The 67,877-nt window shown below is 48.8% G+C and overlaps 6 protein-coding genes across 7 annotated transcripts in view; 2 read left to right on the forward strand and 4 right to left on the reverse strand.

Annotated features, from left to right (window-relative positions):
* Window positions 1–389: 389 nt before the first annotated feature.
* Window positions 390–5,954, reverse strand: ZPBP2 (zona pellucida binding protein 2). Its single transcript, XM_030966269.1, has 8 exons — window positions 5,873–5,954; window positions 4,899–4,976; window positions 4,304–4,429; window positions 3,835–3,996; window positions 2,893–3,111; window positions 1,790–1,875; window positions 1,028–1,205; window positions 390–490 (listed from the first exon to the last, which is right to left on the reverse strand). Exons 1-8 carry the CDS (start codon window positions 5,952–5,954, stop codon window positions 390–392), a joined length of 1,032 nt encoding a protein of 343 aa, XP_030822129.1.
* A 2,939-nt stretch (window positions 5,955–8,893) lies between these two features.
* IKZF3 (IKAROS family zinc finger 3) lies at window positions 8,894–43,401 on the forward strand. 2 transcript variants are annotated; one of them, XM_030966171.1, is made up of 9 exons: window positions 8,894–8,940; window positions 13,215–13,321; window positions 14,231–14,284; window positions 15,507–15,617; window positions 29,383–29,643; window positions 30,316–30,483; window positions 31,400–31,516; window positions 38,230–38,346; window positions 42,604–43,401. In XM_030966171.1, the coding sequence occupies exons 1-9, from the start codon at window positions 8,894–8,896 to the stop codon at window positions 43,308–43,310; spliced, it is 1,689 nt and encodes a 562-aa protein (XP_030822031.1). In that variant the 3' UTR covers window positions 43,311–43,401. The 2 variants fall into 2 exon arrangements, with proteins under 2 accessions (XP_030822031.1, XP_030822032.1); XM_030966172.1 differs by lacking the exons at window positions 8,894–8,940; window positions 13,215–13,321 and adding an exon at window positions 9,581–9,639.
* Window positions 43,402–48,639: 5,238 nt separating this feature from the next.
* Window positions 48,640–51,083, reverse strand: LOC115913948 (retinol dehydrogenase 8-like). Its single transcript, XM_030966273.1, has 6 exons — window positions 50,979–51,083; window positions 50,741–50,902; window positions 50,081–50,260; window positions 49,915–50,008; window positions 49,648–49,831; window positions 48,640–48,913 (listed from the first exon to the last, which is right to left on the reverse strand). Exons 1-6 carry the CDS (start codon window positions 51,073–51,075, stop codon window positions 48,674–48,676), a joined length of 957 nt encoding a protein of 318 aa, XP_030822133.1. The 5' UTR covers window positions 51,076–51,083; the 3' UTR covers window positions 48,640–48,673.
* A 357-nt stretch (window positions 51,084–51,440) lies between these two features.
* GRB7 (growth factor receptor bound protein 7) lies at window positions 51,441–61,984 on the reverse strand. Its single transcript, XM_030966170.1, is given in 16 exon segments — window positions 51,441–52,271; window positions 52,346–52,439; window positions 53,324–53,411; window positions 53,498–53,558; window positions 53,637–53,753; window positions 53,876–53,956; window positions 55,173–55,271; window positions 56,333–56,443; window positions 56,524–56,556; window positions 56,558–56,662; window positions 56,752–56,829; window positions 56,900–57,021; window positions 58,077–58,233; window positions 59,084–59,228; window positions 59,305–59,443; window positions 61,907–61,984. Coding segments are annotated over 15 exon segments (1,569 nt in total). The 5' UTR covers window positions 59,436–59,443; window positions 61,907–61,984; the 3' UTR covers window positions 51,441–52,124.
* A 977-nt stretch (window positions 61,985–62,961) lies between these two features.
* Window positions 62,962–65,263, forward strand: MIEN1 (migration and invasion enhancer 1). The gene is made up of 5 exons (XM_030966035.1): window positions 62,962–62,980; window positions 63,276–63,390; window positions 64,002–64,099; window positions 64,309–64,385; window positions 64,605–65,263. The coding sequence occupies exons 1-5, from the start codon at window positions 62,962–62,964 to the stop codon at window positions 64,686–64,688; spliced, it is 393 nt and encodes a 130-aa protein (XP_030821895.1). The 3' UTR covers window positions 64,689–65,263.
* A 733-nt stretch (window positions 65,264–65,996) lies between these two features.
* The window catches only part of ERBB2 (erb-b2 receptor tyrosine kinase 2), a 10,689-nt gene continuing 8,808 nt past the window's right edge, over window positions 65,997–67,877 (reverse strand). Inside the window, exons 22-27 of the mRNA XM_030966089.1 lie at window positions 67,785–67,860; window positions 67,554–67,700; window positions 67,369–67,466; window positions 67,125–67,295; window positions 66,759–67,017; window positions 65,997–66,661 (exon numbers count right to left, since the gene is read on the reverse strand). Of these exons, the coding sequence (XP_030821949.1) occupies window positions 66,330–66,661; window positions 66,759–67,017; window positions 67,125–67,295; window positions 67,369–67,466; window positions 67,554–67,700; window positions 67,785–67,860 (1,083 nt within the window). The 3' untranslated portion in view covers window positions 65,997–66,329. The remainder of the gene's footprint in view (window positions 66,662–66,758; window positions 67,018–67,124; window positions 67,296–67,368; window positions 67,467–67,553; window positions 67,701–67,784; window positions 67,861–67,877) is intronic.

The raw sequence follows: 67,877 nt of genomic DNA on the forward strand, positions 1-67,877 counted from the left end.
TTGGCATATGCCAGTCTGGCACATAACTCCACGACAGCCACCTGCCATCCTGCCTGGAATTGTTTGCAGCTCCTTTGTGTTCTCTGAGCAGCACAAAGCTGTGGCGTGTCTGGTGTCACCACCAAGTAACAGACTCTGCACTAAGCCACGTGACAAACTTCCTTTTTTTCCCATTTAATTAGTTTTCCTTGCATGAACACTGTGTTTTAAGCAGTGCTTTTTCCAGTCTAAGGGGTCCCTGAACACCGGAAAACCTAGGGGTGTATGAATGAGGATGTTTTGTTCCAAAGAGAATGGAGGATTCCAGGATTGGCAGCTAAAATGAAAAGAACACCACAACACCAAGAATTCTTTCACAGCTGCTCTTTGGCTTTCCAGTCTCTGCCAGTTTAATGACAAGATTTTGCTCCATACATTCTGGCTTCAGGCCTGGCACAGGTCTGACACGTCACCTCATTGTTGGGACTGTAAGTTCCAGGATCACAAACCACTGTGAAGAGAACAGAGTTGGGGTTCCAGCCGCTTTCCCCCCATTTTAGGGGGACCACCAGACATCCCTGTGAGCCTTCCCAGTGCCCTGTGGGAGCTCCAACCTTTCCAGAGCTCCCTGAATCTCTGGCTAAATCCCCCCCAACTCTACATCCTGCAGCAGGTGCTGCAAAAGAACTTGAAAAATCAGCAGAGAATTTTCTAGCAGGATTTCCATGAGAGGAATGGTTTCTTATGGGCTTTGGATCCTGAGGATTGTCACTCACCAGTGACACCTGGAAGGAAAGAAACCCACTGCACTACTTCTACTTTGCTTGGAAATCCAACTACCCCTGTGAATGCACTGACACGCTCCACTGGCTCATTTCCTATCATTACTTTATAACTATAATGTGAATATCCTCCCAAAGGATGAACAAAAATATCCCTGCTTTTGACCCCAATATTTCCCTCATCCTCCCCAGAGCTCTGTGCCCAGCTCTAATCAGCTATATTTAAATCAATGAGCTATATTTAAAAGGATGTATTTTATATTTACCACAGCAGCTGGCACAGTTCTGGTGGGTGTGGTGGTTTCTCCCAAAACCTGGTCGACAGCTGTCGATGGGAGTCATGGAGAAGCTGTTGTCCATGTACTGTATTGTAGGAACTGCCTGAAACTCAGTCTTCAAAACGTGCTTTAGCTGATGGAAAAACTTCCCAATTCGCTCTGCTGCCTAAAATTTAAAAATATTGGGAGAATAAAAGCATAGTCAGTTAATTTTTGTTGATTTAAAAATATCAGGAAATATTTTCTAGTCCGGATTTTCACACACTGAGTTGTCACCTTAGGTGGGAATGTTCCTTGGCTTCAAGGGCCTGGATTCAGACCTAAGATGTGAGCTGATCCCAGGATTTAATATTTAGAAGGCAGAGAGAATAGATTTTAGAAATTTGCTACAGTAGACTTACTATAAATTGCATTCCATTGACCAAATCATAAATCAAAAATTTCATTTAGAGGACTGGAAGCTCAGTATAAATAATAATGTTTATCCTTCTTTATTATTAGAAGCAAATACAAAGCAAGTAATGAGCCTGATGTTTTAACTGTTTTTTTTTTAAGCTATTTGTATAAATTCCACTTCTAAACCCATTTTTCTTCCTGAATGGAATTATTTTAAATCCATGAATCATCAATTACAATATTAATCCCACAAAACCTGGGTAAAGATGGATTACTAGCAGTCATATCTACAGGAGCTAAGGCAGAGGTGGGTGTTAAAGAGGCAGAGAAGACATGAGGTGACTGACACAGAACCTGTCGGACTCTCCTGTTTGTCACATCTTGACAGTCATAAGGAAACTCCTGGCAAACTTCTTCCCATCCTGGTGCAAATGGATTGACTGTGGATGGAGGAAAAAAGATCCATGAAAAAGGGGGAAAATGGTAGATTAGGTCCTTGTGGTTTTTATCCAGTTCCTTCCTTTGTTTAGTAGGAGTCAGATGTCAATCAATATAAAATTGAGGGGAAATACACTAAGCTGAGAGAATGGAATGAATGAAAGTCTCACATAGCAACCTCAGTGTCCTAAAAGGACTGAAGTTTTATGTAAAATTAAAAATCTTTGGGTCATGAAAGTTTCTTTACTTTGTTTAGGGAAAAATATCCACAAAACTGTTCCATAACCTGTTGGATGGTCTCTCTTAGTGCGTGGTGAGAACAGATGCAGAAGTGAATGTGGTCAGAGAATTAAAGAATAATTTCCTTCTCTCAGTGACAAGCCATCTCTAACTCAAGGCAGCATCAGCTGATTTAAGTTGTTTGTGAAGTGAAACCACCTCAGTATTGCCAAGAGGGAGCGGTGAGGCTCTTGCTTTAGCTCTGTGCAGTTTCCTAGAATCAAGCAAAAAATTCAAGGCTGGGCTGGATGGGACTTTCCAGTTGGTCCAGTGGAAGGTGTCCTTGCCTGAGCCAGAGGAGGGAACTGAATGAGCTTTAAGGTCCCTTCCTACCCAAATAATTCTGTGATTCTAAAACCAGAGTGGTCCCAGACTTACTAAAAATTAAATCCTGAAAACCTAAATATGACAGTGACATTAGGGCATATTATGGGCTGTCTCCTTCCAACAATCCTCTCTAACCTTGGTAACCACAGCTCTCTCTAGGATTGTAAAAAGTTGAACGTTAAATTTAACATAAAAACTGCGTTTTAGCTCCATCTGTGGGCAACAACAAAAAATACAGGGACTCCAAAAAAAAAAAAAAAAAAAAAAAACCAAAACCAAAAAACCCAAATCAAACCCGGAACAACTTTCGGAGGTGCTCTTGTCTCTGCTGTTTTTCAGACATTGTTTGTAGCACTCACATGTTGCTCATAACAATAAACGATCCCTCCCAAACAAGCACTGAAATGGGTTACCTAGAAAATTAACAAACAGCTCATACTGGAGGCCGTCCTTTGGTGTCCTGATAGAGTGGCACTTGTAGGATGACCCTGTGATGTGGCAGGTCAGGTGGGAGATGCTGCTGTTGAGGATTTTTTTTAATATCTTGATGAACAAGTCGTTGTTTCTCAGCCTGCAACCCGTTGTGCTGAAGCGAACAGACACCTGATAGGCATGGTCAGCTTCCCTGTAGGCTGGGAGGAAATGGCTTGGGTGTGAGTCTGGGGTCTAATCATTGATTGAATCTTAGATTATCAGTTTTTTGTATCTGAAATATGGGCTTTTATTCAAAAGTAAATAAATAAATAAAGCACTGTCAATAATTGTGTCATAACATGTTTGTCTTTGACAGAGCTGACTCAAGAGTAAGAGATATTTTAGTTTGAAGTATGCAGGAATTTATGTACTTCATGGAGACTCTGTACCCAATAATAAAAACAAAAAAAAGGAGGTAAAATGGCTCAGAACCAGCATGTCTGCAAAGCTGTGTGTCTGAAACAGATTGGTGCCAATTCTATGCAATTATGGTGTAGGAGTAATTTTATTATTATTTTAAAAGTTAGTGTTTCTCAAGCATTTTTTGGCTTGTTACGTTGTGGGTGGGAAGTGATGTTGGTGAAGAGCGGTTACAAGAGGTGGAAGGAGCTGGAGTGCAGATCTCAGATAACTCTGGAATTCTTGCAGTTAATTCTATACTTAAGGATAGAGATTATTTTATTGCCATATATCCTTGGGAACATGAATATTAAACTTTTTCCAAAATGATGAAAAGGTGCATGTGTGCCTATAAGTAAAAAATTTATTTTCTATTCCGAGATAAAATTTTAATTAATTTGGTGTTTTTTAAATCAACCCTTGCAATAAACACAGAGCTCACAAACCCAGTAATGTGCTTACTCTTAACTTAGCAATCTTACCATAAACCATGAATTTATAGGCCTCAACCATTTCTGTTTCTTCCTGTGTTGTGGTTTCGATGACTTTGTGGGAGAGAGTACAAGTGTAGGCACCAGACATTGGCACCATGAAGCCCATCACCATCAGCTTCCCTGTCTCTGTCAGATTCACATAGCTTTGCCCTAAAATAGAAATATTGCATTACCAGAAATGTCCACTTTTTGATGCATTTAGAATATTTGAAGAAGAAATCTTGCTCCTGTACATAATGATGCTGATTTGTGTTAGCCTGGAATGATCTAAAATTTATGACTTTTAGGATTTACTACAAATTTCCTTTTTAGCAAAAGTATTTGTAACTTTTAGAGGGAGAAGGGAAATGGAGTTTAATGTCAGAACTTGTGGAAATATCTGGCAAAGGGCTAAGAAACCACTGGGGGGTGTGAATAGAAAGAAGAAAAATATATGATATTTTTAGTTTGAACTAACCTTGTAAAACTCTTCCATCTGGACCCGTCCACAAATAGATGGGATCTATTATTCTTTCTTGAGAAAGAGCCAAATCCATACAGACCAGGAATGGGCTGTTTGTGAACACCTTAACATACACATTCACTGCAACACAGAATCAGGTAAATTATGTAAAATGCTGACAAAGAATGAAATCACACACAAAAAAACCCTAATTGAAAATTGTGTTTAAAGTGTGTTTTTCAGTTTTGGACTTGCAAAGCGTAATATTAAAGATTAATCTCCATTTGTTCTTAATTTATATCCTGGAACTGTCCACAGTGTGGCTGGTGCTGACTGTTAGAGGGAGACACTTGTGTCCCACACAAAAACTGTGGTACAGGGATAAAAAAAGCACCAGATTTTTTCAGTGAAACCCTCACTTTGATATGAAATTTTCATCAGTGCTTCCAGCAGCACTATGGGACAAAATATATTTCCATCCTCATCCCCCTTTCTCTTGTTCCTACACATACAAGGTTCCATGTGTACTGGTGCTACATAATGATCCTGGGCTTAAAACCACAAATTCCAGTAAATATTGAATCTAGATAGGAAAAAATAACAAGTTTACCTTCATGCCTGATGTCACCATAAACTTCATTCTTTCCAATTAAATCAATAGATTGCTCTTCCTTCAGTTCTGCTCTCACTGCAGGGAAAAGTAATTGGAATATTAGGGATCAATCTAAATGGCTGATTGTTAATCCTTTATTTCACCCTGGCTTTTGTCACATTTTGTTATGAAGGTTTTTGTGACAAGAATCCCCAGAAGAGGCAGAAATTATTGGAAATAGGGTTTTTGTTTCAGGCCATGGGCACACTGGGGTGGTCCTGCTTGCCTGTTGTGTCCCAGGGTTGAGCCTGGGGGACAGTGGGGTGCCCCCCCCCCTTCAAGGGCTTCATCTCCACTGAGGGAAGCTTTTTGACGACATTTGTCCCCACAATGTCCCACCATGGATATCACCCACCCCTCTCAAGGGGCTTCATCTCCCGGGGGGTTTTTGGGACTCGTGAGGGGAAGGTTTTTTGGGGACATTTTTCCCTCAGAGGGAAGATTTTTTGAGGACATTTGTCCCCCACATTGGAGATGTCCCACCAATGGGGTATGAATGGAGCCCACCTGTCTGCTCTTGAGGGGCTTCATCTCCCGCTCTGAGGGAAGGTTTTTGAGGGACATTTGTCCCTCAGAGGAAAGGTTTATTGGGGACATTCGTCCCCTCACAGTGGAGATGTCCCACCAATGGCGTATCAACTGAGGCCACCTGTCCTGTCTTGAGGGGCTTCATCTCCCACACTGAGGGAAGGCTTTTTGGGGACATTTGTCCCTCACAGTGGAGAGGCACCCACCAATGGGATGTCGATGGAACTGCTCACTCTATCCCCTCTTGAGGGGCTTCAATCTGCCCCTCTGAGGGAATATTCTATGGGGACCCCCACCCCCCCAGCACAGCTGATGCCCTCCGACCCCCTCTACCCCCCTCTGAGCGGACCAGCCTCACACCAACACATCCCCACGTCTACTTCCCCACCCCTAGTCCCGCTCACCCCATCCTGCCGCCACCACCACGGCCGCCACACCGAGGAGAACGCCCGGGGGGCAGCGGGGCCGCCCGCCGCCCCCCGCCATCCTCCCGCCGCCCCTCACAACGGCCGCGGCGGGCGCGAGGGGGCGCTAACGGCCCCCCCCTCCCCCCGCCTCCATCCCCGCGCGCGCTCGGCGCTTCCCGCCCTTTTTCCTCCCCTCAGGGCTGAGGGCGGGAAGAGTGGGGTGTCCCCGCCGGGGTCCCTCGCTCCTTCTCCGCTCCCTCGCCCACGCCCCGTGCTTTTTATACAGTTTTAAAAACATCGTCGCCAGCACTTCACTGAGATTTTTAAAGAGTATTTAGTTTTGGGGAGGTGTTTTTTTTTTTTGTTTTCTCGCTTTCAGGCCCCTGAGGCGCTTGGCAGCGAAGGACGGCCCCGGCCAACCCCTCCCGCGTCCGTTGTCACCCTTCAGCCCCACATCGCTCCTCCACAATGCGCAGTGAGCTGTGTTTTTGACTCTAAAGTGGTTTTTCTGGCTGTGGGACAAGGAGAGGGAAGTACAGGGGGACAAGGGGGGAAGGAGGATCCATCATGGCTTGGTCTGTCAGCACTCAACCTGTCCTGGGCTGTGGAAGGTGTCCCAGTCCATGGAGGGGGAGAGGGGGGAACTGGATGGGCTTTAAGGTCCCTTTCAACCAAAACCATTCTGTCTTTCTGTCACTCGCTGTGAGAAAGACTGAAAGTAAGAGCTGGGCACATCCTGTGGCTTTTCCTCCTGAGGGGCTGTGAGTACTGGGTGTTCTCCAGCTGCAGGTTTCTGTAGAAAGTCATTACAGGACACATATTTTTCCACTTAAAAGCAAAAAAAAAACCACTCCCTTTCAGCATCTAAAAGGGCTCCAAGAGAGATGGAAAGGGATTTTGGACAAGGGTCTGAAGGGATAGGACAAGGAGAATGGCTTCAACTAAAAAGGGGAGATTTAAATTGGATATTGGGAAGAAAATCTGATCTGTCAGGATGGTGAGACCCTGGAATGGATTTACCAGGGAAGTTGTCCCTGGAAATGTCCAAGGCCAGGTTGGAAAGGGCTTGGAGCAACCTGGGATAGTGGGAGGCATCCCTGCCATGGCAAGGGTGGAGCTGGGTGGTTTTTAAATTTTAAAATCCCTTCCAACCCAAACTCCTCTGGGATTCCATGACTCTGCCACTTGTGTCTGAAAGTAAGCTCCGGGCGAATTGTGTTGGCTCGAAAATGAACCCAAATGCCACAGTATCACTGCAAGTGACTTTCGAGTCAGTTACATGTTTTGGAAAACTTGCTATGTGTTCGAAACTTTTAAAGATGTAACTATTTTGTTTCTAGAGCGGGTGATACAAAAGCACTTCGGAATCCGCTGACAGGGCAGGGAGGGTCCTCGCGTTTGACTGCCCTGCACTCTCCGAGACGCTCAAGACCAGAACGGTGGCCAAGCCTCTGGAAATTAGCAAAATAGTATTTATTCTACCTACCTAGGTCATATTTATCACTCCAGACCATGCTAGTGTCCAAAAATAACGTTTGTATTTGCATAACAAATATGGAACAACCAACATAGGAATAAGAGTTATTTTTACAGAGAGCTGTGAATGTTTTAATGCTTCTATGTAAAAACAGCACTTAAGTTATGAGTTTCCTTTAATAAAGAAAAGAAAAAAAATGGGTAAAATACAAAAATAAAAGTGTGAAAAAGGAGGTATCAAGTTATTGATGGAAAATAGTTCTACTCAAGCTTTCTTCTTCCTTAGACCAACACATTAACTCAAGTGGTCAGTTAAAGTGTAAGAACTGTGTCAAGGTTTTCATTTTTAATGTCCTTGAGCTGCTGAGCAGGTCAGAACCGGGACCACCTCAGACAATCCCACGTTCCCATGTGCTGAATGTTTTCAGTTTTACTCAAAGTGAACATTTCATGCTGACACTGTGCAGGCAAAATGATTCAGTTTGTAACGTGTCTGCTATAAACGAGTCATATTTCAGCCCGAGCAGCCTCAGCTCCTAAGGATGTTTATAGCTCCTTTCAGGTCCTGCACAGCCCATCAGTCCCCATGTTGCTAATTATTATGAAATAGTAGCTCTACTATAAAGCTTTGGCTGCAGTTTTGGTTCTTTATAAACTCATAGTCAGTGTATTTAACCAAATGTCCCATTTATTTTCAACATTATAATATTTCTAACTCCCAGACTGGTAAATTTTCATTATAGGTTTGTAAGCTTTAGAGGGGGAGAAGGGGAATGGGTTATTTTTAAGAACAGGAAGTGTTGCAGGGAGGATTTAATAGGACAAAATGTGAATTCAGGTATTTATATTTGTGTTTAAAACCTGGATTACGGGGGTTTGGTTTGGGTTATCTTTTGTTTTGTTTTGTTTTGTTTTCATGGGGTTTTTCTGGTTAATAGAGTATCAGTAGGAAATGATAGAAGAGGACAAAAGTGTTGTAAACTTGATCATGGAGTGAGTAGACATTAAAAAGCTGAATATTTTATCCTAGGAAATATGTAGAGAGATTTCCAGGAGTGCAGAGTCAGGTAAAGGACCTGTTGCAGGGCTCTGGAGAGCCTGCAGCCCACAAGTTCTGTCTCTGACCTTTCAGGTGAGTGATCCAAAGGTGGGATCACACTAAGGAGGGTCACAATTAGCACTGGGGTATTTTTATAGGCTGGGAAAACCAGGCTTGTTTGATTTGTGCACTTAAAATAAAAACAGAGTGAAGACACAATTGTTTCTCTGAGGGCAAACATGAGGGAAAGTAGGGATTTAAATCACAGAACAAATCTGGCAATAAGAGAAAATGGCTGTGGATAATCCTGGGATGGAAACCAGAAGTTTCTGTTTGCTGCACAGCAATTCCAGGTCTTCCTTAAATTTTGTAGAACCAGGAAACCTGCCTAATTAATAAATTATTCTGGAAAGGGTTTACAGAGATTAGGAATAGCCAAGAATTGCTTGATTATCCCACTTTTTTTTTTTTAACATTTTATTTCTAGACTCTTTTTCCAAGCAATGGAAAAGCACCAGTGTAAGAAGCAGCCGTTGGCACCACACAGGAAGTGAGTAGGAGAATCATGTTTCCATGTTGTTATCCTGCTCCTGATCTATGCTAATTTGTGCTTGCTGCCTTTGGGTTTAGATCCAAGTGATGAGCTCAGATCCCGATTTCACTTCTCACTTCATTAACTGGTTTTGGGCCTGGAGTGACCTCTGAATGTCACCTGCTGCTATCCTCTGCCTCAGCAGGGATACTCAAAGCCCTGTTCAAGACCAGTGTGGAATGAAACCCTCTTTGGAGTCTGTACTAGAGGACTTTGAAATTCATATTTGTTTCATTTTATCGAAGAACTTTCTACTTTGATTTTCTGCTAAATAGCAACGCTGTTTTAAGAAAACAATCTCAACCTAAGTTCTCTTTACTATTATCTCAGCCATAACTTTAACCACACAATCCGAGGTGTGCCCATTCTGGGGACCAAAGTGGCTGGGGGCTCCCCCGATCTCCAGCCCCCTTGCCCTTCCCGAGGGCCGGGAGTCCCCTGCGAGCGGCACCGGCAGCAGCTCCGAGGCAGGCGAGACCGGAGCCGGCACCGGGACCGGGTCCGCTCCTCTCCCCGCCACCCGGCGCCGCTCTCCGCCCGCCGAGCGCCCCGCCGGATGTCACGGTGACGGGCGGGAGGCGAGGCCGGTGCGCTCCGCTGGCAGTCCCGAGCCCGGGCGGGCAGGTGGAGCTGGGACCCGCGAACGGAGCATGGAAGGTGAGAAACGACCCCGCTCTTACCCCGGACCCTCTGTCCCGCCGGGGCTCGCAGCGGCTCCGTCGCCCGAGGGTTTTCAGCCGCTTTTTCAACGCTTGCTGCAAACAAATCGCAGGCTCTGCAAAAGAAATCGAGTTGCGTGTAGCAATTAAACGGGAAACGAACGGGGCTTTTTGCCACCTCTCTGTTTAATTTCAGAGGTATCACAAAGCGCGTGATAAAGCCAGGTTTTAGAGCGTGCTTTATCTGCTGTTCTTATTCTGAGTTTTAACGAATTCAAGGATGTCTTCTTTCTTCTCACCTGTAAAACATGCCCATAATATTCAGAGCCAGCAAAAACCGATCTGGGAGTTCATATTGGGCTCTGGAATAATTACCTGTCATAGAAAAGCAGTGTTTCTGGTGTTTTCAATAATCCTGGAAAAGAAGCTTTGCAAAGCATCACTTGGTTTCTTGTTTCAAAGGCGGAGATTCTTACTTCAGTGCTTTAAGGGCTCCAGTTTAGATTCTGTCCTGTCTCAATGACTTGAGGCTTTTCATTATTTTAAGTTAGCTGCAGATGTCTATTTTAAAATGCATTTTCCTTTGCTGAAGGCTTTTAAACTGTTTTCCTGTAAATAATCACTCATTGAATCTGACTGAATTGAGAATGTTGCTGTTGGAGAGAAGTAACTAATGATTTGAAAGAATGGGTTTGGGGGCACTTTGCCACTTAAAAATGCAGCTTCATTTTCTTGATCGAGTTGGGATCACTGTCTTTTTGGGAGGGAAAGTTTGTGAGGTGTGTTGGAATAGTCTGCAATTAGAAAATAACAGGATTTCACTATAATTGAGGTTATCTAAGAAGTCCTTTCTTTGGTGTTCTTACTTCTTGTGCTCTCAAAGTGAACATGGAAATGTTCCTTCAGGTTTTGGGTCTGTACTTGAGGATGATGAGGATCCATTAATGTGCCTGAGGGTGCTGGATTGGGGATGAAGTTAGTGCTGTAATGTGTTATCCTTGGATACAGTAACTTTCAGGGTTGTTTCCCTGGGTCTTGGACAAATCTCCATGCCCTGAGGACAGAGGGATAACACGACTGACTCGGATTTTCCACACCCAGTGTGTGGAGGTTTGGTAGGGTCACAGAGCAGCAGACAGGCCCTGGCAAGAGTGGGTGTTTGAACAAAAATTTGTCATTAACTTGATTGCATTTCTCCATGAGTGGTTTGGTTTTGTGACTACCAAAAGAACTGTCCAGCTGGAGCTGTCAGCTCCAGGTTCTGGGCTTGGATCAACAGGTTGGATCTTGATGATCCTAGTGGGAATCTTCCAACTCAGGATATTCCATGAATCAGGATATCCTGTACTGAATCACTGAATTATTCTGCTGGGTTTAGAAGGCCGTATGCACCAATATGAGAAAAATATCCTTAGTTATACACTGCTGATCAGTGTATAATATCAGTGCTGATCAGGATTTCTTCCCAAAATGACAGGTGCACTTAAAATGCCTGTGACATTTCACACACTGCACGGTGCTTAAGAGCAGCAAAGTGTCAGAGACACCACAAACAGTTTACTTGGCTCAGGTGCCTTCCTCAGAAAGCCATGGAGGCTGTGGATGATGAAGAAGTACATTCAGTGGAGACATCAGCTAGAATTTCTCTCCTTAATGGCCCAGTGTGGGTTGAAGGTGAAAAACTTGTTGAAGTGGAAGAGGTTGAATGGTGTACATAGTGAAGGCACTGACTTCAGACAAGGAAACTGTTTCTGCTCCATCTACTGTGATGGAAGGACTAAGAGCAGCTGGGACTTTCAAAGGTGTCTCCTTCCCTGTGCTGTTGAGCTGAAAAGTGCAGCCTGCAGGGAAAAGGCAGCATTCTGGTTTCATTTTGGGGACAAACAGGTGAAATTATAATAATTCAAAATTACCTCCCATTCTGTATTAAGGACAGAAAAGAATCAGGGTCATCAGTGATTTGAAAAATATCCATTTTAGGAGGGTTAAATTTCTGGTTGGCTGTTCTGGCCAAATACCAGGAAAAAATATGAAGAGTGTTGCACACTAAAATACCACAGCACTTTTTTAGCAATCTATTTGAATATTTTGGCTCCCTTTGCCTATCGGTGTAGAACACAGGATGGTCAAGGATTGGTTTCGAAAGCGCATGAATTTTACTTCTGCTTTGTAAACGCACATTGTGCCTCAGCTGCAGCACACAGAGACCAGCATCCTCTTCCCATGCACCCCAGCCACTGGAGCTCTTTGAAGCTTGGGAAGACAAACGTGTTCTGTAAGTGATTTCCTGCCTTGTGTTTTTCTGAACATTTGGTAGAAAAATAACTTTATTGGTTTAGAACCAAGGGTGGAATCTACCCACATGTTGTCCTGTCACCATGAAGGACTTGGCTTAGGATAATCAGGAAAGAGACCTGAGGTTAAATATGAAGAGAGGCTCTAAGAAGCTGCAGGAGACTGATGCTGTAAGGAAACCAGGTGCTGGTGAGGGGAGGTTAAAGGCTTGACAGTGAGACAAAGGCCAGGATGTTTCTCAAGCAAGTGAAGAAACATTCTATGGTGTGTCATTGTTCTTATCTCTTCCAAAGGGTTATCCTGCCCCGCAGCCATTATGGGCATGAAACTGTTGTGTTCAACAAAATATGAATAAATTCACAGACTGCATCTCAGCAAGGAGGAGATGAGAGTTTGAGGAGGCTGAGAGGTCCTGCTTGGCTCTTGTGGGGTTCAGGCAATGCTGTTCTCCAGAAAGTTGTCCTGCAGCTGCCAGGGAAACCTGAGGAATCCAATGGTTTGTAAAAATATGGAGTTATCCAGGAATATGTGTAGAATTATTGGAATTCAAGCAGTCATGTAGGGGTTCTAGTTTTTTCTTCCATAACCTCCTTGGAGCTCAGGGAAATGCAGAATTGCTGCTGCCAAGGTTTCAACGGAACCTTGGGGCTTCAGCCTGGGGTTTTGACCCCCATCACCCAAATGGAGAAACTGTGCAGGGATTCTGAATGCAATTAAAACCAAAATCACATGTTGCGGAATAAGGGAGATTTCATTTTATTATATGCAGAATTACAAGGGTTTGTGTAATTTAAATATCTGTATTCATGGAATCACAGTTTTTGAATGGAAGAGTATTAAAGTTCATCCAGTTCCACCTCCTGCCATGGGCAGGGGCACCTTCCACTATCCTAGGCTGCTCCAAGCCCCATCCAGCCTGGCCTTGAACACTTCCAGGGATGGGGCAGCCACAGCTTCTCTGAGCAACTTATTGCAATGTAAAGTTAAAATCAATGTTAGAAAAAATTTTGCTCATTTTCCCAGAATTTGATGTTTTCTCATCGATATTTGCTGTATGAATTAGTCCATTTGCTTCTTTGTACCTCAATTTTCCTGGCATAATAGAACGAAAATGAGAAATTAAGGGCTATAACCATACAGTTCCTTGATCTTTCTTATTTACTTCAAAATATCGATTCAATAAATACCTGAACTTTTTGTCATTTAATTCTGTGACTATCTTTATGATGCAAGGCCTCTATTTTGTTGCACACATTATCCCCCCCTCTATTCATGCAGTTTTTTTGGAGTACCTCTTCTGATACCATGCTGCCTCTCTGGAGAGTTACCAGAGCTTTATATTTTAACGTTGCAGAGACCACAAAAAAGTTCCATATGCAGAGGAGGTAAAGACAGATAATTATGGGGTAAATGTCACCCGTGGTTAACACCTCATGCCTGCTGCCTGGGTGTTTCTGTTATGTAACTGCCAGGAAGAAATTTTCCTGGTCCAGAAACTATTATTTTTTAGGTTCAAAGCTGATAAAAGATGTTATGGCATGTAAAAAAATAAAGAGGGGAAAAAAGCTACAGGAAAGAAAGGAGAAAGGAAGCAGGTAACTGTGTCTGTTAAGAATTCAGCCTCCTAAGAATGAAATCTCAAGGCAGGGAGGTCTGGAGTAAAGGAATAACGGACAGCTCAGGTCTATGCCTCCAATTCAACTCAAGAGCTGAACTTTGGGCGCTGGGCAATGGGAATTCCTGCAGCTTGTGCTGGCTCCAGAGCTCTGCTGAGCCCCCAGCACGCTGGGAAACCAGGCTGCACGGGTATTCATTTGTCTGAAAAATGTTTAAAATTCCTAGCATTTGATCCCTTTTGGAATTTCTCAGTGGGAATTAGACTTGCATTCCCATGAAAACCAAGTAGATCTTGTGAAGATAATGGGGGTTTCCCTTTGTGTTGGAAAAAGAATGTAAAAATGTCTTTGTGCTTTAGAGAAATTAACTTGTTACAGAGTTACTACGGCTGCACTGTGCTCACAGGGTACTCGATGAGTAAATCAAAAGCTTAAGGTACTCTGTTCTATAATTTTTGAAGTTAGAAAATCATACTTCATCCCTTTTCTGGGCACAGGCCAGTGCTCAGGATATAAAGAAGTGAAGCATGATACTAATTTGGTTTTTATTTCTTTGAAACGTTTTCTTTTTCAATTTTACTTTCAGTCAAGAAAACGGGAATTTATAAGATTGTAACAAGTGTGTTGGGAACTGTTTTAAATATTAGACAGCTCAGGCTGCTTTTCTGTCTTTTGCAGATTCACAGCCCGGGATGGACCTCAGTAACCCTCAGGAACAGCCCGTAGCTGCAGGTATTGTGCTGTTCAGTTGTGTTCTTCCACCCTCTCTTGACAATTTTATATTTAAATGGAGAAAAATACTTGAATTGTAGCTGCTTTAGGGTCCCAGGACACTGTATAACAATCAAAAGTACAAAGAGGGGCATTAAAGGCAAAAAAAGTAAATTTTGGAGATGAAATAAAACCATGGAAGTTCAATATAACATTGGAAAATTATTGTGAAGTGGGAAAAAGGGACTGTATAGAAGGAAAGGAAATATTTTCAGGAGAAAGCTGGAAGTTTTGATTAGGGAAGCAAGAATAATGCAATTCTCTTGGTTGACTGCATTTCTAAAAATATGAAAACAAACCTCCTGAGTGAGTTTGACAAGTGTTTCACTTTCTTGTTAATCAAAAAGTCGAGCCTCTTTTCAGCTCCAATGAAATATTTAGCTTGAGAAGGATCAGAGGTGTTACCATCCAGCTGTCAGTAGGTTAAAGAATTTACCAGCAATTTCACAGTATTACTGTAAATTTTAAAAATTCCCATAATGTTTGAAGAAAATAATGTCTGTTTTTAATGAAATATTGATTTGAAATTTACAGAAATACACATAATATGGAGCTAGTTTGCATTGTGGGGTTAATGAAAGAGGCCTTATTTGAAACACTTTACATGAATAAATTTCACTACAGTTAAAAATGTGTCTTTATTTCCAAGTAGAGAGGCTGGGATCTCTGGGATGCTGGTCTGCATGATAATGTTGATATTTAAAAATACACGCGTGGAATAAGCAGAGAAGTGCAAGTGGGTTCAAAGAGGCCTTGATTACATCTGCTTGAGCAGTTTTCTGGCCTAAGGCCAGAATGATTAAAATTTTGTCCAAAAGAACAATGTGGAGCTGTGATTCCTTTGCCTTGCTCCAAGGAGCTCCATTCCTGCTCACAGCAGTTGTCAGAGCTCCTATGATAGAGTTAGATATACTGGATTTTATTCCTGCTGCCATTTAGAATAAACTCCAGAATATTTGGATCTGAGCAAAAGCTGAAAATTTGTTCCAGGTGTGTGTGAGAGTTTGTGTAGGATTTTGGGAAGTGAAATAATTCCCCAAAGTGCAACCAGTGCATCTGTAGAAATAACATTGTGGGTACTGTCAGCAGTGCTGGGAGTGTGCAGGTGCTTTCTTTGAGGGAATCACCTGGAAATATTCTTGGAGAATAAATAGTTAATTATTTTTGCCTTTTTTTTTTCCAGAGGAACAAGAGGATTTGACAGACTGTAATCTGAACAAATCCCAGGAAATGGAAAGCATGGATAATGTGGAAGATATGAAGGAACACAATCAGTCTAATGAAGAAGCAGGAGGTAAAGTAGAGTTAGAATTCTGATAAATAATAATTGTATTTTGTCTTTTTATTCATCTGATTATGCTATGAGAGCATGCCTTTAAAAGGAATAGCAATACAATTCATTTGGAGCATTTCAACACATTCTAAAGAGGAGCAACACTTTTCCATCAGGGAACCTTACGTGCATTTTAGCAAGGTCAGTTTTACAGGATCTGTGAAATATGGATGGGAAGATAAAAGAGCAAGTGCATCTGGTGAGCCTCTAATGTGTGTGCTAACAAATTCCTAACAGCAGTTTGCATAGGCAAATCCTGTGTTAAGAATGCAATTTTTATTTATGCTAAGTACTTTCATACCTAAAAAATAACTTGATAATTTATTCCTTTTTTTTTTTTTGAAAGAAAGAACAAGTTATCTCAAATTCACAGGACCACTCAAACCTGTAAAATTTAAAACTGTAGCAGTCATGTTGTATTTTAAACTGGGGGTGAAAGGGAGGTTGGTCAGTTTTCCATGTTTATTGATGAAGAAAATACCCTTCCTATAGGTCTGAGATAAAACATAGGGATTAATTAAAATAGTAAATTAATATGTACTGTCTTTAAAAACCAGCAGGCCCTCTTCATTAATAGGTAGAAGATAGCAGCAGCTCCTGAAACTTGGCAATTGTACAGAGCTCGGGGTTTACGTGTGTCCATGACACATGTGTTGAATTTCTTCCGCGCTGTAGAATCTCCTAAACTGAAATCTCAGCATGAACAACAGTTCCTGCCCATGATCTGAGAGTGTTCATCCGTGCCAGGGCCTCAGCCACAACCAGTGAGGGGTGTGCCTGCTGGAGGATGTGGGGCACGTGTCTTGGGCACAGCACACACATGGTGTCACCAGTGTCACAGGGCCTTTCTGTGACACAAGTCCACGGCAGTGAAGCAGCATCAAGGGAAATTACGGCTGTGGCTTTGGGTAGGAGTTTGAGGTAGAGTTTGTATCACATGAATCAAGTAAATCACTAAAGAATTATGTGTTTTGGCTGTGTAAGTAGCTTTGGTTGTTCCCTCTAATGTTAATGTGATTATTTTGCAGAGGTTATACTTTTGCATTATTAAAGACCAAATGTTTTTATTGGTTAACAAATTGCAAGCAAACATAAAACACTCAAGGGAGTGGTGAGATGAATCTCAGTCAAGGATCTACAGTGCCAGTATCTGGAACTGCTGGTGTTTGGCCTTTATGTACAGACGTCACACAGGTTTTCTGACCAAATTTGATGTCTGGATTAGGATGAAAAGCCTTGTGTCCCCAGAGCAGCTGCTGCTTAGCAGGACTCTACAGTTGAGATTAGCTCATTATAGATATCTGCAATGTAGAGCCTGCCTTGGGCAGGTGAGTTCTGCTCTGCTTACCCTAAATGCAGATGTTTAATAGAATAGACAGAATATGGAAGACTTGAGCATTTCCTACAACCAAGGCAGCTGATCTCTCAGATCCCACAGGACATAAAATATTCACAGCCATGCTCCAGCTGTTTGTCCACCCCTTGCACCAATTCCACTCTCACTGGCTCACTTCTCCCTGTGCTTTCCCAGTGTCCCAGCCCTTCACTCCTCCTGCTCACTGAGCTGTGGGTGCAGGAAACCAGGACAGGGTTTTTTTCCCAAATCCCCCAGTACTGACCACCTGAGAGGAGTTACTGTAGCTTCTTCCCACCTTCCCTTTCCAGGAGCCATGTCTACACTATTCACATGCAGCATCCAGGCATGAATTTGTTTTTGTTGTCTTTTCCTGTTCTCTGGCTGCCCTGTGCCTGCAGTACCATTTCCCACCCTCTTTTCCATACATTTTAGTCAGGAACAACTTGGACACGTGAGAGACTGTGTCAGTACAGCTCTTACCATTCATTTTTTATATCGGTGCTGATCTCTTAAAGTCTCTTTGCCATTTGTTCTGGAATGCAAACACTGAAAATTTACATCTCAAAGACAATGCTATAAATATCAATAAAACATCATTTCCCTCCAGCAGCCTCCCTTACCATTAGAGCTCATTCATTATAAAGTGAGTATGAGCCTTCACTACCACAGTGCCCCATTCCTTGCTGCTCACTGTAGGAATAAATCCACGACTGCAAGGAGAAAGCTGCTTCAAATGCACAAAAAAGGTACCTCCAGCATCTCCATGCAAAATGGCACAAAATAAAATATACATAGTGTTTGCTTCAGTGCTTCACACACTGTTCTCTGCAGTCATTCTGATACCGGAAGCACAATAAATCTTAAATATTTAAGCATGCTGTGCTAGTACTCCAGGCCCTGCAACGATCAGTAGGTGCACTTAAATTTCCACCCAACAACACCAGTTCAGTTGCTGTTGGAGACTGAAATTCACAAATAATCTCAGTTTTCATGTCATGCTCTCTATAAAATAGCAGCAGCTCTGTTAGTCCCTGAGCAGTCCTCGTGGGTCACTAACTACTGTCTGACTTCTATAAATGAAACCACATTTTGACAGTGCTGTCCTGGTGGGAGGATTATCTTTTGGGGATCACTAACCCTGGTAAAATGAATATATAATATACTCCAGGATCACAGAATAGAAATATCATCAGTATTGGTGATGGCTTTTGGGAAAAGGATTATATCCTGCCTACACCTGAAAAGCCTATCAGTTAATAAAAACCAAAAAGCTCTGTTTCTTTATTTGGCACATGGATACGATCACTAATCCCCCCATTTTATATCAAATTTAAACAGAAATAATGAAAAAATGTTTATGTGGTTCTCATAAATGTTAATCATGTTTGTGAGTGAGCAATTCCAGCTTCCCAATTCATGGCTGATGACAGCCTGCAATAGAAACCTCTCCTTTTTCTCTCCTGAACCCCCACACGATCCGTGCCCCCGGGGTTTGTTCCATCTGCTGAAGGCCATCATGGGAACACGAGGCCACTGACTCATGGAGAGAGATCAGGCCTTTGATAACCTGCTTTCCACTGCCTTAGTATGTCTGTAACATGTTTTTCTCCAGCACAATTCTGGCTGGTTTTTCCATGTCTTGTCAGCCATCCCTAGTGAGTAGGAATCTCCCAGTTTCTCGGACTACGTGTTTTTGTGAGTCTTGCATTATTCATGGGTGACACTGTGAGTATGTTGTGGGGAATTATTCTGAGGCTTTGAGCAGAAGCTGGACCTGTTTAAATCTAGATATTGTCTGATTTGGTTTGGTGGAGCCTTTTATACTACAAGTGGCACTGGGATCCTTTTAAAATCTTACAGACAGTTAATAAAAGCACTAAATTAATGTATAGGGCTAAAACACCATAGCTGGAGCTCATTTGGTATGAAAAAAATCCACTTTTCCAGCAAACAGTTTTGTATTTGTACTTCTCTGAGCCTGTGCAAACACACCAGCTCATGGTGTTTTTTATGTGTGTCCTGACACAGGTGAGATGCCATTCCATGGAAACAACTCAACTTGTCCTACTCCACCTCCCTGTTAAACAGGCTTCCATGATGATCAGTGCTAACTATCGGGCAAACAATTAGGCAGCAGGCTATAGTAAAATGGTAATTAAAAGCTTGATGGGGAAGAAGGAAAAAAAAAGAAACAAAACCCCCTTTTCTTGCCTCAAGGGACTGGAAGCTGCACGCTGTGGTGCACATGGTGTATGCTTGCCTGCAACCATAAAAATACACCGTTCCCATGGTGCTTCCTGTGTCTAGTCTGAAAAGAGACAAGCAATGAGGGGGGAGGGAAGCTCTTGATTTCCCCTGTTTCTTCATGTGCCCCCAACACTGTTACCTTCGGTGGCCAAAGTTGACACATCTTTAATTTAAAAATTACATTTAAAAAGCCACGTTCCTTCCTCTGGGAGTCGCAGTCAAGCACGAATGTTTAATTATGTCTTAATTCTCTCAGCTGTTGAGGCAGACAACTTTTGGGGTGTTATGAATGTCAGCGAGCTTTCATGGTTGTGAGCTAAAAAGAGATAAAAGCCACATTTGTGGTTTATGGATGTTAATTGCTGCTGCACTGAGGTGTGTGAGGGGGGCGGTTGAAAGGCTGGAGAGAGGCAGGAGAGGTGACAGAGCCTCACTGGGGCGCTCAGCGAGGTTCCAGCGGTGCTGCAAGAACATGCACTTATCTGCTTGGAAAGGAAGTGCCGTTTTTTATCAGAATATTTCATCTCCCAAGCCCAGCTCGAGCCCCGGCGCTCATGGGACTTGGGGTTATCTCACAACATCAGCAGAAGTTCACTGCAAGGGGATTTCTGTAGTGTTAAACCCAACAAGGAGCCTGTGCTGAACGGGTCAGGCTTCTCTGGGGGCTCTACTGGGACTGAAAGCCGCGTTTTCCTTATCAACAAACGATCCTCTTGACTTTGTTTAAACTCTTCAGACTGTGCCATCAGCAGCAGGAATGCTGCCAGGCACGCTCGGTGACATCAACGGGGCGGTGGTGTCACCCAGCCTGTAAATGATTGACATCAGCTGGACTATCCTGAGCACTCAGCACTGACACAGGCACTCGGATACTCTGATTGCCTGCAGATAATCAGAGAGTGCAGCTATTTCTCGTTCTAATTAACCCATTGTAGTGGTTAGAAAATAGAATTTACTTTTGGGATATCCTGATTCCCAGTGGAAGCTCTGAGACAGAACAAGGGCTGGAAAGAGGATGGATGCACAATTATTCAATAGATGATGGGCTTCATTCCATAACTTCTAAAACTCCATTTTTTTTCCACTTGTTCTACAATGTGTATCTTGGATCCATACAAAATAATTCCCTGAAATTACAGGTGAGAGAAATATTTATTCCTTTGGCGTCAAAATAAAATCTAGTCCAAAACTGAGGAGTTGTGATCCCTGCTGTCTCCCCCCAGCAGAAAATAAGTGAAGATGCAGAAAATGGCTCTGGGAACTCAAATCACATGTTATTGTAGGAAATAACCTATTTTTGGAAATACAGATTAGTGAAAAGGAAATCAGTTTATGGGGATGAGTCACATTTTGCCCCCAAACCAGGCTGTTCATTCGGCACAAAATGAGAGTTGAAGGGACAGGTTCACTGTTTATGCTACTGAAAAAGTTTCGAGAAAGGGAAACAGATCCACAAGAGTCAAAACTTTGCTGGAATATATACAAATAGCTCCCTGAGCATTGGAATTGATGGCTCTTTTGTCTCGTTGCTGACTGTCTTTTAACTGAACTGTGCAGAGTTTGCAGCGGGTGCTCCATGCCTGTTTCACCTGGGGCTCCCCGGGCCGGCGTTGCCGTGTCCTCAGCGCTGCATTCTCTCCGCTTCTTGTTCCGTCTTTAGTTCCTTCTGCTCTGCAGGAGCTTTTGGGAATTCATAAATTGGGAGCTCGGCTGGCTGTACTCCCGAGGAGCAGCGTGTGGCTGCGCTCACCTGCCGCGCGTGGAGCCGGGATCCTCTCCTGCTCTCCTGGTGCAGGAGCTCCACCTCCAGGAGCGCCTCCGGGAGCTGCAGGTGCTCCCGACTCTCGGGGTCTCTAGCTGCTCAGAGCGACCCCGAGAAATGTTAAAAAGTTTCTTTTCCCAGCTCAGCACTCGAAGAAGGAGTCAGAGCTCTTCATTTCTCTGTCTCAAGGTTGTTTATTGTTTCTTATCTATAAAATTTTTTCTCCTGTCCAGCCGAGGTTCACTCAGCAAGACAGTCCCAGGCACTCTGCCTCCCTGGGGAGGTGTTATCTTTTTATACTAAAAACTACGTGTACAATATTTGCCATAACTCCCCAATTCCTATCACCTATATTAGACAGTGAGCTTCTACTCTAAACCAATCCAAAAGTGCCAACATCACAGCAGAAGATGGAGGCCAAGAAGAAGAAGAAAGGCTGAAAGGCTGGCCATGCCCAGATTCCTCCATCTTGCCCCCTGAACCCCTGTTCTAAAAACCCCAAAAAATCTATTTTTCATCCCGTGATAAATTCACTATCAGTCTACTTAAACTGTCATGGCTTGCAGATCTTCATATAAGGTTGGTCATGAGCTCCATGGGTCATAATCAAACCACAGGTGTCTGTGCCAGGGTTTCTGAACCCCTGGTAGGGGTCTTGGCTGTTCAGGTCAGCCAGAGAGATGTCCTGAGTTCCAACACCCGATGGGTGCTTTGAGCAATCCTCCTCTTCCCTGGAGGGCTGGATTTGTTGTGCAGACTCTCAGGAACGTTTAGGATGGGAAAGAGCTATAAGATCTTACAACTGTAAGAGCTGTAAGATCAGTGTTACTAAGGGAACACAAAGTGGATGCACTCGTTTCTCTACAAGGCTGTGCTAAAAGTAAACTACAAATATTTGATTAAAGAACCTCAAATAGAAGAAAACACAGGTGAAATCCAAAATTTAAGTCAAGATTATTTGCTACTGGAATTTTTTTATAGTTCAATCAAATCATTTCAAGGTGTTCAAGGCCATCTGAACCAAGCTCCTGCCTTCAGCCGATATGTGTTAAAATTCCTCAGGTATTTATCACAGATTTCCCTGTTCTTCATATAGTTTTATCTTATTTTCTCTCTGTGTTTAATTTTTCTTACAAGAATATATTGCATTGTCAGGAAGGCTCCCAGGAGATGAATTTACAAAGATTAAATGAAATGATACATTCAATTTCTCAGGTTTGAAGTTCATTTGAAGCACAGTTGACCAGAGCTGACTGTGCCTGAGTGGTCACATTAGTGATTGGTCCCTTGATATAAGTAATGCCAGTGATTATCTGAATTTAACATGTGGCCTTTCTCAGTCTGACTGTTGGGTCCAGATGTTCTCTGATTAACTGTCTCATTGAAGTCTGATTTAACGGTTGTGATTGTATCTGCCTTGCTGGACTTCAGGAATTGTCATTTTAGAAATGTTTTCTCTGGGTGATTGTATCTTAACGGCAAAGGAAGAGCTTGTGCAGTTTCATCTTTTTCTGTGTTTTTTTTTTTTGTAAGATGGAGACTTTAAAGATAGTCAGATCTGAAAGGATAATGTTAACAGGTGTCAAAATTAAAATAAATTTCATCTGGGACAGGTGTTGGAAAACCTGGGCCCTGCAGGCCTGAGGATGTGGGATGGCATTCCCTCTGTGCTCCCCTTCCAGCACTGGGGGTGTAGAAAGTTGAGTAAAAATGGCAAATTATTGCCACTTTTTAAAATTAAACAACCAAAATACAATCCCACAGTAGTTTCAGCATACACTAGCTATAGTTTTCCAGCCCCTAGTCCAATTTGTCCCAGGGAAGATCATTCTGCTTCCCCAAATTCAGCTTGTAGTTTCAGTTAAGAGCATTTAAATGCAGTTAAATGAAGTTAAATTCCATTTCCTTCTCTAAACTCAGCACTGCACAATGTTGCTGTGCACTTTGTCCTGTTTTACTCCAGCTTTGGGAACACTCAGTTTTGGGGAATATTTCTCCTTTACCCTTATTTCTGTTAGTATAACTTCAACATAATTTGGAAACCTTTAGAATGAAAATCCTAGAAAAACACTGGAGTATGATTAGGCATAAAATGATAATAGAGGGGAAATACTGTGTGTGAAATCATGGATTTCCACAGGAATATTAATCTTTCTAAGAAAAATCCTTGTTTTAAGTAAGATGCTTGAAGAACCAGTTACATAATTCAAGTTTCCTGACTCACATGAGCTTGGAAACGATTTGTGTTGTTTGGTAGCTGTTATTTTGCAATTAATTGTACCACTAGATAAATTACACTATGCTTTAATGATAGAGAGGCACTGATATTAATGAAGTAGAAAATACACATCTGAGCACTTGGAAAATGATGCCTGGCTGATTTTTTTTATTTTCTTTCCAATTCTCAGTGCTGCATTTCAATTTGATTTGTTTCTATTTTTGTTTCAAGTCACAATAAAACCAAGGAGACTCATTACCATTGAGCCTGCACTCCACAAAGGGGAATGATGAAAGTTTCTCTGCTATATTTAGAAGTGAAATTTCCACCAGGTGCATTCTGCACTGGGTCATTTAGGAATTACCCCTCACATCTGCCTTAGAAAACATCTAAACAAAATAAGTACTAGTTGTTTTTTTTTTTTTGTATTGAAGTGACTATTGAACAACACTAAGAAAATACTAAAGAAAATATTAATACAACACTAAGAAAATACTAGAAGGCACAAAGATAAAATAAACCCAAAGCCAATATGCCCAAGTAATAAATGCAATATTTGGGACTTTTAGTGCAGAAGTCTCTGCTTTAGCCTGTAGTGACACAAAAAGGGACCTGAGGAATGGGACAGGCCCAGTCTGCACCCTGCAAGGGCATTCCTTGTCACCATGTCCTGGTTGGGGTGGTTGTCTCTGCTGTCTGGCTGCAAGTTAATTCTGCTCTGAGGTGATTGCTCTTTCTTTGTTGGCAAACAATGATCTCATAGCAGCTGTTGGGAAAAAGGGAGCCCAGGCTGGAGTCAGAGGGAAAACAAACCAGGGTGGGCCAAAAAGGCTTGAAATCCTTTCCCTTCCCTAGATGGATATCTGCAGTGGGGTAGAAGGAAAACATGGAGAAAAATTGTCTTAACTCTGATAGTGTTGCCTCATTAAAAAAAAAAAAACAAACTCATGTTGCTATTGTGTCATTTCACATTTTATAATTTCCCATTAGTTACAATGCCCAAATTCTCACTATATACATGTGATTGTCTTCTTCTTGTTTGAGGAAAAAAAACTTAGGCATAGCATTGTTTATTTTAATTATTTTCCTCTGGTTTACTATTTTTATGGGATATACTACTCTCTTTATTCACTAAGGATAATGGAAATTTTTTATTCATGACTTATCTTTGCCCCCAGTGTGTTGATTCCATTGCTGAGGTGTTTCTCACAAACATGCAGGATTCTGCCTTGAATCTGGAAACTCCGCTGACTTTTTCAGCTTCATCACTCTCTGAATCTCTCATTCTGGGAGGGGAGCAGCTCTGGCATGTGTCTGTAGGGTTTTGTGGGGATAACAGTGATGAATCATCAGTTAATACCTGTCAAACCCAGGTAGTCACAAGAACCCTCCAATATCGACTCCCTTCTTGTTCCTCAGCATCTGAATCCCATTAACAGCTGTCAAAACCTGGTAAACTATTTATATGCTTTCACAATTTGTTTAATTGGATAGTTAGGAAATGGCATACAAGAAAAGCTTTCCTTTTTGCTTTTTTTTTTTTTTCCTTTAGTCTGGCTGAACATCTGTAGCATTAGGGGCTCATTATCTCTGAATTGGCACAGCAAATCAGCAGCATCATTAAAATGCCACATTAAGATGATTAAGTTTCTTTGTTACCCAGTTGACTTTTTGCATGTGCTGAGGATTTCACGATTATGACCCCACTCCTTGTAAAACACTTGAGCTACATCACCCTTTCCTGCCGTTGTCTTTAATGGCTTCTGGGTTTTATTCCTTGTGCTTTTCCCATCGCTCCTGGTAAACTTTGCTTAACAACAGGACAAAACTTAGGTTTTCTCCTCTGTATTTGATGCCAGAGTCTCAAATTAAATAGAGAATTTGGGGGGTTTTCCTTCTGAAACTTCCTCCTAGAGAAAACAGCTAAGATTCAGAAATCCTTGAACTTGCCCTAATTATTTGGCTCTCTTGACATTTTTATTTCTGCATTTTCAGCCTGGAGAAGAGAGATTGTATGGAGATGTCAGAGCAGCCATCCACTATCTGAAGGGACCTAAAAGAAAGCAGAGAGGGGCTCTGCTTCAGGAACAGGAGTGACAGGACAAGGGTGAATGGCTTTAAGCTGAAAAAGGGAAAATTTGTGTGGGATATATGGGAGAAATTCCTCCCTGTGAGGGTGGGGAGGCCCTGGCACAGAGACGCTGTGGCTGCCCCATCCCTGGGAGTGTCCAAGGCCAGGCTGGATGGGACTTGGACCAGCCTGGGAGAGTGGAAGGTGTCCCTGCCCAGGGCAGGGGGTGGGACTGGATGAGCTTTAATGTCCTTCCAACACAAACCCTTTGTGATTCTATCATTTTATAGAGCACACACAAGCACTGTTTGGGTGGTGACTCAGTCTGAAGTTGCCACCGCAGCTTTATTTTGGATTTTTTCCAGAACCCATTGTTTTTACAATGTTTCAGGTGAAACAAAAATATTACTCTGGAGTATGTCTTTCATCTTGTAATCATCTCCCCAGGAAATGAAACCATGTGCATCAGCCTTAACGCATCACACCAGCACTTTGTTCTGTAAAAGCTGCAGCTTTTTTTTTTCCTCAGTGTATATTAACTCCATGAACTGCCTCAAGAAAAATAGTTCCCTGGCTTGGACTCTATGAATGCTTTTTTTTCTCTTACAACCTCTTTGCTTGCCTAATAGAAGAGATGATGGCACTTATTTTTTCCACTGTTAGTGTTTTTAGGGATAATTGTGTTTTTCCTCAGTTAAATTTCCCTATTCTACATGAAGTCACAGCTTCCTTCCTCTTGATTAAGGCAGACCAGTCTGGAAACTCCCTGATCTAATGAAATATGTTGATATGATTTTTAAGTGACAGATACAAACCTTCCACACATCTGCCAATTTCCTGATCACATGGTATTCCCTGTGCATGCCAGTACAGAGAAAAGTCTGGGCTGAAAAAGTAATCTGGTGGCTCCAGACTCTGCAATCACTTGGTTAATTTTAGTACAGCCTATACCAAGCCATCTTTTCCTCAGACTGCTTTGCACTTAAGCTGTCTCTGTCTGGCTGTCAGGAGGTGAAGCAGCACCTAAACCATCACAGGTGAAAAAATCCCAACCCTTCTAATTTCTATTTGGGTTTAAAAAGCCCATTCCCTTGTGTCCTTTCTTGGTGCCAATCATCAGAAGGTTAATTTTCCCATGGAAATCGTTCAAATGCCTATAAGAAAACACTTGAACTTTGGATGCCATGGACAGCTGAAACAGCCCCTGTTTTTAGCAGAGGCAGTGATGGAAAAGCCTTGATCAAAACTCAGGTGCATCCTCCTCTGTTACTACAAGGAAACACAAGCTTTATGTGCAGTGTGGAAACTGCAGAGGTGATTATTTTCCACGGTGGAATCATAAGATGATTTGCCCAGTTTGCACCAGTTCCCAAGGATGTGCCATGGGGGGCTCAAACCAGTGCCCACACTGTGCCACACAGACCCTGGCACAGCTCTGGAGCTGTGAGCCAAGCACTGTGATGAGAAAGGCAAGCAAACAGCACAGAAGCCTCTGTTGGAGGTCACAGCTTGGCCTCCACTGCTGAAAACTGTGTGAGATGCAGACGAAAGGTGAGACGTTGAGTAGAAAGTGGGAATTGAAATTGTTTCTGAAAGCACCAACAAGGTGCAGCTGCACTGGGTACTTCCTTTTACCATGCTGGGCAGGATGTAGCAAATTATTTTGGAACAGCCTCCTTTTTTGAGAGGGAAAAAACCAATCAACCAACCAAAAAAATCTTCTTTTTTTTTTTCTTTTTTGCCTCCTGGGAAAGGGATGGGTGTTGAAATCTCCTTTCAGCAACTGGCAGTCATTTTTCCTTGGAAAATGGAAATGGTTGTATAAACTAATTTTGAAAGAATCTTGATAACAAGATCACCCTCACACCCTTGGATGAGGAGTTGGCAGCAGAAGGCACCTGCAGAGGAAGTTCTGTTTTTGTGGAAGCAGGAATCTGTGGGATGGAAACAGAGCTGATACTGAAGGATCCACAAAGAAAACCAGCCCATTTTTGGGTGCATCTGGAGCTCCCTGTGACCTTCTGAGAAAACACCTGAACCCACCTGAGCTCATCCAGGACTGGGGCAGCAAGTCCCACCAGCAAAATCCAAATATTTTCCAGGATAGGGGATAAAAACACACAGTATGGGAGAAAACCCCTTTCTTCCATCAATATCCCCATCGATGGAGAGCACGAGAGGGATCTCAGAGTTTTCCACAATAGTGTGGGGTCTGGTTTAGGAGAAAGAAACCATCCCCACCTATTTCCCCCAGCTCAGCCCAAAGTCAGACAGACTGGCAGAGCTTAATACAATCAATTAGGACAGAGGAGTGATTTTCTCCCTAAAATGTAGCTGAAAATGTTGATTTCATGAAATTCTAGGTTTCCAGATCTTTGTTTTTCAACGTTGCTTTTATGTCGCCACCTCATTTTCACTGCCACCCATTGTTTGTTCTCAGCATTTGATGTGGTTTATTACTCAGAACCAGAGCTAATACATATTCAGCAGTTCATGTTCTGTACTTTGGAGAAGGGACAAGTGATTCAGTGCCAGATTGAACTGTCTAATCCTGGGCTGGAGGGAGGAGCAGGTGGCCAGAGAACAAGGCTCAAACAGGAAGCCATGTGCTGCATCTCATGGTGCTCCTCTTCACTCGGGAGTTCGAGGCACAGCTTGAGTTCCAACCTTTGTCTCTTGTCAGAGAACCATGGAATGGCTTGAGTTGGAAGGACCTTAAAACTCATCCAGTCCCACCCCCTGCCTTGGGCAGGGGCACTTTCCACTCTCCCAGGCTGGTCCAAGATCCATCCAGCCTGATCTTGGACACTCCCAGGGATGGGGCAGCCACAGCTTCTCTGGAAACCTGTGCCAGGGAGGAATTTCTTCCATCTAGCCAACCTCAGTTTTCTCTCTTTCACCTTAAAGCCATTCCCTCCCATCCTGTCACTCCAGCTCATGATGAATTGTCCCTCTCTGGTTCCCTTGTGACCCCTTCAGATGCTGGAAGGTGCTGTGAGGTCTCCACACAACTCTTCTCCAGGCTGTCCCAACTTTTCTCAGCCAGCTTTAAGCAGAGCAAAAAGCTGTCCTGGCAGTTATTAATGATTTTAATGGAAGTGCTGGTAGTGCTGGAGTTAATTGTGGAAAGGAAATTCAGCACGCTAAGCTGGGAATCATCAGTTGTTTATATAGTGTGACCAATTTGCTTGCATTTTTACTCTTTAGTAAATCATTAGCTGCCTGTTACATCCACCTTTGTCATGGAGCTGCATTCATTTAGGCCATGCCTCTGGATTCCTCTGGGCTGGAACCTGTTTGAAGGCCATGGATGTTGATCTTCAGGAGGTGTCAGGTTCTTTGCCACATCCTCACAAAATCAGGAAAGTCTTCTGGCATTTCTGGGATACATTTATTTATCAGGAAACCCTTACCCCGTCTCTGCTAGTTTTACTCACATTGTAAATCAAGATTATCAACTGCTCCTCACACATCTGAGAGCTATGGATAAAAACTGTGATTTGCAAGTGAAAACTGGGATTATTGGCTAGGTTTAACTAGTGAGAATCTATCCCATGGGAGAGCTGAGAGTCCTTCACTGATCAGACATATTTCCTAGGCTTGTTCTAAGCACCAGAGGTTCCACAGGAAGGTATAAGATATAATTACTTATTAAATTTATGTTTTTCTGTATTACCAATTCACAGAAGCAACCTGAAATGCTGATTTCTATAAAAATAATACTTGTGAGTGGTGTGAAAAAGTGTTTTTTTTTGAATCCTGGCTAGTAATTTCAGGAAATGTTTGTACTGTATTATACATTCGTAATCTGTAGAAGGAAGTTCTCCATCAACGATAATTACCAGGCAGGTTAATTGCTTTCAAGGGTTATCTCACTGTGAGTATCACTAAGTGTCCATGACCGGTGAAGTTCCACATCTCAACTTCATTTCTTCATCTCCATGTCTCAATAAAACTTTTAGGAAGATTGATACTGTTGTTTTATATAATTTTAGTGCATTTTTTTCCTAAGGTACCTCACTGTGGATAAGATTAGCCTTTTTTCACTCCTGTGCTTTGTTTTACCTGCAGATGATGTGATTCAAGTGAAAGGTGAATACAATGAAAGGGAGGAGAATGCTTTAAATTCCGAGCCAATGGAAAACCTGGAAGAATCTGAACTGCCTTACACATATCCCAGAGAATATAACGAATATGAGAGCATTAAACTGGAAAGACACTCGGGTTCATATGACAACGTCAGGCCAGCTAGTGGAAAGATGAATTGTGATATCTGTGGATTAGCCTGCATTAGCCTCAATGTCTTGATGGTTCATAAGCGTAGCCACACTGGTAAATATCCCTCTGTTGTTCTTGTAAGAGCTGGAGTACTGAAAATAAGATAATTTTTAATCTAGACTGGTTATTTTTAAAAAGGATACCAAAATCAGGGTTTCCTTGTTCTGTCCTTGACGCCACATGTGATCTTTATCAAGTTACTCGCTGTTCTGTGCCTCACTTTACCCACCTTTCTTCTTATCAGGATTGAATAGTATTAAAAGCAAGTTGGTGAGGCATTTTAAGAATTTTGGATGAAAGGCACTATGTAATGCAGTATTTCTGGCACAAAGCAAAAGTTAATTTGGTGTTGTGCTGCCATTTTCAGTCTGTATATAAATTTCTCGCTGTGCCATACTTTGGCAACAAACCAATGAGCATCTTAAGTTTCAGCCTGCAGTAAGATAAGAATTTTTTTTCCTTCTAAAAATTGCTGGCTTGTTGGAATCAGCCTCCTCCAGAGCTCTTCTTTCCATGGAAGAACTGTGCAGTGCTTTCCATAGTCCTACATATGCTACGAGCAGCTCTGACACCAGAGCTGCACCTCCCTCCCACTGAAGCCACACTGTGTGTGTTTCTATAGAAAGAAATCAATCCAATACCTCATTCTTTCCTCTTCCAAAAAGGCAGAGGACAGCATGATACCCACGTAACCATTAAATGTCCTTTTCTGTATGTCATTTTAAGGTGAACGGCCATTCCAGTGTAATCAGTGCGGAGCTTCCTTTACTCAGAAGGGAAACCTCCTCCGCCACATTAAACTACACACAGGGGAAAAACCTTTTAAGTGTCACCTGTGCAGTTATGCCTGCCAGAGGAGGGATGCGCTTACGGGTCACTTAAGGACACATTCTGGTAAGTGACTTCACAGGCACTCCATGTGGTTTGGATGTGTGTCACTGGGACACTCGGTGTGGAAAAGACAGACAGCAAGGTTTGCTCAGCCTGTGAAAGGCTCAACACAGAGCAGTGACCACTCACTGGTGCTTCTGGAACTGGCTCTGCTCTTGGTGCAGAGAAAGGGGCCACGGGAGCCATGTCACAGCCCACAAACCTGCTTGCACAAATAGCTCCATGGTGTTTTCACAGAATCGTTTTGGTTGGAAAAGACCTCCAAGCTCATGAAGTCCAACCTTTAACCCATCACGACCTTGTCAGGTCATTTTCATACGAGTGCAGCTGGCTGTGCCAGCAATCTCTGAACGTGAGGAGAGTGTGAGATGTGCTTTGCTGGGATTCCATTCTGAGCAGTGAGGAAAATCCTAGGAGCATAATTGCAGGCAGATAACTATTGCCACCTCACTGTGGTGTAGTGCCTTTCATCTGAATCTCTTAAAATGCTCAACAGATGTTTCTTTTTAAGCCTGGTAGGGTGTTCTGTCAATTTTACAAATGGGGAAATGGAGGCACAGAGCTGAGGTGACTTGGATTTCAAGTCAGGTATAACTCAATCTTAGCTATCCCAGTTCTGCAGGAGCCAGGCTGTGCTTGCCCTTGAATTTGTCTTTATCCTCTGTTCTACATGGACTCAGAAAGAAAACATTGATTCTAAATTAGAGGTGTTATCTCTGCACTTCACTGTACAGAAAAGGTTCAACCTCACAAAGAATCAAAGTTTAAAATTATCTTATCTGCCAAGGATAAATGAGATTTTGATTTAATCAAGACCAGCAGTGTAGTGCTGTCCCCCATCAGCACCATGCTTCAAGCAAGACAGTGTTTTAGTGGTCTCTTGTGGTTATTTTAATTCTTTTATTGTTTCTTTTTCTAGTGGAGAAGCCATATAAATGTGAGTTTTGTGGAAGGAGCTACAAGCAGAGGAGCTCATTAGAGGAGCACAAGGAGCGGTGCCGGACTTACCTGCAGAATGCTGGCATGTGTGAGGCTGGTGAGTTTATCACATTGCAGTGGTTTTGGGGTTTCAGTGCATTATGGGGCTTATAAAAGATCATCTGGTGAGCTGTTAACCCACAGCCTGAGAACAGCTTTTCCTACACTCCTTTTCAGTAACCTGAGGGGCTGTAATGTTCTAAAGGGGCTGGTTCATCGTAGCCCTCAGGCGCTTTTACTTTAATCACTTTTTTCTTTAAGTGTTACTTTGTGTAAAACATCTAAAATACTTTGTACCCAGCATTTCTGGAGGTGATGCTCAGTGAGCTAAATTATTCCTACATTAATGTTGTTTTGTGGCTCATTTTACAGGATGAGTTGTTGACAACCACGTGTTTGATGGTTCCTTTTCTGTTAGAATTTGCAGCAGTTTTAGTGACTTGGATCCAGGGCATACAAAGGGAGTGGGATCCCAAAAATCACTGACAGATCAGCTTAGGAGGGAATAAGAGGTAAAGGGCTGCTTTGAACATAGAGCTGCCTTTGGAAAAGATGAAATGTATCAAAACACGTTTTTTTCTTATTTTCCATTTTGCAGTCTCAGTGCTGCAGCTCCAAAATACTTTGGTGAAAAGTAATCACCATAATCTTTGTCCCTGCTTCACCCGAACTGCTCAAATCCTAAAATGAACTGTGTGATTTGGATCTCACAACACACCAGTAAGTCAGGAAAAAATTACTCTTCCCATTCAGAGTCAAGGAGTGGCTGTGACCTCCCAAAGAACTCTGTGACTGGTCTAAGAAGAGCTGAGGCCACAGTTTGAGTTCAGGCTCCCATCTTTTGCTATGCAGCCTTGAAAAAACACCAAATAATGGAAACATGGAATCACAGAGGGTTTGGGTTGGAAAGGACCTTGAAGATCATCCAGTAGCATAGGCAGAGACACCATCCACTAACCCAGGTTGCTCCAAGCCTTGTCCAACCTGGCCTTGGACACTTCCTGGGCAGCCACAGCTTCTCTGAGCAACCTGTGCCAGGGCCTCACCACCCTCACAGGGAGGAATTTCCTCCTAATAACTCTATTAACCACAGAAAGGACAAGATTCTGCAGGAATCATCACAAGCCAGGCCTGAAAATCAGTGTGAAGTGCCACTGGTAAGTGATAAAAATCTTGTGTACAGGGAATCCCTACACTGTGCAGAGTGTGTAGGCTGGTGTTTCAGGCTTTGTGACACATGCAAGAAACCTCCCAGAGAACCATGATTTACCAAAGTGTTTCATAGATAATTTTATAGTTTTGAGGGGGCTCTCTTCTTGTCAAAGTGACATATTTCTTAGAGCGTTTGAAAAGGTTACTGGTAATCAGCTCATCAGCAAGTTCTGGGTTTGGTGAGAACCCTTACACGTTGTAACTGTGGTTACACACATCACGGCCATCACCCAAAGTGTCCAGCTGTGAAAATGGAAAACATGAGAGCTGCTGCAGGTTTCTGCTTTGAAACAATTCTCATGGTTTAGATGCATTTCAGAATAGCAACATTCCCTCCTTATCCCAAACCTGTGGTGCAGTTCTTGCTGCAGCACTGCAAGGGAGCCTGAACTGGTCACAGGGAATGGAAATTCCCAGAGTGCCAAGAGGTGGCTGCTGCCCTGCCTTGGAGACCTTCACACCCTTACACAGATTGCAGTGTTAGGAAATTTTATGAAAAACAGGGACTCCTGGGGCATTTCTATCTAATTCTCTGGTATCAACAGGATGTTGGGTGGCAGAACCAGGGAGAGGGAAAGCTGGAAAGACTCTCAGGAGGTCATTTGCTATGTTTCATTTTTTCTCCCCCCTAAGTGTAGCACTTTGCATTTGTGTTTAGTAAACATCCTCTTTACATTACTGATCCTTTCCCTACTTCTTTCCATCACTTTGAATTTTGGTGTTTTTCTGAATTCCCCTCAAGCTTCTCAACCAGGTCTGGTGGAAGGTGTCCCTGTCCATGGCAGGAGGGTGGAACTGGATGACCTTTAAGGTCTCTTCCAACTCAAACCATTCCACAATTCTATAATTCTCACATGGAGCCATCTTTGGACACAAAAGTGCTCTACATGCCATCATTCCTAACTGATTAAAATATTTAAAAGCATCAGGACAGTAAGAACCATTCTATTTGCTTTTCAGTGCCATGCTTGCATGTTCTAAATGTGGAAATATTTCTAAAAGAGAAGTTTCATGTAATATAGTTGGAGCATTGTCCCTGATAACCATCTCTCTCACATTTTTCTCATTGCACAATCACCCAACTCCTTTCCACTCTCCCTTCTTGAGTGACCACAGAGAGATGCTACAGGAAACAATGCCTCTAATTTCAGCTTTGTGCTTGAGGGCTTTGCTAACATTATCTGCACATTCTAAAAATTCTGCTCACATTGGTTGGTGTGGCAGAAACCACACTATGGGAACAGCTCAGTGCAGGGTGAGTGCTGGTGTGAGCTTGGGGCTGGGACAGCAGCAGCTCTCTCTCCAGCTGCAGGGTGACATGGTGGCCCAGAGATGGATGTCCCATCTCTGGAAGTGTTCAAAGCCAGGTTGGACAAGGCTTGGAACAACCTGGGCTAGAGGAAAGTGTCCCTGCCCATGGCAGGGGGTGGTACAAGGTGATCCTTAAGGTTCCTCCCAACCCAAAGCACTCAGGGAACCCTTGATGGCCAGGGGACAGCACCTTTGGAGAGGTGGCTCCTCACCCAGCACTCACAGGACAACCTAAAGAGTCCTTCCTCATGGATAATTCACAGTGGCAGGAAAACAGCCCTCTGGAAATGTTTTATCCAGGCAGGATTACATCTGAAATGTACACTGAGGCAGGCAGCAGCACTGGGAACAGCATGGAGACCTCTCAGGGAGGGTCAGGGAAAAAAATCAAACATCCTCAGCCCTGGTGCTGGTTGAGCAGGAGAGGAGCTCCCAGCTATCAAAGTGGTGAGATCAACCCCATCTTTACACCACATAAAATTCCATGCTTAGGAGCTCAACTTGCCAGGTAATTCCAGAGCCACTGATCAGATCTGACCAAGAGGGACAAGGGGATATATTTGAGCTACAGAATTTCTTTCAGCATCCTCAGAGACATTTTTTTTTGCTTTCTGGCCCTGCAGTTGGGCCATCAGAGCCCTGAGCTTGCAGGATAACCCAAGATCCCAGGCTGCTCTTCAGTGCTTTGGAAATCTGGATTTTCTGTATTTGTCTTTTTCTCACTGTAATTTTGAGCAAAGCACTTGACCATTTCTGTTAGTTCAGCCTGAATTTTATTTTTAGATCCATGTTATAAGTGAGATAATTGCTTATTTAAATCACCATGCGCAGTGGAATCATCCAGAGGGAGGAGAATTGAAGAGGGACACAGGGTGTGATAATCTCTCTATATTTGAGAAGTCTTTAGAGAATTTGAAGTGATTAAAAAACTTTTTCCTAGATGCTAAGTATTATTCTTGGATTGTTTAAGATGTGATGCAGAGGAAAAAGTTGGATGAGATAATTTTCTGGGTACAGACAGCAGTCCTGTGAATGAGAACCTGTATAACCACCTTCATCTTACTGGGAGTAGACATTGTTTCCCTAAGGCCAGGTTGTGAAAATGTCATCAGAGACCTTTTGTGGCCCATAAATAGAGATTCTTTTTTCTTTAGGAAAAAATAGCCAGTAGCAAGGAGTCAAAAATCTTAATGTGAAGGCAAAGACCCTCAGCATTAAAATAAAAGGGCAGAGAACCATGAAGCTGCAAGATTGATTCTACAGAAGTCCCAGAGCATGTTATGTAGGTCAATAGTTACTGTCTCTGCAGATCTCCTCCGAGGAAAGGCTCTGTTATTCCTGCAGGAAGCCCTCATCTGCCCTCCTGACATTAATTTAACAATTAAAGTTCCCTTGGTGGCACATAAATAATGTTGACAAGTCACCCCTGATACGCTACATGCAGCTTCCAGTGTGCTTCTGGGGCTGGGAGGGCTGAGAGCAGCTCTGAGCTGAGTCCTGCCAGGATAAGGAAAAACACCATGAAAATGTGGAATTAAAGCTTTACTAGAGCAGCACATGGGTCCTCAGAGTGCAACTCCTGGAGGTAAAGACTGAGGAAAAGAGGAGCTAGAACAACAAAATCATAAAACCAAAGAAGAGATCAGGGAGCTGCTTTTATGATATGGATGAATTGTGTTTTCTTTCTTTTTTCTTTACAAACAAAAAAGTACATTTTTGAGTACACAATTTGTTGGGGTTTTTAAAATTTAGATTGCTGCTGTTATGACTTGTTCAATGATCCAGCCAAGATTATGAGGCTTTGGGTTTGGGGGAAGTTCAAACTTCGGACTACAGTCACCTAAAGTTCATACAAAGCTGCATATTCCAGGCTTTGGAGCATGAGAATTAAACAGAAGTCCTGACATTAAAAACCGTATAATTTTCAAGACCAAACTTTTGGCCCAAGCCCAAGCAGGTGATTCCACTCTACCTCCCTCCCTTCCCCTCAGAGTGTCACCTTAACTTGGTGTTTTGTCTCACTTTGTGCATTTGGGTATTTTATGCTGGGAGCAGGGATGAATACATTTATGGCAACCTCCTAACACACTGGAATTAATTTAGAATAAAACTGAGACTAGAAGAGCAGTGTGTTATTACCTTCAAGGCACTCCATGCCCTGCTCAAGCCTGGCTGTCACGTACATCCCAAGGTTCCAGGACTGTGACCAAGCAGAGCCAGGCCCTGTTATCCCATCCTCCCTGACTCATATTTGTAGCACCAAGCACCTCTGAAACACTTGATGTTTTCAAACTGCTGAACAAACATGAACAAATAGTTCTGGCTGAGGTTTGGTGAGTCATGGTTTGTGCTGACTGAAACTCCTGTTATCAGGAGCAGCACTGACAAACAGGTACAGAGGACAGACTGAAACGCTCAGGGAAAGGCTGCATGGGGCTGGGAAGGATGAAGCTGCACTTTCAGCACTTGCTCTACTGGGCAGACAGAAATTTAAGTCTGCTACTCAATAAATCTGTGTTTAGCAGGACTGAAATGATATCAAAGTGTTCCTATCACTTTCCTCTGGCGCTGCTTGTCTCTTACTTAGGTTATGCTTCATGTATTCAGGGAGGCCTCATTTTGGCCTACCAGTGCCTGAAGGGGGTTATAAAAAGGAGGCAGAAGGATTTTTATAACAGGCAGGGAGTGACAGGAGAAAGGACAATGATTTTAGACTGCCAGAGGGCAGGGTTGGATGGGATATGAGGAAGAAATTCTTCCTGGGAGGGTGGTGAGGCCCTGGCACAGGTTGCCCAGAGAGGCTGTGACTGTCCCTGGAAATGTCCAGCACCAGGTTGGACAAGGCTTGGAGCAACCTGGGTTAATGGAGGGTGCCCATGACCATGCCATGATCTTCAAGGTCCTTTCCAACTAAAATCATTCCATGTTTCCATGATTCTATATTTAGATTTGTTGGTGTATGTACAGTAACACAGCAACCAGGACTCTTTCACAGTGAGATCCAACCTTTTATACCACCTTGGGAAAGTCAATCACCCCTCATTGGGAGCTCTGGAAAATGGGAAGAGCCTGAATTGGCCTAATCCCAAGGGAGTCATCACAGGGCACTGGGACTTTTCCAAAAATTAGAAATTTGGGAGGTTATAAAAAGCTTTAAAACACAGAAGAATCATTTCTCACCTTGCAGATCCCATCTCCTACAGACTTGGACAATCCATTCAGACGTGTCCTGTTCTCAGCACAGTGATCCCTGCCATGGGTACTTTTAGCGATGAGTTTACTCTTCATTATAATTTTTAACATAAAAGCACCAGTCCAGATGGGTGTTGTTGAGGTTTGAGCAGGGTTTGGGGGGGAAGCCACAGCAGTTACGATCAGTATTAGTGTGGTAGTAGCGATATGAGGTGGCAGCTCTCCAGCTCAAGGCCTCTGCAGCCTCCAGGAGCTGAGAGCAAGCACAGCTTCTGTGCAGCGCTGGGCACTGCTTAGCACAGCTGAGGAGAGCACTGGAAAATGGGAAGAGCCTTAATTGGCCTAATCTCAAGGGAGTCGTCACAGGGCACAGGTACTTATCCAAAAATTAGAAATTTGGGAGGTTGTAACAAGCTTTAAAACACAGAGGAAACATTCACAGTTAGTTTTAGCTGTAGCATTTAGGAAAAAAAATTTAAGTGACAGTAACACCTGGGGGAAAAAGAGTTAGAAATTTTGAATTTTCAAAGGCTTTATTGCTTTTATTTTATTGGAACACTGATATATATCATACAAGTTTCTTAGTGATTCGTTAAGACATCTATGACTGATATCTGAAAAGTTAAGCAAGAACACTGAGTGTCTCCTCCTGCAGCTCGAAACACTGAGTGTGCAGGTGTCACCCAGCCTTACTCAGAATAAAAAAGAAAGGCCAGCAGAGCTTCTGTCTCCATCTGCAATTTAACCAACCGTCCAGCCAGTTCATTTACTTCCCCTTGCTGACGACAGTTCTGGTTTGTGCTCCCCCCTGAGTCAGCTCGGGGCTGTGCTGCCACTGACCACAACGAGTGCCCAGAGAGCAGGAATGACAGAAAAAGCAAAACCAGCTTTGCATTAGATCTCCAAACTGTTTCCTCCAGTTATGTGGCCGATTGGAGATTAAACCAGTCAGCTCTTCCTTTTTTATATCTTTCCTTTTTTGCCTTTTCACCTACGTGTTGTGTTTTTTTCTTTTTTAATTTTTTTTTTCCTTCCTTTTCACATTTTCCAACCTAGCCAGCGTGGAGGCAAGGCACATCAAGGCAGAGATGGGGACTGAAAGAGCCCTTGTGCTGGACAGGCTAGCGAGCAACGTGGCAAAGAGAAAAAGCTCAATGCCTCAGAAATTTATTGGTAAGAACAAAACCCCTTTTCATCTGCACCAGTTAAATACGTGTGGGTTGGTAACAAACAGTACAATGCCTCTGCTCCTTTTAAATATCCTGCTCAAGCTTAGCATCTAATACAAAAAAATTAAGTAACACTGATTTTTGTGATGGGGTTTTAGCAATTTGTTGTAAAGGGTTGATTAAAATAAAAAAGAATTTATTCTGTTGGCTGCTTAAACTGGGTGGAAGCTGCTGTTGTGCTTTGTGTCTTTATGTAGATTTATAAATATGTTTTATAAGCTTCCATGTGCCACTTCTGTACCTGTGTATTTGAAATGTTCTCTGCTAGGATCTAGAACAAGCAAAGAATAGGAAGGTTAATATTTTCTCAGCAGGAGCTGAAGATTCCTGCAGTTTTCATGCGTGGAGTAAGGCCTAAAGGCAGAAAAGTATTGGATTTCTCTTAGTCATTCTACTACATTTGTCTATGATTAAAAAATATCAAATCCTCTCTTGTGGTAATTTAAGCAAGCAGATGTTTCCATAGTATTTTCTTTGCATTTAATTGTACATGATCAGAGTTTTGCATGTTAGGGATCGTAAATACTAGTTGGACAGGTTCTGGGTTTCAGCAAACACCTGACCCTCTTGGCCAGTCTTATTTCATCAACCTGCCTTTAAAGAAAATAAAATTCAAGCCTGTGTCCTAAGGAAAACCCTTAGTCAGCAGTTATATAATATGGGTGCTGATGAAGCCTTATTTGTGCTCTTTGTAGGGTTACATAAGGTAAAAAGTGGTTTGTTTTTTTTTTTATGGCCCAATATAAAGTTCACCCTCTGAGTGGGGCTCATGTGGGAGATGTGTGGGCTGGGAGGGCAGGGAGGGCTGCTGCAGCCAAACCCCCAGCACAGAGTGCACCAGCTCCAGAGCAAGGTAGAGGTGAGCAGCTGGATCCATCCAAGTAAAGCTGCACAGCTGGATCCATCCAGGTAAATCTGCACATCTGGATGCATCCAGGTAAAGCTGCACAGCTGGATCCATCCAGGTAAAGGTGAGCAGATGGATCCACCCAAGTAAAGCTGGACAGCTGGATCTATCCAGGGAAAGGTGAGCAGATGGATCCATCCAGGTAAAGCTGCACAGCTGGATCCATCCAGGGAAAGGTGAGTAGATGGAGCCATCCAGGTAGAGGTGAGCAGATGGATCCATCCAGGTAAAGCTGGACAGCTGGATCCATCCAGGGAAAGGTGAGCAGATGGATCCATCCAGGTAAAGCTGTGCAGATGGACACATCCACCCAGGAAACCAACTCAGTTTTTGAAGGTAATGGAGCTCTTAATGGGTTTGGTGGGTAGCACTGGGCTTTCATCTCTGATAACTGGTCTCATTTATTTATTTATTTTACATTATTGTGGCTTTCTAAAGGTCACCTCACTGCACAGCCAGACCAGCACACTCCATCTGAGTCTCTTTGGTGCTCAGGATTGAAACTGGACCTGTGGGGCTTGGCCCTTACACGTCTTGCTGTGGTTCAAAAAGCAATATTAATGCAAATGGGTTTGTAATCCTTTAACTTCCTCTATTTTAGCATTTTTTCAGCTCTCTCATTGTGCAATCACCAGCAGTTTGATCTTTATGTATTTTATTAAACACGTCTGCAGCAGGATGCACCCCCTCAGCATAAGCCTAACGTGAAAAACGAGTGGGTTTGGGGTTTCCTCTGTGAGCCCGAGTTCCTGTGTGGCCCAGATCCTCTGGGATTTGTTCTAATGCTGGATGGCATGAACTGGCACTGCACACACAGGTGATTGTGTAGAGAAGCTGGAGAACCCATCACAGATCACCTAAAGGCACAAAATAACCCATTTTTGAAACTTGCTGTTTTTCTAGGACTCCTGTGATTTTTCTTGTTGAATTGCATGTGCAAACATTCCCCCCTCAGCCCTCTGTATCCCTGGGAAGGATGTTTCCAGGAGCAGGCTCTCCGACCTCGGTCTGACTCCTGTGCCTTTCTGACCTGTCCCTGTCAGAGCTCAGATCTGCCAGGCCAGTGCAGGGATCCTTTGGGAAATCTGGGAATGAGTGCTGATGTCTCATTTAGTCAGGAAGCAGGGACAGGGATATGCACTAACAAGGCATCTTTGTTTGGCTCGTTTCTCTGAATGAAGTCTATTGATTGGAAGAAAAACCCCTTTATTATAATTGGAGGGCTCTGCAGAGATTCAGACAAGCACCAGGAGTCTCTCCCACTTTATTTTTCACATTTCCATCCCCACTAGCTGCCTCGTGTGCACCGCTACAAGTCCCACACAAGGGCAGGGACCACCAGACCCTGCATTTGACTCTTCACCTCTGTACCAGGCCTCTCTTCAGAGTCTTTTCCTGGGGGACCTTAAAATCCACCAGGACAGTGGAATCACTGTGAGATCCCCAGTGATCATTCAGGAGTTGGACTCAATGGTCCTGGTTAGGATATTCCACAATCCTACGATCATACATCAAGATTCTTTATTTTACTTTACAACTCTTAACACCAAAATTTTTAGGGAGTCTTGTCTATTTTTGCTTTTATTTTTATTTTTTTTCTACTTAAATCCCAATTTATTCACATCTTTCACTTGCCTGGAGCTGGTTTTATGAGTCACCCAAAAATACAGCAGCAGTTTGTTTCCTTCCATGTGAAGCTGGACGGTGAGTGGTGCTGCGGGCTGGAAGCAGTTACACTCTTGTGGTTCTTTAACCTTTTGGAGTGTTTTAGAAAAGAAACGTGAGCTCCTGGTTTTCTGCCTCTGCAGTGAAACCCCAGAGTTTCATACACATTGAGTCAGGGTGTTGACAGGTGACTGATAAACATCTGCACCACTCAGGTTACCGTAACCAAGAGATTCGTGGATTTAATGTTTGCCAGTCACTTGCATGTGAAACCTTTCATCTGGTCTTTTTTTTTTTTTTTTGGTATTTTTTAAGCTATGAACAAGTTTATGCTTTTATTAACCACAGAATTCAGTTACTTATTTCTAGACATTCACCTCCAAAATGTCTTTAGTGCTTTTGGGGTGCAGTTTGTTTCCTCCTTGCAGCTGGCACAGAGAACAGGAGTTGCACTGTGCTGCCCAGAGAGGCGTGAGCAGAATTTCAGGTGCAATCTCCTCCACTTCTGTGAGTCCAGAGCTTTCCAAGCCCCAGCACATCCAGAGGAAAACTTTTTTTTTTCCCACTAACTCTGTATCTAGTGGCCCCAACTGTGGGATGTTTATATCTGTATTTATATCTACCAGTATTAGATTACCTGAATACCTGTGTAGAAATACAAGAAGCCAGGTATGGTGCAGAGGAAGCTGTAGTTGTCAAAGCACAGTGGGGAAAACTGACTTCTGTGTCCAAGGACTTGTCAAAGATGAATCTCAGAAAGTACCCTCACCACCTCCTCTATTAGACTGGTTTGCTTCTAAGCCTGAGATTTAAAAAAAATCTGAAAAAAACAAATACCCCACCCAAAAGTTGCTTGTGTCTAAGAGCAGCCTCTTTCAGCAGAGAACATATCATGCCCCATTCCCAGAGAGATTTCTGCCCTTTAGAAAAGTCATCACAGAGTTTAAACAGCTTTTTACCTCTCGGGACTTGTACTGGTCAGAGTGACCCTGAGATGTGTTAGAAAGTCTCTTTTCCCAGCCCAGTGGTCAAAGAAGGAGTCAGAACTCTTCAGTTCTTGTTCTCAAGGCTTTTATTGTTTCTTATCTATAAAATTCTTTCTCTGGCCTGCCAAGGTCCGTTCAGCAGGTCAGACAGAGGCACACTGGTGTTACCTTTTTATGCTAAAAACTGTGTGTACATTATTTATAATAACTTCCCAATACCTATCCTATGTTAGACCTATATCTAACCTATGTTAGACAGTGAGCTGCTACTCTAAACCAAGCCAAAAGTGCCAACACCACAGCAGAAGATGGAGGCCAAGAAGAAGAAGGAGAAAGACTGGCCATGCCCAGATTCCTCCACCTTGCCCCCTAAACCCCCATTATAAAAACCCCCAAAAATCTATTTTTTTCACCCCGTGACAAACTAATTATTATTCTACTTAGATTTTCATGGCTTGCAGAACCTCATATAAGGTTGGCAATTTTTTCCATGGGTCATAATCAAAATCACAGGTGTCCTGGGCCCTGTGCCAGGGTCTATGAGCCCCCTGGCAGGGGTTTGGGCAATCCAGGACAGCCAGAGGGATGTCTTGAACTCTGACATTTACCCACTCAGGTAATTATCCCCTCTCATCTCTCGCAGGTGAGAAACGCCCCAGCTTCGATGTCAATTACAACTCCAGTTTCCTGTACGAGAAGGAGAGCGAGATGATGCACGGGCGCATGATGGACCAGGCCATCAACAACGCCATCACCTACCTGGGGGCCGAGGCCCTGCGCCCGCTCGTGCAGACCCCGCCAGCACCCACGGCCGAGATGGTGCCGGTCATCAGCAGCCTGTACCCGCTGCCGCTGCCCCGCGCCGCCGACGTCCCCAGTGTCCCCAACGGCACTGAGCCCGACAAGAGCCACCTCAGGGACAAGAGCCTGTCATCCGACAGGGGCCTTTCCCCCAACAACAGCGGCCACGACTCCACAGACACTGACAGCAACCACGAGGAGAGGCCCAACCCCGCCTTCCACCAGAGCCAGGTGATGGCGGCAGCTCCCGCCCGCAACGGCCTCCAGGCCCTGAAGGATTTCCCGAGGCCCTACGAGATCATCAAGCCTCCGGCCATCTGCCCCCGCGACGCCTTCAAGGTCATCAACAAGGAAGGGGAGGCCATCGGGGTGTACAGGTGCGACCACTGCCGCGTGCTCTTCCTGGATTACGTGATGTTCACCATCCACATGGGCTGCCACGGCTTCCGCGACCCCTTCGAGTGCAACGTCTGCGGCTACCGCAGCCACGACCGCTACGAGTTCTCCTCGCACATAGCTCGGGGAGAGCACAGAGTGGTGCTCAAGTGAAAGGACCTCTTCTGCCAAGGTCAAAGGATGTGTTTTCTGTCAAAGGAGAGGCTTGGTTGGTTGGGGGTTTAATTAGTGTAATGAAATTTTTTTGGAGTATTTTTCTAGGCCAGTTTTAAGTGTGCCACAAGGTGACGCATTTTTTAAATTTGTTTTTCCTGATATTTCAGTGTTTTGTAGCATCTCTGCCTGGCTGCTGTGGTGAGTGGGACTGTGGGAAACACCAGGAGCAGACACTGGTTTTGATATGAACTTTATTTTTGTGAAACTTCAGAGCCATTTACGATGCTTTCAATTTTTAACTTGTGTTTGTTTTTATAGAGTTTGCTTTAAGTCAGCACAAAAGGTTTTCATGCCAATTCCCCTGCTCATTCAGGTGAATAGTCAGAGGTGTGTTGGAGGAGCTTTTCCTAGCTATAATCCCAGTGGCTCATCACCAAAACAAGGAAAACAAGGGCAGGAAAAGAGAGGGATTATTAATTCCTCTTTAAAGCTTTTCCCCTAAACCTTAACGAGAATGTGACACACTTTCAGTTTTCTTACCCCACTGCTGTCTTTCTTTAAAGTTACTCAGTAAGGGGAAAACAAGAAATGAGACCTATTTGGGGTTGGGTTTTTTTAACAGCACGTATTTTTGGGATACCCAGTGAGGTCACTGGTTGGCTCATCCCTGTGGCCTGGAGGAAATCCCAATTTTCATTGCTGGAAAATTGAAAAACTCCTCCTTTCTGATGGCTGCCAAGAATGAGGATGAAGCTGTGCTGTGTGTTGTGCCTCTGTCCCACAGCAGGACATGTGGCTGTGCCATCATGGGTTGGTCCTGGCTGGTTGTGGATGGGTGAGACCCCAGGCAGGGCTGTGAGAGCCACACCCACACCAGGACAGCCCTTGGAGATGCTGCTCCACACCCTGAGCAGGTGCCATCCCTTTGAAGTTGGTTTTTACAACAGTTCCAGAATCTCCCTTGTGGCCCCACAGCTGTGTTGGTGTCCCTGGGCTGGAGAAGGGTTTGGTAATGGCTTTGCTGAGTGAAGGTTTAATCTTTGCAAAATATTTTTGTATCCTGTAGTTAGGAGTGTTCTGATGGACTTTCTGCATCCCTTGTGTGGTTTGAGAGCTGTGTTGCTTTTCTGTTATCCCTGGTGATCCAATCACTTCCCTGAGGGAAGGCTGAAGAGATGAGGGTCAAGAAATACTGAAATTCATCCCTCCCTCTGAATTCTTTTGGCTCAATTATTCCCTCTCTGAATTTTAAGGTACAAAATAAGAAATTTATATTAATGTTTTCCATGAAAGGTGGATTTGGAGTGGGATAAATCAGCCTGCAGTGTGTCTGAGCATCCAGAGCGCTGTGGAAGTTTAAATCTAGCATCTGCTATCCCTGGGGTTGAGGAGAATTCTTCTGCTGTTAGTTGTGGAGCTGTAAAGCAGGTTTAGGATGTTTCCCAGAGCTCCATCATGACAAAGGTGCATGTTGGCTCTCCCCAAGTGAGTACCTCTGTCACAAAGTGACCAATGCTCCTCCTGTGAGGGAGGCTGCAGTTCCACCAGGGGCCAGCCCCAAGGGCCAAGCTTTTGGGTCCAGAAAAGAGAGGGAAAGGGAGTGAGAGAATTCCCAGAGAATTCCAGAGGTTCCACTGCTGCCCTGACATTTCTAAGTCCGACATTTTTAGGACATTTTGGTTGTCTTTATCAATTTCTAATTTTGTGACAAGCTTGCTTTTCAATGGCTTAGTTTTCAAGACCAAAGAATTGTCAATAAATGAATAAAATATTTAAATAATGACGATGTCCTGACTTGAGGGCAGGCAAAGGCAGGTTCTTAAAGGAATCCACACAGAGAGAGACCTCCTGGAGCCATCCAAAAATCTTATTTTCTATAAGTGGATTGGGTAATGGATTCATTTAAGAATATTAATTGTCCCTTCACACTCCATCATTCATCCCTGTCCCACATTGCTGCCCTGGCCTGGGAGATGGGAATCCCATTGGGCCATGTCTGGATGCTGAGGGGATGTGTTGGTCCAGGGCAGGTCTCTGAGCTTGGAGGAGCTCTGGAAACCACCTTGTCTGGGAAAACAGATGGGAAAACCACTGGTGCTGCTTCAGAGCCTGATTTATTCTACTCCTGGCTTGGTTATTTTGGTCTGGAACAGGTTTGAAGCATTCTCCAGTGCCTCGGTGTGTCCATCTCTCTTTGTTCTTCATTTACTTATAAATTACACCCCAAGAGTGGGCAGGGAGGCACAGGGAAGGAGCTTTTGGCACCAAGAAACTAACTTCTGGAGCTTAAATGTTTTTTTAAGATTTAAAAATGTAAGTAAATAAATATCCACTCTGCCAGCCATGAAACAGATCTGGGAGTGACCAGAGCTGGCTGAGGAGTGGGAATGAGTGCTGGGGCTGCCTGTAAATCCCACAGGTGTGATGGAATCTGTGTCCCCACGGGGTGCTGAGCCATGGTGGAGGCTGTGCTCAGCAGAACCTGTTACTCAGTAGAGTAACTGACACAGCCAGAGGTGTAAAATAACATCATCAGCTCCCCTGACTGCTGGAAAATGGTGCTGGACCCGGTTCTGGTGACCGGAGGAGCGGTTTAACCTGAGAGCTGTGGGGTGGGGGCAGCTCAGCCCCACGCTGGGGCTGTGGGGTGGGTTCGTGGTTCCCGGGCTGGGTCAGGCAGATGGAAACATCCCGGCAGGGAGGGTGGAGGCTCTCACCAACCCCCCGGCCCTTTTAGCACCTGCGTTACCAGGCTGACGTTGTTCGCGCTTCTTTCATCCCCTCCCACCCCCGACACCTCCTGCCACAAAGAGCTGGACACGCTTGAGAAACAGAAACGAAAAAAAAGCCGAGAAGAAAGAAAGAAAGTCAGAGGATCCTTTTTTTCTTTTCCCTTCACTTCCTTCCCGCCCGGGTGCCGCACAAACACTGAGGGGTCTCTCCCCGTGCTGCTGCCGGGACATTCCGAGGGTTGGGTGAGACAGATGGGGCTCGGGGTTTCCCATCCTGCTTTGTCCCTTAATAAGAATTTATTTCATCCAAACCCCCTCAGCCTTCTCCTGCCTGGAGCCAAACCCCTTTAAAGTCTTACAGAAACCTTCTGTTGGTGTTGTGACAGACAGATCCTTATCTGCTGATAGCTGTAATCGTGATAGAGCACAGAGGAACTCGTTTCTCCTGTCCTCATGTTGAAACACGCTTCCTAACGCACAAAATATCCCATAAGAACTTCCGGCTGCTGCTCTGCATCCTTGGAGCATCCCGGCCGGCTCCTGCTCCCGCGGGGAGCGCTCCAGCACCCAAACCCCGACGGTGCCGGGGAGGGGACGGGGAGCACTGAGTCACTGCCACCACCTCCTGGGTGTCCCAATTCCCCAGCCCTGCTCTGAGTCACGCTCCCCACGGCGTTTTCCCACCCTCCGCGTGGGTCGGGTTCCTAAATCCGGGGGGCAGGGGGTGAGCAGAGCCAGCTCTGTGCTGAGCGACAGCGGGAAGGGACATTGGAAGTGCCCCCAGCTCTGCACCCGCCCCTCGGCTCCCAGCGGGACACGGGGCCGTGACTGTCCCCGGGCCACCAGCACCGGGACAGCAGCTTTGTGTCACGCCTGATGCCCCCCTCGCTGCGCCGGGAGGGAACTGAAGCCCCCGGGGAGCCGCCGAACCGGCCCCTCCAGCCCCTCCAGCCGGGTTAAATCTGGCGCCACATTTGCATGGCAGCGAGTCGGCACCTGGCAGCGAAATCCTCGGGGGATCGAGGACACGGGGAGCGGCTGGCAATTGTCACACGCCGGCGACAGGAAAGTCCCAGCGGACGATTGTTTTTAGAAGAATCTACTTCCAACGGGCACGGCTCCGGCCCCTGCGGCAGCGCCTCCACCCCGGCAACCGCGGGGATGGAGGTGACAGCCCTGGGCTCGAAGTGGCGCTCCATGGCCACGGAGGATGCTCCAGGGAGGTGGGAGGTGATGCTCCTCAGCCTCAAACATCACCCAGGTGCTCCCCACCCCTTGGATATCCCTTCACCCACAGCAGCTCCTGTCCCTCCTCTCTCTGCCCAGGGCCGCCGTGAGCAAGGCTGGGAGCGGGGCTGGGGCTCATCCTGCTCCCCCCAGTTCCCCCAGTTCCAGCCCCATTGCTGCTCCCCCGGGCACTGGGGACACCGTGGGGCTGGGGGTGAACGAGGGAGGTCCTGTCCCCTCCTGTCCTCCCTCAGCCCCGTTTCCCACAGCTGTGGCTTTGTGCCGGGGGCCCCCCTTGTTGCTCCCCGGGGCCGGGCAGAGTCACGCCCACCTCCCCCCCACCCTGCCCCCCAAGCGGAGAAAGTTAGTCAAATCTGCAGAAACCGCAGAGGGGGGAGGCAGCGACACTGTCACCGCTTTGATGTCACCCCTGCACGTCCCACAGGTGCTGCCATCGCCCCGGGGCCACGGTCCCACCGCAGCTTTGCCATTAACTCGTGCGAGAAGAGGGGGGATAATGCAAAAATATTTCCTTCCCCACCTCCATCCTGTCCCCACGGTTCCGGAGAGGCCACGTGCGAGGCACACGGAGCTGCAGCCGCTTCCATCCAGCCCTCGCGTGGGGCTGGGGGTCCCTCCAGGGCTCCGGGGGCTGCGCCAGGGAGGACAGGGGGAGCCAGGAAGGTTTCTGAGCAGCGGGGCTGATTCATACCGGGCCTCCTGTGGTTTCCCCCTGCTCTCACCTCCCGGCGCTGTCACGCCAAGTGCCCACATGCTGGTGACCAAGGGTGAACCCACCACGTTGTCACCCACAGGGAGCTGGAGAGGGGGAGCCCCTGGAGCAGCGTGAGCTGCTGGGCACCCCTGCACCCGTCCTGCACCCGTTCTTTGTCATCCATCTCACCCCCACTCTGCACCAGTCCCTGCACCCCAAATGCCCTCCCTGTGCCCCTCTGAGCACACCACACACCCCTGTCACTCTGCTCTCTGCCCTCTCTGTGCTGCCCCAGCGCTGCCCCAGACAGGGCTGACACAGAACCCCCCACCATGGGACATTCCCCACCCCACAGCAGTGCCCGGAGGAAGGAGGACGCAGCACCAGGGGGTGACAGTGTGATGCCCCCTGGGTGCCACATGCCCGCAGGCCAGAGCCCCAGGTGCCCCTGGGGAGCGGGAGGCAGGCAGGGGGCAGCTGCCAGCCCTTCCCAGCCCCGTCACGGCCGCTGCACTCCCGGAGGAAGGTGCTCTGCATTGCTCACCCAGCACAGGTTATAAATACCCTCCCCATTTTAATGTGGGAGCTATTTCAGGCCGGGAACGGGAAGCGAAACCCTGCACGGGTCCTGCCCCTTTACCCCCGTGCCCGGGATGGGCCGGGCAGTGCCCAGGAGCCACAAGGGTTTATTTGAAGCCCAGGAGCCGCGCACCAGCCTTGACCTTCTGAGCCTTCCAGCGGAGCAGGCGGATGGCGCGGAGGCCGAAGCGCAGCACGGCGTCGTACTTGAACACCAGCTGGTAGAAGGCGTCGGTGATGAGGGCGCCGCTGGGGTCGGCGTGTTTGAGGGCAGCCATGGGCGTGTACGCCACGTTGGTCTGGTGCCGGAACGGCGGCCGGGCCGCCTCGATCACCCGCAGGGTGTGCTGCACGTGGGCATGGGATTGTCACCTTCCTGTGCCCACTGCCCCAGCCCACCACCACTGCCATCCCATCTCTGTCCCCTTTGAGCCCTGCCTGCATCCCATCCACATCTGCACCTCCATCCCAACCACATCTGCACCTCCATCCCATCCACATCTGCATCTCCATCCCATCCACATCTGCACCTCCCTCCCATCTACATCTGCACCTCCATCCCACTCACATCTGCACCTCCATCCCATCCACATCTGTGCCTCCATCCTCATTCACATTCCCATGCCCTCCCTCCCATTCTCCTTTTATCCCCATTCCCATCCCATCTTCTTCTCATTCATTTGCTATCCTGATCCCCAAGCCCTTCCCATCCTACCTCTAATCCATCCCACCTCACCCCATCACCATTCCTATCCCATCCCCAAATCCTTCCTGTTCTATTCCTATTTTTATCCTATCCCAACCCATCCCCATCCCATCCTACCATCCCTTCTCATTCCCATTCCATTTCTGCCCATCTCCATCTTCAGGTCCTTCCCATTCCTATTCCCATCCCATCCACATTCCCATCCCACCACCATTCCTATTCTCATTCCCAGCCAGGCTCAGCCCCATCAGGATGGAGCTGTCTGGGTGTCAGCTGCCCCACTGCTGGCTGGGCATTGCTGTTCCTTGTCAGGGCTAATTGACACCTCTGTCCAGCCCAGCCCCAGCCCACTGGGACACCCTGCCCGCCTGGCACCTCTGCAATGTCCTCAGGGGTCTGGCCCAGGCTGGTGAAGACATCCCTGGAGTTCCTCAGGTAGAGCTTGGTGAAGATTTCGGCCGTCTCGGGGTCTGTCCGTGAGTAGTCGGCGCGTTCGGCTTCCTCGTACAGCTTGGTCTCGAATTCCGTCATCACCGGCCCCGGCTCCACCAGGCTGATCCTGCCCAGCGATGTGGCACTGGGCACTGGGCACTGGGCACCCCCAGACCCCTGCCCCAAGGGCTCCAGGGCCCCCACACTCACGCCACGTTGAAGCGCAGCGCCTGCACCACCAGGCTCTCGCAGAAACCCTCCACGGCGAACTTGGAGGCCGAGTAGATGTCATTGAAGACAATACCTGCATGGTTGGGGAGCTCCAGTCAGGCCTGCGTGAGGGCTGGTCCCCCCAGGGCACCCCATTTTCCCCTACCCTGCAGGCCCATGATGCTGCTGATGACGACGATGTGGCCCCCGCGGCGCCTCTTCATGTCGGGCAGCACCTCCTTGACCAGGCGGACGAGGCCGAAGAAGTTGGTGTCCATGAGGCTCTGCATGGCTGCCAGGCTCTGGCACTCCAGGGGTCCCGCCATGCCCACCCCGGCATTGCTGACTGTGGGGCAGGGGGCATCAGTGGGGCGTGCCCTGGGCAGGGGGATCTCACACCCTGGGCATGGGGGGTCCCCGGTTCTCAGAGTGTCCCCAGCATGGGATGTCCTGGGTGAGGAGGGTCCCTGGTGCAGGGAATGTCCCAGCACAGAGGGTCCCTGGTGCAGGGGGTCCCCAGTGCTTGGAGGGTCCCCAGAATGGGATCTCCTGAGTTTGGAGGCACAGGGAATACCCCAGCACAGAGGGTCCCTGGTGTGGGGGGTCCCCATTGCTTGGAGGGTCCCCAGAATGGGATGTACCGAGTTTGGAGGTTCCCAGCACAGGGAATGTCCCAGCACAAAGGTCCCTGGTGCAGGTGTCCCTGGCACGGAGGGTCCCAGCACTGGGAGCACAAATGGTCCCTGGCACGGGACAAGTTTGCACAGCCCCCAATACAGGGTGGGGGTCACCGGGGTCAGGCTGGGACGGGAATCCCGGATCTCACCCAGGATATCGACGTGACGCCCGGGGATGCTGTCGAGGCAGGCACGGATGGAGCTCTCATCGCACACATCCAGCTGTTTGATCTCCAGCGTCCGGCCCAGCGCCGGCCCCGCCGCCGCCGCCAGCGCCGCGCTCCTGCCCGTGTTCCTCATGGTGGCGATGACTGCGGGCACAGGCGGCTCAGCCCCCGCGGCATCTCCCCGGGATGGCCTTTGGGGGGGTCCCTGCGCCCCGCTCACCTCGGAACCGGCGCTGTTTGTCCCTCGCCAGCCGCACGGCCAGCGCCAGCCCGATGCCCGAGGAGCAGCCGGTGATCAGCACCGTCTTGGGAGCCATGGCACGGCCTCACCCCCCGCTCCGAGCCCCAGCCCCCCGCATTTATAGCAGCTGCCCCCCCAAATCCGAGCCATTAATCCGCCCTGGATAATCCCCCCTGCCGGGGATTTGCGGCGTGGCTGAGCCGCACGTGGTGCCCAGGGAGCACAGAGGGGCCTTTGTGTGGCACCGTGGGGACGCAGCGGGACATGGGGACACTGCCAGGCGTGGGAGATGGGGACGCTGCCAGCCGTGTGCCACCGGCACTGGGGGGGCTCTGGGGATGGCAAGGAACGAAGCAGGAGCTCTGCAAAAATAACCTTTATTATTTCTCACTGGTATAAAACACGTCCCAGTTCAACTGGCCTCGTGGAGACGTGGGGGACACGGTGATGGGTGCCCCCCTCACCCCCACAGCCCGGGACCCCGCTCCTGGGGACCCCAAAACCCCCTCTGGTGAGGGGGAAAGGAGTGCCAGGCCCCTGCAGGGACACTCGGGGCTGGTGCTGCAGGGCAGAGGGGAGAAAGTGCTTGAGTGTGGGGGTCCTGCCATGGGCTGTGCTGGGCTGTGCCATGCTGGCAGTGCCAGGCTGTGCCAAACCGTCCTGGTGGTGCTGAGCTGTGCCATGCTGGCGGTGCCAGGCTGTGCCAAACCGTCCTGGTGGTGCTGGGCTGTGCCATGCTGGCAGTGCCAGGCTCTGCCAAACCACCCAACTGTGCCAAACTGTGCCCTGCTGGTGGTGCTGGGCTGTGCCAAACCATCCCACTGGTGCCAAGCTGTGCCAGCAGTGCCAGGCTGTGCTGAGCTGCGCCATGTCATTGGTGCCCAGCTGTGCCACACCGTGCTGGTGATGCTGTGCCAAGCCATGCCATATCAGCAGGGCCAATCTGTGCCAAACAACCCCAGCAGTGCCAGGCTGTGCCAAGCTGCTCTGTGCCGGGCTGCGTCGAGCCGTGCTCCGAGACTGAACCAGCAGTGCCAGACTGTGCCAAACCACGCTGGCAGTGCCAGGCTGAGCCCAGCCCTGCCGTGCTGGTGGTGCCAGGCTGTGCCAAGCCCCCCCAGAGGCTCAGAGGGCCACGCAGGTGCAGTAGTGGCGCAGCTTGCAGGGCAGGATGCCGCGGTTGATCTGGTGGAACTCCACCAGCTGGATGAGGTCGGCGAAGCGCGTCTGCCCGTCGTCCATGGTGAAGTAAAGCCGCCCCTCCTCCTCGCTCTGCCGGGGGGGGGCTGCAGGTCAGGACCCCTCTGCCCGGCCCCCCCGGCCCCCAGCCCCAGGCTGGCACTCACCGGCAGGATGAGGTAGTGCTTGATGCGCTGCAGGTGGCACAGGGACAGCACGAAGCCCTTGGGGTTCCGCTGGCTCTCCCGCACCAGGAACACCCTGTGAGACCCAGAGGTGGCACTGCTGGCTGGGCCCGGGTCCCCTGTGCCCTCCCAGGTCCCCTCTGCCCTCCCAGGTCCCCTCTGCCCTCTCAGTGTCCCCTTTGCCCTCTCAGTGTCCCCTCTGCCCTCCCAGGTCCCCTCTGCCCTCCCAGTGTCCCCTCTGCCCTCCCAGTGTCCCCTGTGCCCTCCCAGCTGCCCTCCCAGGTCCCCTCTGCCCTCTCAGTGTCCCCTGTGCCCTCCCAGTGTCCCCTGTGCCCCACATTGTCCCTCTCCTTGTTTTCTCTGGCAGAGAAAAGCAAGGCACAGTCCTTCCCAAGGATTTCTGAGATTCGCATTCTCTCAATCTCAGAGAAAGGGAAAACACAATTTTTATCACTTGCTGTGCCTGTGTTTGTGCCAAAGTCAAATGCAATGTGGAGATGATTTACCCAAAGTGAGGATGTTTTGTTTCCTTGGCCTGTCAGGACCAGGTGTGTGTGTGTTGGGAGATTCTGTGCAGTGTGTGCAGAGTGAGTGTTTGGAAGATTCAATTTAGATTAAATGTATATAATATAGTACAATAAAGTGATTAATTCGCCTTCTGATATCAATGGAGTCAGATGCATCATTCTTTCCCCTTCACTGGAGTTGCCTTTGATTTACAATAACCCACGAACCCCCTGTGAAATTCTGGGAGCAGCCCAGCACCCCCTGGCACCCCTGGGAGTCTCTGTGACCCCCAAACCCTGCAACAACCTGGGATCACTCACCTTCACCCCCACTTATATCCTGTATCCCCCCAGGAGCTGCAAAACCCCGTAACCCCTGTGCTCCTGAACCCCCCTGGAGTTCCACATCCCCCCCAGGAGCCCCCAAAACCCCCCACCCAAGGGGGTTCCATACCCATCCACCAAGCCCTGGCGGCCGATGAGCTGCTGCGTGTCCTCCCGGGAGATCCTCCCGTGGAACCAGGGCTGGGTGCGGTGGATGACTGTGGGGACAGGGCTGTCACACTCGGGGGAACCCCCTGGGCGGGGCAGGGACCCCCCCAAAGCGGGCAGTGAGCCCGGGTCTCACCAGCGCTGAGCGGGGAGCTGTGGCAGGCGGCGGGCAGGCTGTAGCGGTGCGTCGTCTTCTTCTGGGCACACAAGGACAGCAGGGGACGTTGGGGTGGGCTCAGGGGGGCTGCCCCCGACTCCCCAGCACCCCCACTCACCCTCCAGGCCTGGGCCTCCTCCAGGGCCACGCTCAGCACCTCATTGGGGTTCTCAATCACCCGGCCTGTGCACCCCGAGAAGTCCATGGCCACCAGGGCGTTGTCCGAGACGCTGCGCTGTGGGGGACAGGGGGGTCACCAGAGGGGGTCAGGGGCTGTAGGGGACAGGGGACACTCACCAGGGTCTGTGGGGGACAGGGGACACTCGATAGGGGTGTGGGGGGACAGGGGACACTCACCAGGGGTGTGGGGCCGATCCAGGGGGGTTGGCTCAGTCGTGCCTGTGCTTGCTGGTAGTTTCTGTAGAGCTGCATCCCGTACTGGGGGGAACAGCTCTGTCAGCTGGGAGGGGGCCCTGCTGGGGGGTGGGAGAGCACCCAGGGACACCCAGGGACACCCAGGGACCTCCACAGCCCCCCAGGGACACCCAGTGCAGGGGTGGGGAGCTCTGCACCCACTCCACGTGGGCACAGGGACACCCACCCTGAAACATTTTCACTCTGGGATCATATCTCCAGTATCCTTCTAGAACCCTCCACATCCCCCCCTTGTAGCTCTCCAGCATCCCCCAAGCATCCCCCCCTCATCTCTTCAGCACTGTCAGATCAATCCCTTTTCTGACCCTGAGATGGGGCAACTGGGAGGTGTTTTAAAAACTTTTATTCTGTTTTCAGTCTCATGTGAAGGGTGAGACAATACAGATGTTAGAATTCACACCATCACAATCAGAAGCCAACTGTTTCCTAATTAAAATACACTATAAGTGTTTTTTGGGATATCCTGATTTTGGAAGGTTTTGCCACACCATGCTGTAAATGCCTTATAGCAAATCCTCTAAAATTACCCCTTGTGGGTCCTACTACAATGAATCTTTCATCGTTTTATTTCTCTAAAGTATCTGGTCTTATTTGCAAGGCCACCTTTTGAAATTTTTTTCCAAGTTCTTTTTCTGTCCGTCCTATTCCATGGCGTTCTAAGTTTTGAGATTTTGAAATATTTTTTTTCCAAGTTCTTTCTCTGTCTGTCCCATTCCGTGGCATTCTAAGTTTTGAAATTTTGAAATTTTTTTCCTAGTTCTTTTTCTGTCTGTCCTATTCCGTGGCATTCTAAGTTTTGAAATTTTGAATTTTTTTCCCTAGTTCTTTTTCTGTCTGTCCTAGTTCTTTTTCTGTCTGTCCTATTCCATGGCGTTCTAAGTTTTGAGATTTTGAAATTTCTTTCCTAGTTCTTTTTCCATCCATCCTATTCCACGTCACTCTAAGTAAGTTTTGAAAGTTTGAATTTTTTTTTCTGTCTGTCCCATTCCATGGCATTCTAAATTTCGAAATGTTGAATTTCTTTGTCCTAATTCTTTTCCTGCCCGCCCTATTCCAAGTCAGCATTTCTTATCTCCAGGTTCGCACACAGATACACACCGTGTGATCCTTCTGCCACATCACCACCCCGGTATTCCTCCAGAATGTCCCCAAAACCCCTCCAGCATCCCTCTGGCACCATCCCAGCCGGCAGGGGCCGGCAGCACCGCCCGGGGCTCACCTTGAAGAGGCGGAACGCGGCCATCCAGCAGCTGCGGCTCTGCTCATCCTCGCTGCAGAGCAGCTTCAGACCCTTCGCTCCGCTCCGCACCTTGTGGGGCTGCGGGAGATCGGAGCCGTCATATATAATATATATATATATATATAATATATATAATATATATATTATATATAGCCGTTATATATATATCATAATATACTATTATAACATATTATTTTATATATTATGAATATATATTATATATATGATATATGTGGTATATATTATATATTATACACTATATATATGATATATATTATATTAAACTATATAGATTCTATATTATTTATATTATGTATATAATATATCATAATATAATATTAATTTTTATATATTATGAATATATATTATATATATGATATATGTGGTATATATTATGCACTATATATATGATATATATTATATTAAACTATATATATTCTATATTATGTATATTATGTATATATCATAATATAATATTATATTTTAATATATTATGAATATATATTATATCTCATAAATATGGTATATATTATATAATATATATTATATATAATATATATCATATATATCATAAATTATATATATGATATATATTATATTAAACTATATATATGATATATATAATATTAAAACTATTCTAAAGGAATCATTTTAATGATGTATATTGTGATATATATTATATTAAAACTATACTAAAGGAATCATTTTAATGATATATATTGTGATATATATGATATTAAAACTATGCTGAAGGAATCGTTTTAATGAGATATATTGTGATATTTATTATATTAAAACTATGCTAAAGGAATCGTTTTAATTATATATATATTATGATATATATTACATTAAAACTATACTAAAGGAATAGAAGAAAGGATTTCATCAGAAGGCTAGCTAAGAATAGAAAAAGAATGGAATGATAACAAAGGCTTGTGTCTGCGACAGAGTCAGAGGCAGCTGGACTGTGATTGACCATTAATTAGAAACAACCACATGAGACCAATCACAGATGCACCTGTTGCATTCCACACCAGCAGATAATCAATGTTTACATTCTTTTCTTGAGGCCTCTCAGCTTCTCAGGAGGAAAAATCCTAAGGAAAGGATTTTTCATAAGAGATGTCTGTGACACCCACCTTGATGCAGAAGCCGAACTCGGTGGGAGTCCCGTAGAGCTTCTTGCCCTGAGTCACATAGTAGATGTTGGACTCGGTGAGGTCAGCGAAGTACTGGAGGTGCCGGGGGTCCTGGGGGGTTTGGGGTGTCAGGGTTGGCCCTGCTGGACCCCCCGTCCATCCCCCCTTTCCCCAGGACCCCCTGGCCTCACCTTGGAGGTGCCCTTGGTGGAGTAGTAGAGCCCCTGAGCGGCGCAGGGAGAAGTGGAAACGCTTCCAGACCTTGCGCCCGGCCTCCCGCAGGTGCAGGAAACCCTGGACCTCAGGGCAGCTCCCAGAGTTGAGGAAATTCTGGTGGGGACACGAGGGCTGAGGGGCACAGTGGGGTCCCCAGGGCATGGCAAGGTGCCCGGGGCGCAGCTGGGCACGGTGCCCCGTACCTGGATGAGCTCGGAGTGCGCCATGCTCTTGTTGGCCTCCAGGCAGCTGGACACCATCACCTCGGGGAACAGCAGCTGCTGGGGGACAGAGGCTCAGCAGAGACCCCTCGGGGTGCCCAAAGGGGGGGTCCAGAGGGTGCCCACCTACCGTGCTGCTCTTGAAGAGCTCGTACTTGGCGAAGTTCTTGCGGAACACGAAGCGGCTGTCGGCACCCGGGGCCCAGGAGCTCTGCACCTCCAGCACCGACTCGTGGTCCTCCAGGCAGCGCTCTGGGGGGGACAGGGGGGTGGTGGGGGTCCCACGGGGTCAGCAGGGTGGTGGGGGAGTCCCAGGAATTAAACCCTTTTCTGACCCAGAGATGGGGTAACTGAGAGGTGTTTTAAAAACTTTCATTCTGTTTCCAGTCTCATGGGAAGGGTGAGGCAATACAGATGTTATAACTCACACTATCACAATTAACAGCCAATTATTTCCTAATTACAATACACTATAAGTGTTTTTTGGCCTATCAGCTTTTGCCACACCATGCTGTAAATGCCTTAAAGCCAATCATCTAAAATTACACCCCACGGGTCCTACTACAGTGCATCTTTCACAGTTCTATTTCTCCAAAGTATCCAGTCTTATTTGCAAGGCCACCTTTTGAAACTTTTTTCCTGTTCCTATTTCCTCCCTAACAATGCCTGTCCTATTCCAGAGCATTTCAAAGTCATTTCTAAGTGCCCCACTGTGCCCCCCGGTGTCACAGACACATTTATGAAAAATCCTTTCCTTAGGACCTTTTTCTCCTGAGAAGCTGAGAGGCCTCAAGAACAAAATGCAAACAATAATTAGCTGCTGCTGTGGAATGCAACAGGTGCATCTGTGATTGGTCCATGTTGGTTGTTTTTAATTAATGGCCAATCACAGTCTGGCTGTCTCGGACTCTCTGGTCAGTCGCAAGATTTTATTGTTTTCCTTTCCTTTCCTTTCCTTTCCTTTCCTTTCCTTTCCTTTCCTTTCCTTTCCTTTCCTTTCCTTTCCTTTCCTTTCCTTTCCTTTCCTTTCCTTTCCTTTCCTTTCCTTTCCTTTCCTTTCCTTTCCTTTCCTTTCCTCTCCTCTCCTCTCCTCTCCTCTCCTCTCCTCTCATGAATCCTTTCTCTATTCTTACACGAATAGAGTATTCCATACTCTATTCTTACTATAGTTTCAACACATATCATTTCCTTTTAATATAATATATATATCACAAAATAATAAACCAGCCTTCTGATGGAGCCAAGATCCTCATCTCTTCCCTCATCCTGGGACCCCTGTGAGCTCCACCACCCCCAGGGCAGCTCACCCAGGGCCAGGTGCTGGTGCAGCTCCACCAGGGCCCAGCTGTGGTCGTGCAGCGCCCGCGTCCTGCGCACCAGGGTCTCGCAGAGCTGCCGCGCCGTGGTGCCCGCCGAGGCCTCCAGAGAGCGGCAGGCGCCGTCCTCACCGAACACCTTCACCACCTGGGAGGGGGCACAGGGGCTCTCAGGGCCCCCCCGGCACCAGGGGAGCACAGGTGAGATCATCCCACCCCACCTCCTGCTCCCCAGCTCCTTCCTGTCCCAAGGATGGAATCCCTCCTTCCCAGCCCCTTGACTCATTTGGGAGCTGGTTCCTGTCCTAGGGATGGGATCCCCCCTTCCCAAAGTCTTGATTCATTTGGGAGATGGTTCCTTCCCCAGGGTTCAGGTCCCTTTTTCCAGCCCCTTGACTTATTTGGGAGGTGGCTCCTGTCCCAGGGATGGGATCCCTCCTTCCCAGAGCCTTGACTCTTGCAGGAGACAGTTCCTGTCCCAAGGATGGGATTCCCCCTTCCCAGCCCTTTGATTTTTTGGGGAGGTGGTCCCAGGGATGGAATCCCTCCTTCCCAGAGCCTTGATTCATGTGGGAGAGGTGGTTCCTGTCCTACGGATGGGATCCCTCCATCACATGCCCGTAATTCATGTGAAAGGTGGTTCCTGTCCCAGGGACGGGGATCCCCCCTCCCAGAGCCTTGATTCATCTGGGAGGAGGTTCCTGTCCCAGGGATGGGATCCCTCCCCTCTCCCCAGCCCCCTGACTCCCACCTCACCTGGGGGGTGCCCCAAGAACCCCCTCCCCATCCCCTGCAGGGGTTCCAGCCCCCAGCCCCCCTGCCCAGCCCATTCAGGGGTCCCAGCCCCCAGCCCCCCTGCCCAGCCCATTCAGGGGTTCCAGCCCCTTGCCCAGCCCCCTGCCCAGCCCATTCAGGGGTCCCAGCTCCCAGCCCCCCTGCCCAGCCCATTCAGGGGTTCCAGCCCCCAGCCCCCTGCCCAGCCCCAGCCCCTGACTCACGTGGGCGGTGCCCTCGCGGGGGGGTCCCTGTCCCAGGGCGGGGCTGCTCAGGATCGGGGAGTTGGAGGGGCTGCAGAGCTCGGGGAAGGGGTTGGGGATGCTCGGCAGCGACGACGCCCGCGGCTCCTCCTGCGGCGGCTGCCGGCTGCAGGAAGGGGGGTGAGCTCTACACCCCCTGTGACCCCCCCTGAGCCCCCCTGACCCCCCCGGGCCTCACCCACCTGCTGCCGTGGATGAAGAGGGGCTGGGAGCGGCGGAGCTCGGGCGGGCCCTCGCCCCCATCCCGCTCTGCAGGACCCCCCTCCTGCTCGGGGGGCTCCCAGAGGCTGCTCTGCTGAGCCCCCCCCTCCATGGCATCATCTGTGGGGGGAGACAGAGGGGGTCCGGCACCCATGAGCACATCTGGGGGGCCGTGGCCAGCTGTGGGCAGCCCCCAGGTGGGCTCCCAGCCCTGGCACCCACCCAGGGGTGTTTCCCTGTCCAGACAAGCAGGACCCCAGCCCTGGGTGGGATGTTGGGACACCAAGGGGGTGTCCCTGTCCCCGCAGTCCTGTCGGGGTGCTGGGGGCTGGAGCACAGCCCTGATGGTGAGCACAGCCCCTTGTGAGACCTGAAAAATTCCCTCACCAGCACCGAGGGTCTGGGAGCGCTGGGAGATGCTGAGCTGAGCTTTGCCAGGCTGAGCTTTGCCAGGCTGAGCTTTGCCAGGCTGAGCTTTGACGGGCTGAGCTTTGCCAGGCTCAGCTTTACCAGGATGAGTTTCACCAGGCTGAGCTTTGCCAGGCCGAGCTTTACCAGGCTGAGCTTTGCCAGGCTGAGCTTTGCCAGGCCAAGCTTTGCCAGGCTGAGCTTTACCAGGCTGAGTTTTACCAGGCCGAGCTTTGCCAGGCCGAGCTTTGCCAGGCTGAGCTTTGCCAGGCTGAGTTTTGCCAGGCTGAGCTTTGCCAGGCTGAGCTTTACCAGGCTGAGCTTTGCCAGGCCGAGCTTTGCCAGGCCGAGCTTTGCCAGGCCAGGCCGTGCCGGCGCCGGGCAGAGGAGGAAGCCGAGCGTGGCGGCGGCGGCGGCTCAGCCCCAAACCCCTCCTCGGGTCCGGCCAAACCGGTCCCGGCAGCCGCTCCCAGCTCCAGCTCACCGCGCTGGCATCCGGGCCCGGGAGCCGGGGGCGAGGGAGCCGCCGTGGGAACCGCCGCCAGCCCCGCCGTGTCCCCACCCACGCCCGGTGCCACCGAGCCCGGGCACCGGGACCGGCCCCGGGATGTGGCCCCGGGCTGTGCCGCGGCCCCCCCAGCACGTGGCGCACGGAACGCACGTGGCACCCGCGGTGGCACCCACGGTGGCACTCACGGTGGCACTCACGGTGGCACTCGGTGGCCGCGGGGCACGGTGTTAATCATTCGCCCGCTGCCCGGCCCTGCCGCCACCTCCCGGGGTCCAAGTCCGTGCTTGGCAGGGCTGATGTCACCCCCGTGCCATCCCTGTGTCCCCGCCGTGTCCCTGCCCCTGCCATGTCCCTGTCCCTGTCCCTGCCATGTCCCCATCCCTGCCATGTCCCCATCCCTGCCATGTCCCTGTCCCTGCCATGTCCCTGTCCCTGCCATGTCCCCATCCCTGCCATGTCCCTATCGCTGCCATGTCCCCATCCCTGCCATGTCCCCGTCCCTGCCATGTCCATGTCCCTATCGCTGCCATGTCCCTGTCCCTGCCATGTCCCCATCCCTGCCATGTCCCTATCGCTGCCATGTCCCTGTCCCCCCCCCTCTGCCCCATCCCCGCTCCCCGTGTCCCCTCCCAGCTGTGCCCGGGGTGATCTGGGGACACGGGGACAGCCAGGGCTCAGGCAGGGTGGGTGGGACACAGCAGGGGACACACGGGGTGGGGGGGGGGATGTGACAGACACGGCCCTGTCGGCGGGGACACCGCCCTGGCACCACCCCCGTGGTGGCCTCAGGTCACCCCGGTGTGACTGTGCTGGTGGCAGTGGCAGGGTGGGGACACTCGGGGTGGGACAAACGGGGGACACGGGGTGTTGGGCAAAGGGACAGGGACACCAGGGTATGGGGAGGGGGACAGGAGGGGCCAGGACAACCAGGATGGGTGTGGGATAAACAGGGGACACAGGGGACATCAGGGTTAGGGGATGGGAGACTGGAGGGGCTCAGGAGCACCAGCGGACAAGCAGGGGACACAGGGGACATTGGGGTTATGGGGAGGGGGACAGGAGGGGCCAGGAGCACCGGGATAGGCCCCAGGGCCACCAGGGCTGTGGAGCAGGGGGTCCAGGGCCACCAGATTGAGGGTCCCAGGGCAAGAGGGCTGAGGGACAGGATCCCAGGGCCACCAAGGTGAGGGGACAGGATCCCAAAGTCACCAGGACGAGGGGATGGTATCAGGGTGAGGGGATGGGATCCCAGGGCCACCAGGACAAGGGGACAGGATCCCAGGGTCACCAGGGCTGAGGAATGGAGTCACAGGGCCACCAGGGTGAGGGGACAGGATCCCAGGGCCCCCAGGACAAGGCACAGCGTGCCAGGACCACCAGGATTAAGGACCAGGACGCCAGCTGCGGGTGGGGGTCCCGAGATTGGGGGTCCAGAGCCCCGCAGGGGCGCAGAGGAGGCAGAGGAGGCGCGGCGGGACGGCAGAGGAGGAGGAGGAGGAGGAAGAGCCGGGAGGAAGGCGGGAAGGAGGGAGGGGAGGGCTGCGGGCCCAGCCAGAGCTGCGGGCTCGTTCCCGACAGGACAGAACCGACAGCCCGGGATGAGCAGCGATCCCCCCCCAGCCCCGGGAGCCCCCCGGGAAGCCCCGGGCCGGCCCCGCTCGTACCTGCAGCTGCCGCCGCCTCCCGGCCCCGTCCCGCCGGACCAGGGATTCCTGTTCTGCCCGCCCTTTATCTACCTGCAGCAGCTCCCGCCCCCGCCTGACATCACCGCGCCCGCTCCCGGCCCCCCAGCGGCACCCACAGGGGCCCCCAGCCCCCCCAGACCCCTTGGGGGGTGTCCAGCCCCACCCCAGCCCAAAACCCCCCCTGAGGTGGGGATGGGGAGTTTCCCACAATGCACCGGGCGTGAGGGAACATGGGGACACCTCGGGGTGTCCTGGGGGTGCAGATGCCACTGAGCCCAGCCAATTCCCCTATAACCACCCAATTCCTCTAGGCCCTTTCCTCAGCCCCCCAACTCCCCTATAACCACCCCCAATTCCCCTATAACTCCCCAATTCCCCTATAACTCCCCAATTCCCCTATAACCCCCCAATTCCCCTATAACCCAATTCCTCTAGCCCCCCAATTCCCCCATAACCCCTAATTCCCCTATAACCCCCCAATCTCCCACCCCTCCCAGTCCCCCAATTCCCCTATAACTCCTCAATTCCCCTATAACCCCACAATTCCCCTATAACCCCCCCCAATTCCCCTATAACCCTTTCCTCAGCCCCCGAATTGGAGTTTGGGGTGGGGCTCCCCTAGGACGCCCAAATTTGGCCTGGAAGGGTCCCATAAGGGAGGGGGTGTCCCCATTGTCCCCTCAGGGACCCCTGTCAGGTGGGACTGTGGGGTCAGGGAGGTTTCATGCAGGTCAGGGGCCCTTCCAGGAGGGTTGGGGGCGGAATTTGGGATTTGGGAACGCAGTGGGGTCCTTTAGGGGCTCTGTGTGTGTCCTGTGGGGTCCCTTGGGAGTGTCCCCTGTGGGGTCCCTTGTGGGTGTCCCCTTTTGGGTGACTGGGGGTGCCATGGGGTCACAGAGGTGTCCCCAAGGAGGGGTTCAGGGGTCCCTGTGGGGGATGCTGAAGGTTCCTATTGGTCTCTGAGGGGGCTACAAGACCCCATAGAAACCCCACAGGGGTTTAGGTGTGGGTCCCACCGAGCAGTGGGGACTCCCATGGGAATCCAGAGCTCCTGTGAGGGTCATTTCAGGTCCCGTGTGTGTCTCCAGAGGTAATTTTGGGTCCCACTGGGCTCACTGAGGTCATTGTGTGTCTCATGGGGGGGTTTGCGGGTCCCCTGCGGGTCTTGGGGGTCACTGCGGGTGACACACGGTGAGTTTGGGTCCCTTGGGGGTTACTTGAGGTCACTAGAGGTGTCCTGGAAGTCACTTTGGGTCATTCTGTGTCTCCGGGGGGTCACCGGGGTCACGGCGGTCCTCCCAGAGCAGACGAGACGAGGGCGGGGCGGGGCAGAGCGGCCGGAAGTGAGCGCGTCACGTGGCCGCACCCGGAAGCGGCGGCGCGGCGGTATCGGGGGCCATGAGCGGCGGCACCGGCGACGGGAACGGGGCCGAGCGGCGGGTCCGCATCGTGGTGGAGTATTGGTGAGGGGGGCCCGGGGGCGGATGGACCGAGGGGACCCCGGGGCCTTCGGGGGTACCGGGGAACGGCTCACAGCGGTACCGGAGCACCGGGAGCACAAACTGGGGGGAACTGGGGTGAGGCATGAGGGGGGGTCCGGGCACGGAGGGGGCTGGGGGGAGAAGGGAGAGGCTGCGGGGGACTTAGAGGGGTTGGGGGGGCTGAGGAGGGGGTGGAGGGAGCTTGGGGGGCTCTGCAGGGTGGGGAATTGGGGGTTATAGGAGATTGGGGGTTATAGGAGAATTGGGGGGTTATAGGGGAATTGGGGGGTTATAGGGGGACTGGGGGGTTGTAGAGGATTTGGGGGGCTCTGAGGGTGGGAAATTGGGGATTATAAGGGAATTGGGGGGCTGAGGAGGGGCTATGGAGGATTTGGGGGGCTCTGAGGGGGAATTGAGGGATTACAGAGGATTTGGGGGCTGAGGAGGTATTGAGGGGCCGTAGGGTAATGGGGTTTGGGGGTGTGGGAGGGCTCCTAAGGGGGGCGTTGGGAATTGGGGGGGGGGGCTCCTCAGTTCGGGGAGGGTTTGGGGGGTCCCTGTACCCCCTCCTCAGGCTGCTCCCCCCTCCCCAGCGAGCCCTGTGGCTTCGAGGCCACCTACCAGGAGCTGGCGAGCGCCGTGCGGGACGAGTACCCCGACATCGAGATCGAGTCACGCCTGGGGGGCACCGGTGAGACCCCACAGCGGCCTCGGGGGGACACCCCAGTGCCCTGCTGGGGGTTGGGGGGGTTAAACCTGCCTGGAAGGCCGCGGGGGGTGGGGTGGTGGTCTGGGTGTTGTCCCTCTGCAGGGTCAGTTTGGGGGCAGAGCTGGGGTGGGGAGGCCATGGGGGTTTTGGGGGGCACACAGCTGATGGCTGAGCCCTGTGTGTGCCCTCAGGTGCCTTTGAGATCGAGATCAACGGGCAGCTGGTGTTCTCCAAGCTGGAGAATGGAGGTTTTCCCTACGAGAAGGATGTGAGTACCCACGGCTGGGCTGGGCTGGGGGGGTTTGGTTTGCAGGGAGCCCCTCCCGTGATGGGATCATTGCTTCATCACCCTCTGGAGCTGTTTCTCTTCCTACCACCCTGCCAGGACCCTCTGCAGGTCCTGCTGGGGTGGGGTGGGAGGGGACAGAGGGGCAGCTCCTCAGTGTGGCCGGGGTTTGTCCCTGTCACCCCCCCCGTGTCTCCCCAGCTGATCGAGGCCATCCGCAGAGCCCGCAATGGGGAGCCCCTGGAGAAAATCACCAACAGCCGCCCCCCCTGCGTCATCCTGTGACCCCCCTGGGGACAGCAGGGTCCCCCCACGCTGCCTTCCTTAAACCCTGCACCCCTGGGGGGGCTCAGGAGCCTCCTGGTGGCACTGGGGGTCCTTGTGTCCCCTGCCCGAGCAGCTGTGGGGTGGAGCTGTGGATTTGGGGGGGGTCTCCCCTCTGCCTTTGCCTTCCCCTCCTCATCAGCTGCTCCTCCCTGAGGGGTACAGGGTTGGCACCCCCATTTCTCTATGCTGGGGAATCTGGGGAGGGGGGCTCTCCCATGAATGGGGAGCCAGGCTGGGAGTTGGAGCAGCTCCCAGCAGGTTCATTCCAAGGGGAGTCCACAGGCTCTAACTCTCCCTGGGATCTGTTAATGATTAAAATCCCTCTGGCACTGTTTAATCCAGGCCATGGGAACCCCAGGCTGGCCCCAGAGGCCCAGGTGTGTTCACATCCCCCCTGCCCATTCCCAGGCTCCCAGCTCCTGCTTCCTGCCTGGAATGTCCCTGCCCTTGGCCTTGTCCTGGGGGGATCCCCTATTTATTCTATACTGTGTATAAACCCAGCGGCCTGGGTGGAATAAAGGATGGAGAATGTGGCTCCTCTGCTGTCCCTTGGCAATGGGGGGTGCCAAAATCAGGAATTTTGTCCCACAGGCAAGTGGTGGGGGGTGGCAGAGGGGGGAGGGAGGGAAGGAGGGGGAAAGGAGGAGGGAGAAGGAAAAGGGAAGATAAAAGGGGAAAAGGGAATGGAGAAAGGGGAAATGGGACAGAAAAAGGAATGGAAAGGAGGGAAAAGGGGAAAGGAAATGGGGAGAAAGGGAAGGGGGGAAAAGGAGGAGTGGGAGAAGGAAAAGGAAGGGAAAGGGGAAGAAGAAGAGGGAAAAGGGGAAAGGAAATGGGAAGGGAAAGAAGGGAAGGGAAAAAGGAGGAGTGGGAAAAGGAGAAAGAAGGAAAAGAGGGGAAGGCAAAGGAGAAGGGAAGAAGAAAGAAGGGCAGAAAAGAAAAGGAATGAAAAGAGAGAAAAGGAAATGGGGGGGGAAAAGGGGAAAGGAAATGGGGAAGGAAAAAAAGGGAAAAAGGAAGAAAAAAGGGGAAAAGGGAAAGGAAAAGAGGAAAAAAAGGGGAAAGAAAAGGAAAAAAAGAAAAAGAGAAAAAAAGGGGGAAGGAAAAAACGGGAAAGGGAAGGAAAAAGGGAAAAAAGAGAAGGAAAATGGGAAAAAAGAAGGAAAAAGGGAAGGGATATAAGATGTTCGTTCTTGGGAGGTAGAGCTGGATCCGAAGGAGAAGGAGAAACCAAACAGACCACGAGAGTAGAAAAAACAACCAATGTACAATTCTCAAATATACATCCCGGTGCTCCCAGAGAATCCCGGAGCAGCCGGGACTGCTCTCAGTCCAGCTGCCCTCAGTGCAAGTCCACGTGTCCCAGGCACTGGGACAGCCCTGCATGGGGGGGATGGCACAGGGGCTGTCCTTCTCCAGGCTCTGAGCTGCTCCTGGGGGCACCCAGGGTGACCCTCGTGTCCCCACTCTGCTGCCGCGCTGTCCCACAGCGTCCTGGCTCCGTGAGCGGTGCCACCCTGGGCAGAGGGGTGGATCCCCGGCCCCACAGCTGTGGCTCATCCCTCCCTGAGCTGCCTTGGTGAAGTTGGGGGGTCTCTCCTACACGGCCGTGGCGTCGGGGCCGGCCAGGCCGAGGTACTCGGGGTTCTCGGCCGTGGGCGTCGTGCCAGGGCCACCGTCGGGGCCACCACCCTTGGCAGGGTCCTGGTTCCAGTAGTAGGGGTTGTCGAAGGCCTGGCTGAAGGGGCCAGGGCTGGGGGCGCCGTGGGGTGGTGCCAGGTACTCGGGGTTCTCCACAGCGTGGCCGAAGGGCCCTGGGAAGGAGTTCTTGGGGTCCTTGATGAGCCCGTTCTTGCCCTGGTGCCCCTTGGGCTTGTCCGGCGGGGACGGGGGCGCGCGGGGCGAGCGTTCCCCAGCCTGGTTCACGTACTCTGCAGGGTGAGGGACATGTTAGGGACCCCCCAGGGGTCATGGGACAGGCAGACACCCCCCACCACCTCCCCAAGGGTCCGGCCGTGCCCTCCCTACCTGGCATGGTGCTGTGGGGGGCTGGGACAGTGAAGCACTCGGGGTCCTCTCCGTCCTTGGCCGTCAGCCCCGTGGGATCCTCGCTGTACCGGGGCAGGGTCCCGGGCTCCCGCCCCGGGGGGCTCTGCAGGGCCACCTTGTCCCCATCTGGCACCTCTGGGACGGCTCCCTCTGGCCCCTCTGCCAGGCCTTGGGTGGGGAAGGAGAACGAGGCCAAGCCCTCGCCCTCTTCCACCTTGGCTGGAGACTCCGCCGTGCTCTGGGTGTGCGAGAGGGCACAGAGTCGGGCACTTGAGCCCATCCCAGACGTGGCACGGGGTCACCTCCTCACCTGGAGCTCCCTCCCAGCCCTCCCTCCCCACGTACCCGCATGGAGGAGATGCGGCTGCGGTAGGTGGTGGAGGTGTCGGTGCTGAAGAAGCCGTGGTGGGGCACCAGGTACTCCTCAGCGTCCACCAGGTCGTCCATGTCCTCCTCATCCAGCAGTGCCCGGTAGAAGGTGCTGTCCATGGAGCCAGGCAGCCCCACCAGGTCGTTCTGGGGGGGTCACAGTGCTCAGTGCTCACCCCAGGGCACCAGGGAGGGGACAGAACCTCGGTGATCTCCATACCTGGATGACCACGGAGCGCTGGGGGTCGCGGGCCATGCGGGAGAACTCGGTGACGAGCTCCCGGAACTTGGGCCGGCACTCGGAGTCAATCATCCAGCCTGCACAGAGCCAGGTGCCATCAGGGGCTGGGAGCAGGGTGACAGCACGCCCTGTCCCCTCCCTGTCCCCGTGTCCCCTGCCCGTACATTTCACCATGATCATGTAGACGTCGATGGTGCAGATGGGCGGCTGCGGCAGCCGCTCACCCTTCTCCAGCAGGTCTGGGATCTCCCGGGCAGGGATCCCGTCGTAGGGCTTTGCCCCAAACGTCATCAGCTCCCACACGGTGACACCTGGAGAGGACAGGGGACAGGTGTGGGGGTGAGCAGGGCATTGGGACCCCCCAAGTCCCCCGGGGTGGGGACACCCTGACGCACCGTAACTCCAGACGTCGCTCTGGTGCGTGAAGCGCCGGCGGAGGATGGACTCCAGCGCCATCCACTTGATGGGCACCTGGGACAGAGAGGTGA

The sequence above is a fragment of the Camarhynchus parvulus genome, chromosome 27 (genome assembly GCF_901933205.1).
Source record: "Camarhynchus parvulus chromosome 27, STF_HiC, whole genome shotgun sequence".
Lineage (NCBI taxonomy): Eukaryota > Metazoa > Chordata > Aves > Passeriformes > Thraupidae > Camarhynchus > Camarhynchus parvulus.

Excerpts from the sequence above, each read along its gene's own strand:
- ZPBP2 (XM_030966269.1), bottom strand. The coding sequence starts at position 5,954 with ATGGCGGGGGGCGGCGGGCGGCCCCGCTGCCCCCCGGGCGTTCTCCTC. Across the intron at positions 1,876-2,892 it reads GCTGTTTGTTAATTTTCTAG|TCAATCCATTTGCACCAGGA; the intron begins GTAACCCATTTC and ends CTCCATCCACAG. Across the intron at positions 491-1,027 it reads GAACTGTGCCAGCTGCTGTG|TGGTTTGTGATCCTGGAACT; the intron begins GTAAATATAAAA and ends TTCTCTTCACAG.
- LOC115913948 (XM_030966273.1), bottom strand. The coding sequence starts at position 51,075 with ATGGCTCCCAAGACGGTGCTGATCACCGGCTGCTCCTCGGGCATCGGG. Across the intron at positions 50,009-50,080 it reads CAGCATCATGGGCCTGCAGG|GTATTGTCTTCAATGACATC; the intron begins GTAGGGGAAAAT and ends CCAACCATGCAG. Across the intron at positions 48,914-49,647 it reads CCCCTGAGGACATTGCAGAG|CACACCCTGCGGGTGATCGA; the intron begins GTGCCAGGCGGG and ends GCCCACGTGCAG.
- MIEN1 (XM_030966035.1), top strand. Across the intron at positions 64,100-64,308 it reads GTCACGCCTGGGGGGCACCG|GTGCCTTTGAGATCGAGATC; the intron begins GTGAGACCCCAC and ends GTGTGCCCTCAG. Across the intron at positions 64,386-64,604 it reads GTTTTCCCTACGAGAAGGAT|CTGATCGAGGCCATCCGCAG; the intron begins GTGAGTACCCAC and ends GTGTCTCCCCAG.
- IKZF3 (XM_030966171.1), top strand. The coding sequence starts at position 8,894 with ATGGAAAAGCACCAGTGTAAGAAGCAGCCGTTGGCACCACACAGGAA. Across the intron at positions 8,941-13,214 it reads CCGTTGGCACCACACAGGAA|TTTTTTTGGAGTACCTCTTC; the intron begins GTGAGTAGGAGA and ends CTATTCATGCAG. Across the intron at positions 14,285-15,506 it reads GGAACAGCCCGTAGCTGCAG|AGGAACAAGAGGATTTGACA; the intron begins GTATTGTGCTGT and ends TTTTTTTTCCAG.